The sequence below is a fragment of the Bombus terrestris genome, unplaced genomic scaffold (assembly GCF_910591885.1).
Source record: "Bombus terrestris unplaced genomic scaffold, iyBomTerr1.2, whole genome shotgun sequence".
NCBI classification, from domain to species: Eukaryota; Metazoa; Arthropoda; class Insecta; order Hymenoptera; family Apidae; genus Bombus; species Bombus terrestris.
Genome location: NW_025963552.1, coordinates 5,545,581 through 5,617,669, shown reverse-complemented (window position 1 = coordinate 5,617,669; position 72,089 = coordinate 5,545,581). Strand labels below are relative to the sequence as shown.

Here is a 72,089-nt window from a genome sequence, read left to right as displayed (position 1 = left end):
ATGTTCCCGTTTCGCATATACATCAAAAGAAGCGTCTCTTTTCTTAAGTTGAGATCACAGTAAGCATCTTCGGTCTATTCTTTTGCACCAATGGTGGAAACAAGCAATCGAAGAGGTAGCATGCATCAAAATATAATACAATATGCTCAAATATATTACAACCTGCTACAATATACTGCAAGAGCGATATCGGCAATTGTGACCGAACATAGAAGACCGGGAACGATAGCGTCATAAGCAGCTTGTTCCTTTTTGTTCCTTATTTGAAGTTTTAACTTTCCTCCCTTACGTTAATCAGTTCTTTACGTTCTATCTCTTTCCTCTTCTTTTTCCATCTACTTAGAGGCTCATTTCCTGGAATCCGCGGACGCAGTACGTAATTGATCTTCATCGAGCAACCTTACCTCGCTCATTTGAACAGATTTGAGAGACAACGATTCTGATTTATTTTCCTTTAAACATCATCATCTCGATAGTATTCCTATTATAGCATGTATATATTTCATGATATGGAATAATATCATATGATGGTAATAAAACATACATCGAGTTCAGCAAACGTTCATGTGTATCAAATTTTTGATATCCAAATTTACTACAGTGGTGCAATGCGACATATGATTAAGTAATTTCCCAAAACGATGTGAGTTAAAAATTTGGCAGAAGTCCCATTTTAGGAATAGGTTATCCAGAACAATAAACTCCATACATTTTAAGGCAGTCCATATGAGATGGTTGTCCCAATAGACTCAAATGCCAACAAGGACATCCTACAGGATTTTCAAATCCAAGTCGAAAATTCATTCATAAGCAGTTGCAGTCTTCATACAGCGATGATTGATTTTAGTCTCCTGTGCAAGCACTAAATATGTTTTCACTCGAAACCTTTTTGACTTCAGGTGTTTTTAGGTTTTTCTTTGCTTATTACCTACTGACAGTCTTGAGTGCAGTGATGTTGCTTTGAAAATTTTAGGTGAGCTCGACACCTATGTTTTGACGAGAAACGTAATTGTTGAAAGTACATCTGTTCGGTTGGAATGTATTACCGTACTGATACATTGTATTAATTGTATTGTCATCTACATCGTGGCTATAGCCAGTTTTCAATCGTACGAGGAGTATTTTAACTCGTACGAGAATGACTGCAACGATATAAAAGAGGAAATTACGGAGTGCGTTACCTGCAGCCAAAGCAGTAAAATTTTCTGTTCCAGTTTAGCAATTGGATGTCAAATTACGCGAATTGCATTTTTCTGTACAAGAAAATGCAAATACGTCTGTAGTAAATGGCGCATATTCATCGAAAAGTAGGTTGTTCATATGATTTTCGATTTTCAAATACTTTTGAGGTGTTCGTTAATTTTCTTCAAGAAGCTTTTGCATCTTACAATCATTTTCACCGATTGCGATTTCATTACGTATAGTTTTGTTTGTAAGTATTACAGATGAAAACGTTTCATTTGTTTATTTATCCAAATTGAAGCTTGATATTATTTTCATTATTGATGTTATTTCATTGCACAATTCTTGTATTAAGAAAAACATGTTAAAATTCTGGATATAGTCTCCTTACAGATAAAGCATGATTCTACATTCCAAATATACAAATCTATTCGTTTGTGAAATAAGGAAGAACTCGTCTTCGTGATTAGAAAATTAATGCGTTGCATTGCATATCTGACAAAAATAATTGGGTTCATTTCCTTGAGTAACGTTACAAAATTGCGCGCTATTCACGCGATCATGTGATTTGAGTGTACAAACGAAAGATTGTAATCGTTATAGTTTTCTTCTTGTTACATATGTATCTGTATATAATTTTGCACGTCTTAATTAATATTATTATCATTAATTATTTAATTAATTATTATTATTTATTTAATTAATATTATTAATATAATTAATATAATTTTGCACGAATCACGCTCTTCATCTTTTTCCCGTTGCTGTGTCAAACTTCAAAAAGCAAATTTTTTTCTTTCATTTTTTGTTAATAATTATTTACGAGTCTGCCAAATTATTCAAATTCCCCATCACAAATAGATATCACAAGTTCAAAACGTTGCTGTGTCATTGTACAATCTGCATAGAGTTTTCGACGGTATGATGACCAATATCTGTAACTTTAGACTTGTTATAGATATCTCCAACATATGTCGATATACGATAAATTACAGTATAGTAGATAATACATTGTTGGCTAAGAACTTCCTGAATATTCTACAATTCCGTTCAACTAGACGGATCGCATTTCTTTAATGTTTCCTACATTGTATTCCGTACACGTATCTTTATGAACTCTATACGTTTTTCTTTACGTTGACACGTGAATGATATCTAAGGTTGTAGCGTTACATGTTGCAAATACTTATATCGTTGCAAAATACATTGTACGGTTTATCGCAAGACCTACTATTTTAACTAATTCTTTTTTGCCAATGAGAGTGTTCTCTGCTCTTTCTTGTTTTATATTTTCTAGCACTTCTAAGCAATTACGTTGCTATCTTCCAATTTCCACTAACAAATTTTGTAACTTCTATGACGGTATTTAATTGTAATTAATTGTTTACTGTAATAGCAGAATTCTGTCAATTTCATTATTATTTAATATTTTCCCTTGGAGGAAGACTCACTTACTTGCAAAATTTAATGAGAAATAAAAGAATGAAATTTTGGGTAGACTTGTACTCTATTAGTTTACTTTCAAAATACCTCAACAGTAATTAATAAAAAAATGTAATAGGATTCATTGTATAACTTTAGATTTTCTTCTATAATTTTCATAATTTATTACAGCGATTTTCCATATGCTTTGCATGACACGCATAACTTATAAAATATAAAATTTAGAAAATATAAATTTGTAAAACTTATATAAATATTAAGTATGTTCTGTATCAATTGTAATGCCAGATCAATAAAAGTGTGTCAAAAAAAAAAAAGAAAAAGAGGAGAATTTTAAATGCAAACGAACAATGGAAAAGGGTAGGATATCTCTTGTAAATACAACACAGCCCCTATACGTAATCTGCTGTTTCAGTGATCGTGCTTTTACATATGAGAATCGTTTACAATTAATTACAACCCGTTAGCATGAAATAATTACATAACCATACAGAATGATTTATACAGAATACTGCATGGACAGTGTTAATTAGCAATGAAGTTAGAAAAATTTACCGAATGGGCAAATTGTAAGGTACAAATTAAATAAATAAATACAAAATATATATCTGTAGCGGCACACGAGTTACAGAACGATTCGAATCGAGGGTGATTCATGTTGTTTTGCCTCGGAGTATTAACACCATTACGATGTACGCGGCGAGTATATCGAGTGACATTGAGCAAACGACAATTAACTCTGTATTCTATACTTAGGTTAATTTTAAATACATAGTTGATAATATCAAATATCAACTTGTCTAGCTATTATATAAAACAACATGTTTAAAGTCCATCACATATCAACCACTACCAGCTTAATTAAAGAACAGTTGTTTAACCTCTGGAGAAATCGTATTATCTGAAATATAGAAAGTCCTAGAAATCAGATAACCAAATTTAATCACCTGCAAAACTGGATGCATAATCACATACGACCGCAATATTATAAAAATAGGAGGATCGCACAAAAATATTTCTTACGAAATCAAAATTAAGAACAATTCATACAGTTTCGAAGAAAGAGACATTGCAACATTAGAGAAAATATTAGAAGCGGCTCCAAAGATGACTCACAACTTTAAACCAATGCATAGCCAACCTCAATATGTTACAAACAAGTCAATACTTTCACAATTAAAGGTACGAGTACGATTTTCGTTAACAGAAATTGACATCATTGCCACCCTTGATCAGTATAAATAAACGGACGCAACCGAAAAGAGTTTAATTACCTAGAGTTATCAACCAGTTATCTATCGAGTATTTATCAGCGATCTTACATTCTGACTTATACACTGTACGAGCGTCTATTAGCCTTATAGTAATTTATTTAATTATTTTAAATATATTCGACAGTTTCAACAATGAACAATCTCGTCTAATACATTTCACGATCAAACATCCTCTATAAAAATCCTCTACAACAATATTTCTGAAGTGCGATCGACAATACATATAAAAGAAATGCCAAAAGCAAGAAGGAATCGTAGAGGTAGAGGCTCTAACAGCAGGAAACGTGCAGAACGTTGATTTAAACGTTTGCCGAAAATAGAATAGAAGAAGAAAAAATTGGAGAGGAATTAGGAATAACCACGGAGCAAACAGAAATTAGTTTTTTCCATGAAACTCACCTATATCCGAATGCGATCTAGGGCCGCATCGCCAATAGTTTAGGATAACGATAATTATCCTCGTTTTATAAACTACGTAGAGAATTAAGATCGGAATTTTAATAATAAACATATAACTAAATAAAATCGAGTAAATTACCAGTTACGAGACATTGAAATTATTTATTTATTCCAAAAATCCTTCCCGCGCTAGTACTCCTACCTATAACAGCTAAGTTGAAATGTGAATTTTATTTACCAGTCGCATTAATACGTTAGTTAACGCTACTCCTACGGTCATATTAACGAATTAGAATATCAAGAATCTGACAGTTTGAAAATTCAAAATAGTGTTGCGCTTTAGAAAGGTGCGGCAAATTTCGAATCTATTCCATTCAGTCGTTCGCCTTGTTTCGAAAATAACGAACGAGAGTCGAACTAATTGAAATAGTTTAACGATTATTTCTGATGGCAGCAACTACCGTTTTGATGCAAGCCTCAATTTGAGAAAGATAAAACCTGAAATCGAGAACAATAAGTAACGGTTACGAATACCGAAGATCAAGACCGGATCGTAACAATAAATGACGACTAAGAAAGATAACGAATAAATGGAACTCGTTAATAATAATAATGATAATAATATAACGGACTTACTATAGCACCGTAGTAAAGAATTTACGAAGTTTTGTCTTATTGAAGAATAAGTTTTCTTGAATATCATAAAATGCATTTACCTTAAATTTCTGGCAACGAAAATTCTTGAATTTGGTGCAAAATGATAGCTAATAAAATGAATGAAATAAAAGCTTCGAAAAGCAACTAATATTAACAGAAATGGGAATAAGAGAAGGATTGCATACACGAGGATGCGTAAGAGTGCACATAGAAAAATCAAAATAATTGAAAATATAATTAGAACGTGAGAAGAAAATATCGCCCGAAAATTGTATATTATTTATTTAGTAATAAATTTTATTTATTTCTATTACATATATCTATGGAGGATTCAGAAGCCAATTAATGTAAATCCTACTTTTTCCGAGAAGGACTTATGTAGCCCCAAAAAGAATTTATTGTTAAAAATTTGAATTGATAAATCAATTAACTCGCTACTTTCATGCATATATAATAGATTATGGTATTGACCACGAAATTACTAAGCACAATTATTCCGAGCATAAGCACAAACAATGAGAATCATTTCGAAGTCGTGACAAGTCTAAGCATTATCGTTTGTTATGCAAAAAATAATTATACGCTGCTTAACTAAAACAGTAAGCAAAAAAGATGAAAACACGTGTATTTTCGGGAAATGGCCTTTTTCCTGCCAGTGAATTTGAATATTTATCTAATGAACAAAACTTATCTAATTGTGATAATGGTGAACGAAACGAAAATTAGAAAAAAAAGATAATTACAAGAAAACTGCTGGATGATTTTCCACTTTACGAGATCAACGGTTCATCGATCAATGTTTTTCAAAACTCATTGTACAGGAGCGTTATGTGTATTTTATGTTTCTTCTTTATTATAACCACTTTTAAACTTCATGATTCATGGTATAGTTAAATTGTAGAGTTGGTAGCTATATTTTACAAAAAGATTAAATGTAGAATTACTTCTTTTATAGATTTACAAAAAATTTTGTACGAAGATCCGGGCTGTGCCAATATTCCTGTTTGGCACTGTATTAGCATGAACGAACAGTCTAACTTTGAGTCGACTTGACAAAAATCAAACGACTAGCACAAGCAACTAGCGACTGCTTATTTTCCATAGTTCGGAATATAGTTATGGACATTAGGACGAAATTGTTACCGAAGAAAATACAAAAGTTATGTAGTTCAATACGACAAGATTTCCACAGGTTTTATACATGTTATGTATATAGAAATCAAAAATGTAATAAAAATAAAAAGCAACCTAAAATAAGAACATTAAATATGTTTGTTTTCATGACTTACCCCATGTTGTCCGGTTACAGCATTACCCCATCTATTGTTAAACAAATTTTTAGGTCACAATTATTTACACAAAGCTAATACGTTTTATAAATATGTATGTATAAAATATCTATCCACGTTAAATCAATCTCTTTTTAGAGAAACTTAGTAAGTTAATTTTCTAGATCGAAAAATTAAAACTTTCAATAAATTCTTGTTCAACAACGCGCACTCTACTGCGTCCCGGATACGAATGACGATTAAACGTTACCGAACTCTACGGCAACTGCTTATATAGTGACGACGATGGAATAGTATTGCTGAGTGATTGGCTATGCTTGGAGACTATAGGCGGTACCTGTACGCGATCACTGCGCAAAAATTATTTCGTGACATGTTCCCTTCCTCCCACCCTCCTACGTCCGCCTACGTTCCCGCAGCCCCACAGGAACTAAAAGTAGGCTACCGATCTGTCCTGTTTTGCGATTAAGTTTTCAGGACAGGAAAAAGGAGAAAAGACAATAACGTATAAAAGTACCGCTTTTGAGCAGCTTAAATTAAATTACAAACTGTAATGTTAAAAATGTAAACCCAACACAAAATATGGTATGACTACGTCGTACCGTGGCGTAACGGTACTTTTGCCAAAACCACTATCAAACAGAAATTCATTGTTTATTGCGAATACACATATGCAATTTATATATTTCTTGGGCAATAGACATTACGTATATGTAAATTCTATACAATTTGGAACACCAACCGACGGTTTGATCTTCCTTGCTTTAGTCGGTCGAACGATATGAATAGAGTAGGATAGAGAATAAAACAGAACTTCGAGAAGGGAAGATTGAACAAAGAAAAAAGCCAGCTAGGAGCCGCAAGGAGAAGGAGAAGAGAGATTAGAAGCGGAGAGTTTTGAGAAAATACGGAAGAAGACTTAGAAAATCGATTCTTGAGTTTTTAGGAATCGATCGCCTGAAAAACATTGATCGCCAAAAATATTACAATATTACATATATATATATTTCGTGGCATGTATGTAAAATCTAGACACGGTTCTTTTGTTAGCTTTTCATAATTGTATCACCATTTTAAGATTAATTAAACGAATATTTAATATTGATTTTAATATCGAAAATAACGATTATTATACTACGAATTTTTATACGAATACAGTATGTTAGAATATGTGACACATAAGGTCCGGTCAAATAACGTCAACAAACGAAATACAATTTTGTACGAAGAAAAACAAAAAAGATATAAACAATAAAATAGAAATAAAGGCTTTGTTTTCGAGAAAATTGATCTTGCAAATCTGTTTGAAATATGTAAATTTGGTTAGTTACCGATTATGCAAACGGAAGTTATTCTACGTGCAAAACTAAGAGGAATATAGAATAAAATCTTTCCGTATAAAGCTTAATTTCCAAAAAAAACGAATTTCTTCGTGCTCAGTTGATAACATTGTTCCACACGTATCTAATTTTGCAACCTTCAATAGGTGATTCGTGTAGATTTTTGCAAGTTCCACTCGAATTTGCAAACTGTTTTTTTCTATAACTCACAATTTTCGAAAAAATCAATTTTGAAGAAAATTGCAAGTTTTCAACTTTGGAAATATTTTGTGTTCTTATAATAGCAGCTATTGATTTGTGGCGGGGACGAAAAAATTCTGTGGACTCTCCCGAATAAAACGATATGTATTGTTATTGCATTATGAACATTTAAACGTGTCTAAATAACGATTAGAGCGGAAAGGCATCTCAAACGCAACATTTCTTCTTACATTTCTCAGTTTATTGTAAAATTAAAGATCTAGGAGAAAATATAACTACAATACGCAATGCAATAAACATTTCTGTCAAGGCAAACATCATCTACCGAATTTCATTTGCAATGTAGAAGCATAACTCACGATGTTTCGTCCGCCATTCGGTAGAACGGAACCGCTAAATGCACGCAGTTTTACTTCCATCGAAAGTATTAGCATTATCAAGATGTTTAGATTTCTTATATCGCTGCTCGGCATTGATAGTGGCACGACTAAAAAGAATTTCGAATTTGCTTTTATTGAATAGCAAATCTACATTATGCTTATCTTCCGATCATATAAAACGGTAAATTTACAATTTCGTCGGTTTTGCGCCACAAGACAAAATTATTACGTATCGCCTTGACCTTAGTTTTATAACAATATTTTCATACCTTCAGTTGTTTGCGACGCTATAAGTGGAAGGTCATACTGCTTTCGCGAATAATGGTATATTTTGTGTTTAGTCAGCCTTATAATGTTATTGAAATGACTCGTTGAAAATCTCTTTGTAAATTTTAAAAAGTCTCTCCTCTAGAATTTACCTTTTTACGAATTGCACCACTATCAATGCCAAGCAGCGATATACGGTTTGAATATCTTTCTAATTCTGTCTTATCGAGTGGCAAATATTTACTGAAAAATATTCCGTCAATTTTTTAAGTTTATTTCCAAACTCTTCTGTCTCATTTATTTAAAAATTCCCTTTTTCGAGCTCTGCATTCGAATCTCTCCGACGCTTTGAAATTTCACAAATAATAATTTGTCACGACACTCGTAGTTTTCTGACAGTTCTGAGGTAAGTACTAAGGATCATAGTCCTTTTACCAGAAGGTTCGTCTTCTTCTCTGCTCCGTGGCTGGTTCTTTCTAGAACATCTTTCAGCCAGTTTCAGAGTTTTTTTTGGACATTTTCTCTGGAAAGTGTTCTGAAATTGTGTATCCATTTGAGAGTTTAAATTAGAAAAATTTACCAAATGTCCAGCTGGATAAATTGTAAGGTACAAATTAAATAATAAAAAAAAAATTGAGAGGAGCTTGAAAGCTTGCTATCACACAGTATTCTCAGAACCGTCCATTTGAGATTCTGTTCTGCAGTTTGTTTCGAAATACAAGTGAGGTGAGATAGCGACTCAACGAAAGGCTTTGTGCTCTTATTGCTTGATATAAAAAAACCCTCCCAAGTCAGTACTCGACATTCCATTCTGTTCGGTTATAACATTCTGTATCGTTACTCCGTCAGTTTTTAATAAATTTTGTAATAACGATCATAATTGAAATACAAATCTCTCACCTCCCGTGCGGAACGTGAAATAATTTCGAATCGACGTGACAACAGGAAAGGACATTACCAAAAAATTTTACAAAAAAGTTCTATTTTTACCGTAACAGCGGTGTCTAGGTCACGAGTATACAAAAGAAAAAGATGTAGAGTTTTTCTAGAAGTAAAAACTTCAACATGGACAAAGCATTACATGGTAAATAATTTTTTTAATAAACCATGTTTCTATATTACTTTTATAACAGTTTAATAGACTTATTATTGTTGAGAATTGTGGATCTTAGCCGCCGAAATAAACATATAGCAACACTCACATTACACGTAAAAATAATATTAAAATAGTTTCATATTTATCTAATATGTGATTTACAAGATATTCGTAAATACATATTACACATGTTTCACCACTCTTTCTGTCTCACCATCTTTTTCACCATTCTTCTGTTCTACGAGACGTTGTGCACGCACATACTCTCACACACACTCATGCTCACATATGTGTGTCACTACACGTGGCTAATCCAGTGTAGCACACAAAATTACACATATCTTAAAACTTTCCTACTAACTTACCTCGTAAGTACTCAAATAAGAGTTGTTCGGGATTTTGGTGGTAGGAAACACATCATTCGCATACGAAGAATTATCCACTACCATAAACTAATAGGAATTGAGGCGAGTTTCGTCTGTATAGCAAAAAATACGACCACCGAGACAGCACTGGTGAAGCAGATGGAATAAAGAATACCTGAACCAACTAATGACTAGAAAAAAAATTACACCAGCATGGCGCAACAAATTCCAAAGAAAGCATGATGGTCGTATCAAGGGACGACAACACGACAATACCAGTATTCGCCCTAAGTAACCTCCTATCTACTCATAACAGCAAACGAAGTAATTCGTCATTCGGCTTGCCGATATTTTTGACTCTGCGAATTATTTTCCGACTAAATTTAATGCATTGTTACGTTTCATTTTATAAAGTACGGAAATTCACGATCAAATACGACATACAATCAATCAATTGTAACAATTAATAATTATTATGCCATTTTACATATTCATCATTTCGAAACGGGAAACAAAGTATTGAACCTACTCTAGGAATACGAGAGAAATTTATGATAAATCCATTTTGTTACTTAACTTTATTAGTTTGCATAACGAACGAATGAACATATTTAAATCTGTATTTAATCGAAAATTTAAACCACGATGAATAATGTTCGGTTAGCGATGCTGTTACGTATAATAGTTGTATTATTATGATCGACTTCCTGGTTTGTCAATGAAAGAGGAAATAAGAGAAAAAAGGAATATGGTTGTGTAAATGAAACAAGCAAGCGTGTGCAGTATGTACGGCTTCCTATTAGTCTAACTGTTCAATGAATGTATATTAAGATGCGTACGATAATTTTATATACCCACTTGCGTTGTAATAGTCGACTTTCTATCAACAAGTTGGGAAAACCCATCGACGAATGCAGAACTCTGTATAAAAGACGTAGCATGTGCATAAATGTTAGAATGTAAGATGTTCATTATACATTCACACACTTGTAAACATACGTCTGTACAACGTAGACTTTTTAGGCGTGATAAATAAACGTGTTAAAGTTTCGTTGTGAATAGCCGCCCGTGTCACGTAAAATAAGAAAGAAATTTAAAGGAAAGAAGAAAAATTTATTTTTTCCTCGTTTATACACTTCTGAACTCTAACCGTGCCAGTTCGAGACTGAGGCTCTTACAATATTTTCTTACTTTCGGTGACATCTGTTTCTTCTTTTGTTTTTCATCCTTCATCATCCCCACCACCCTGCAGGCGCACGCGACCGCTGCCACGCTTCCAGAACATTCGGTGGAAGGACCGTTAGGACACAGATGAACCCTCAGGCACTCCGGCAATATACATTGTCGCCAAGGTCGCCATGTGTAATGTTCAAGTATCGGCTGTCTGGAGAATGTTTAGAAGTGGTCGCCTAAGGTGACATCAGGGCAAAAGAGTTTGGGGTTACACCCGCGTGGATTTTATCCTTTTTTTAAGTTCCACGATATCTTTTATAGGCCTCTCCTGATCGTAAACTATACATACTAGAATTTCTCACAGAAAGTCACCTTTTGGTTATTAAAAGCAATAATTCACTGTGTAACATCTCCTGATATCCTATTGAAGTGGTATGTCGTGATAGGTGTAGAAGGAATGCTCAGATGTTTCAACAAAAAAACGTTTATTAATTTTGTAACAACTAACGTCCAATAACAACTAACAACAAACAACAATTAACAGTTAGCAACGCTTGGTAACGATCAATGCTTGACGCAGGTTATAGGAAGTCGACTACTCGTCTATCAGCGCTCGTTTCGCGTAATTCTTCGCACTTCGCAGCTCGGGGCAGACAGACTGAATCTCTTTGATTCAAAAGCCACGCCGATTCTTTTCTTTGTTGGCCATCGATATCGCGCGCGTTTATTAGAAGTCCGCGACGACTGCCGCGTGTGCGGTCTCCCGAAAATTCGGCGAAGGAGCCGTAGCGATATCGATGACACCTAAGGCTTGTCGGCATAGCGCTTTTAAGATAGAGCGCTTTGTGCCGCGAAACCGTTGGAAATTTCCGAGGTCGAGTGCCGCCACACTATGATCTTCAATTTACCCTTTAATTTAAAACAATATCATTTAACATGTCAAGGCATGACCAGTGGTTTCTTGAGAATATTCAAAAAACAATACAGAAAATGTGTTTGCGTTTATAATTATCTACAGCACTGTATTATGTACTATTTATTACACCTTGCATCTCCTATTACAGTTTAAGGGCACATAAAGGTATTACAGTACATTAAACAGTAAATTTTATATACAGGTAGATATTTTTAAATTACCGAAATTGCAATCCAAAGCACTGTAAAATCTTCAGATTCTCAAAACTGGAAACTCATGAACTCTCGGAATGCCTATTTTGTTCTTCGTTGTTCCGTAGCGGCACATGAATCAGAAGACGATTCGAATCGAGAGCGGCACGTGTTGTTGTTTTTCCTCGGGGCATTGACAATGTTTCGATGTACGAAGTATAAAAGTAAATAAACTCCAGACAAAACAGTAATGAACCGGAATCGAATTCAAATTTTCCGGTACTCGGTAACATTCGTATTTTTATGCATAATAATTAATGAAATAATAGGAACATAATTTTGGCAAATTTAGGCATTATAGATATTAGTGCAAAGTCCAAACACGACTGCTTATTCCAAAAAGCCAATATCAAAATATTAAACAGAAATATTAAATTTTCAAACAATAATAAGTAATCTTTAATAATATTAATAATAAAACAACGAAACATGCTTTGACATTCTCTGAAAAGTTATTATTAAAATCTTTACTTCCGTGAAATAGAATTAATAATAAAAATATAAGAAGTGAAAATACAAAAATGAAAATGAATAAATAAACTGAGGTAAATAAATTAATAAAACTCTTTCAACATATTGAAAAATGTAAGTTAAATACATATAAAAATTAATGTTTTAAGGAATGTCAAATTAAGAACACTGATTGAAAATTTAGTTTCTATTAAAAGTTTTTAATTCGCATATTTAGAAGATATCTGCGTGCATATCTAACTGACCAGTATGTACAGTATTCACTTAATCATTTAATAGAGCACCTAAAAAAAATTGATAATAATTTAAACAAAACACTGTGGTAATCTCGGCCATAAATGCGTGTAAATAACGTTAAAATAATGTAAAATAATAAAATAATGTAAAAATGCTACATAATGTATATTTAATTAAATACTAATGTATTTTAATTTGCATAAAATGTGTTTCTTTCCAATTTTCGGATTGCAAAAATTCAGATTTTTTATTAGCATCATCTATTATGGTTTTCATTATCAAATACATATAAATGAACGAGATAATTTCTTCTTCTGCGACAGAATGAGATACATAAGTATATAACTAAATTTTAATGAAATTATCAACAACACAGTTGAATAAGTAAACGGAAGATTTGCAGTTCATTTTGGATTTCAAAGGAAATTTCTTTTAAAACGAAATAAATTTGGCAATTTTGTAAATATGTGTTTTAATCTAATATCTTTTTCTGCATGAATTACTTCATCATATGACGTAAGATAATTACATTAAGATAGAGCCTATAATTTCCAAGTCGTATCTGTAATTTTTCAGTCGTAAATTATCTTACTAGAAAACGAGATACATAAAAATTTTGAAAGCAAAGTGATAAAAAAACTGTAATGCTTTGATGGAGAGCTTTAAGAGTATCGTGGCGGCACTCGAGCACGGAACTTTCCAGCGGCTTCGCGACACAAAGCGCTATACCTTCAAAGCGTAAGGCCGACGTGCCTAATGTACCAATCGATATCCCTACGGTTCTTTCGCCGAATATTCGGAAGAATGCATACGCGACAACCGCCGCGGTATATCTAATAAATGCGTGTGTAGTAGGGATATCGAAGGGCAAAAGAATCATTCTGCCCCAAGCCGCGAAGTGCGAAAGGTTCAGCATCATAGCGAAGCAAACACGAGCCGAGATACGCGATTGTAAACTCTCGATGGTTAATCATAAGTGTGGATCGTAGAAATTGTTGACTGGTTATTGTTAATAGAAATAAACTTTTTGTTGGACGTCTGAGTATTCCTTCCGCACCTATCACGACATACCATCTCAGTATCTAATGTTAAATGACCATTTGTCTCTAAATTTAGCAAGAATTTAATTTTTTCACATTACAAATTTCTTTAAAAACTCATATATAAAGTAATTGAACATCGGTTTACAAATTTTGCTTCTTTCTCTGTTTTCCTTCGCACTACTTGCAATATCTGTAATGCAAAATATTTCTAGAAAATGAGATGTATAACAATAATTGTAATCTTCCAATTGACACTATTGGACATTGATGAAAAATATTATTGACGAGAAGGAGTTTTCGTCGGTCAAAATTATTAGGATATGATTTATAGTTTAATTTATTCGCTTTCCTGGTGCTTAAATCTTTTTCGAGATCCGCACATAATCGTACGAAATCGTACGTAATCTGCACGTAAATCGTAGGAAATCATTAAATATAATTTCTAGTTATTAGTTCCTCCATATAGTAGTCGATGAATATGAATATTTTATTTAAATTTGTTATATTTAACCAGCTACTTCTTACGCGTGGTTTTCGTTGCATGTGTCACGTAAAATAAAAAGCAGGAGGCTCGAACGAAAAGAAAAAATTAAGATAACAAAAAAACAAGAGAATTTATTTCTGAATTTACACTGACTGCGATTTTGTTCTGAGCTCCAGCCGTGACTTTCCAAGACTGAAGCTCTTACAATTTGACTTTCGGTAACATCTGTTTCTTCTTTGTTTGTCATCCCTCAATATCCCCACTACCCTGTAGGCGTACGTGACCGTTGTCACACTTCTAGGACATTCGGTGGAAGGACCGTTAGGATACAGATGACTCATTAGGCACTTCGGCGATATACATTGTCGCCAAGGCCGCCACATCTCTATCTCCATCATCGGTCCATCGGATTTGAAGTATGCCGGTCGTGACACATGCATGAAATCGAAGGAAAGAAAAATAATTTTATTAGATTCTGAAGGATTAGGAAAACCTATTTTTCCATTGCTTTCCATCGTTTTTGATGATATAGTAACGAGATAATGTTCATTTTTTACATCATTATGAGGTGTAGTGGCTACCAGGTCTGTAAATATGAAACCGGAATTTGCCTATAGATGGTCCTAGCTGATAATGTAGTTATCACTAAACTGTGTCATTGATGCCAAAAGTCTTTGTTGACATCTCACAAACATTTTCGACCCAGAACAATACAAGTTTCATACAACAGCATATTTTGTAATAGCGTTGAACATGTCGAATTTTGTGCCTGGAAACTACGATTTGCGGACAGCATTGATTTTCTGTTACCATTTGAAGAAAACTGCTGCAGAATCGCATCGAATGCTTGTCGAAGCTTACAGTGAGCATGCTCTTGGTGAATCACAGTGCTTTGAGTGGTTTAAAAAATTCAGAAGTGGCTATTTTGACGTGAGCAACGAAGAACGTGGAAGACCACCGGAAAAGTTTCAAGATAGCGAATTGCAAGCATTGTTGGATGAGGATGACGCTCAAACGCAACAACAACTCGCTGATCAATTAAACGTGACACGAGAAGCCGTCTCCATATGTTTGAGAGCCATGGGAAAGATCCGGAAGGTGGGAAAATGCGTTCCACATGAACTGAATGAAAGACAGCAGGAAAACCGAGAAACCACTTGCGAAATGCTGCTCGCCAGATACGAAAGAAAGTCATTTCTCCACCGAATTGTGACTGGCGATGAAAAGTGGATATATTTTGAGAATCCAAAGCGTAAAAGATCATGGGTAGCTCCAGGCGAACCACCGACATCGACAACAAGACCAAATCGCTATGGACGGAAGACAATGCTCTGTGTTTGGTGGGATCAGAAGGGTGTGATCTATTATGAGCTGTTAAAACCTGGCGAAACCGTTAATACTGAGCGCTACCGACAACAAATGATCGATTTGAATCCAGCTTTGCGTGAAAAACGACCAGAATATCAAAAAAGGCAACACAAAGTAATTTTGCTTCATGATAGTGCACCATCACATACAGCAAAACCGGTCAAGGAAACGATCGAAGCGTTCAGTTGGGAAATACTTTCGCACGCGGCTTACTCTCCAGACTTGGCTCCGTCCGATTACTATTTATTTGTATCGATGGGACACGCACTTTCTGACCAGCACTTCACTTCTTACGAAAATGTACGATAATAGCTCGATGACTAGTTTGCCTCAAAAGAGCGACAGTTTTTTTGGCGTGGTATCCATCAATTGCCAAACAGGTGGGAAAAATGTATAGCTAGCGATGGGCAATACTTCGAATAAAATATTTTTAATCATTTTCATACAATAAACGTGTATTTTCTATACAAAAATTCCGGTTTCATATTTACATACCTGCTATATTAGATGAAAGATGTCGTAACCACCGTTATAAGGTAAAATAAAACTTTTTATTAAATTGTATCGAGTCGATGGTTAGCTATATAACGAAAGGTCCATAATAATAGTACACGAACAGTATCTATTTTTCTATTTTTATTTCTCTTATTTCATCTATTACCATTTCAACATTTTTGATGCAAGCGAATTCAATTGATCATCAATGCTCATATCGAGTTGAGTGCATTTGTTCTCGTCGCCCTATCCGAGTATACTTGTGTGTTAACGGGGTGAGACATAGACAAGGTAACGTGCAGATAGTCCTGTTCACCAGTTTTTAAGTTAACTTATCTTGTCCTATATTTCAATGCGAATCTTCACCTTCTAGCAGTACGCGGTGGGTAAGTGAGTGTTACATAAAACAAAATAGGGGCCAGATAAAACAACGATCTATCAACTATCCTACGAGAAGATAATAACAAAAGAGGACGAGAAGGAGAAACAAAGAGGACGGTATGGAAAATTGGTGACTTTCAAATATTTGCAGAAAATAGATACATGTTATTGTGTGACAATGATGACACTGATACGAGATGAGAAACGAAGACGCGATGACGACCGAAGGGAAAAGGAAAAAGCCAAAAAGCGACAAATTAGTGTGTTACAGGATAAGACGCGAATGTCCGAAACACAGTATATAAACAATGCTCGTATAATACGATATTTACAATGTGATAGGAAAATAGAATCAAGTAGCAAGTCGATTTTCTTCTTCAACGTGTTACCTGAATTGCCATGCCACTGCAAGGAATAGCCAACAACAAGGAATACCAACAACGTGTAACATCGAAGATTATAATTGATGGAAATGTGTATACAATCTGTGTATACAAGCTTTAGACAACTCCTACGTTAATGTAATATATAATATACTTATGTATTTGTCATAGAAGTAAAAATTTTAAATGTCCTTGTTGTTTCTCTCTTTCTCCATACTTTTGTTTATACATTCAAGTACATTTGTGTGCTTCTTATAAAACATTGTGTAGCATATAATTATAATTTCGTATACATTATACACAGAACTATGAGCTATAATTCATGAACTGCGCAGCAGATATGGCGCATCATTAAAAGAAAATCATGCCCATATTCTGTTTTAAAGTGGTATATAAGATAGTTTAATATAGAAAAATAGTTAGAAAAATAAAAATACTACAGAAGAAACAGTACTAGATTTCGAGGGTTTCATTAATATACCAACCTTTGTCGTTTGTATTGTTATCGACACTGCAGCCGTTTATTCGTTTGCTTGGTGTCTTTGACATTTGGCGTTCGTTGCGATATTTATAAATTGAAATGCCTTGTGAAAATAACTTCCCGATACATGAAAGGCAATGACAGATGATCTTCGTCTTGAAGATAGAGGATATGGTTATATTGCAAAAGTTCTGAATCGATGCAAGAGTGCAATTGCTGATTATGTCAAAGAAGATGTAATCATGGAGCAAAAAAGAGGCTAGGGTGATCGAGAAAATTATTTCCACGAGGCGAACGAATGCTGAGAATAACATCTGATTCATCTGTCATTGATGAATATTAACCCTTTCAGTGCTACGGACACATATATGCGAAAGCTATCTATGTCAACTGAGGACGCATGTGTACGTTTATCAATTTTGTCGACTTGCCCCGCGTTTGATATACTTTCATCAGCGTATGAAAAGATACATGTGCACTCCTGAGTAACGACAATAAACAAAAAGAATGAAAGTCCGTTCATCTTCTGCATTTCCCGAAGAGTCGTAAATCTTATCACACCGCGAGAGTTTTTTTATTTTAACTTTCCAGCCTTCTGGAGTCACTTTTTATTTTTAATACCCTAAAAAATTCGAAGTAATTTTGAAGAATGTATTACAAGGGACGAAAGTTAAACAGATGAAGATTACAATTCATCGGTGGCTGAACATGTCCAAAGCAATATAAATAATACATTAACTGCGCATAGAAATAAAAAAAGTAAACGGCGCAGAACATTGAGTGCCACTTCGGAGAAGGAAGATCCGGAATATCTGGCGATTAAAAAAGAATTTGACGCTCGTATTACATATCTTTGATGACAAAAATTCTGGAGAGAAAGGGCGTCCGAATGCACAGTCAACATTCATTTTCATGCTTTTCGAATTTTCTTCTCGGAGAAATTGGTCTCTCAAATTGCCGGACGGACGAATTACAATTACAAATATGAAAAGATCATAAAGCATCTAAAATGCATTCGAGTTTGAACAATTGGTAGGATGCTTCAGTCTGTGAAATGTACGGATTTTCATCTATTACAATGCTAATGCCGAGGAGTGAGGAAACTCTTTTTGAGCATTTGGAGTTCCCCGATTAAATGCTGAAAACCGATATATACCGAAAACTAATGGTTCGAGACAGGTGAATGTTATTATGACAAATGTTACACTTCAATGATAACAACATAATAATTAATGACCCAACAATAAAAATAAGACCAGTGGTCGACAAGTTGAAGAAATCCTTTTCGCGATCATTTACACCATATGAAAACTTGTGCATTGACGAACACCTTTCAGTATACGAAGGCAGATGTTATGTTGAACAATTTATACCATCTAAGAGAAGTCGAGAATTTGGATTTTATGGTGAATGACGGGACGACACACAGCGTCCAATTCCAGAATTCTCTGGAAAGTACATGTGCTATTGAAATGAAAAAGATCTTCCCGCCGCATGGCAGGAGAGGTATTAACCACTGGTGGAACGATGAGTTATCCGGGTTGAGAAGGGCAACTCTGAGATTAAGAAGAAGAGCGCAGCGGGCAGTGACAGCTGGTAAAGACAATGCTGGCCATATGGTAACCGAGTTCAAGGAGGCAAGGAGGAGGTTAAGAAGGGCTATCGAACGCTGCAAGGAGGAAAGGCGGGAGGAGTTTTGTGCAACTCTGGACCAGGATCATATCGAGGTCATATCGAGTCGTAAGAGCTCAAATAGCTCGGAATATAGCGCCGGAGGGTCTTAGTAAGGACAGAGTTTCGAAAATTTTAGAAGACCTTTTCATCACCAGACGAGCGAAGCAGGAAGACGAAGAGCATAGTTCCTGAATCCAGCAGACGCAAATGGAAGAGGAGCAAGATCTGCGCGTAACGGAGGAGGACCTGCGAACGGCCATTGTGAAATGTGACCCTAGGAAAGCTTTATAGTTTATAGGGGAGTGCCTCAGGGGTCGGTATTAGATCCGTTGTTGTGGAACCTTGTGTATGACAGGCTCCGAAAGGTGTTGGATCCGGTTGGCCCTGACGATCACTATGAGGAAGTCGCAGGACATCGGGGGCAGAATACGGGAAACAATGAAGCTGGTCATGGACCGGTGCAAGGATTCGGGTTTTCATTTGGCCCAGGAGAAGACTGAGGTCATTCTGCTCACCGGGAAGCGAATTCCAAAGGTTTTTAAATTTGACGTGGGTGGTGGAGAGATCACCATCAGAAATTCCTGTAGATACCTGGGGGTGCTTTTGGACAATGCCAGGAGATATCCCCCCCCATCTTGAGCAGGTATGTGACAAGGTGGAGAGGTTTGTGGGAGCCATTAGGAGTCTGCTGCCATGCGTCAATGGACCCACCGACAGCGTGAGGAAATTGCATTACGGTATCTGGGAATCGGTGGTCTTGTACGCTGCGCCGATATGGGTATCTACCCTCGGTATGGAGAAGAACAGGAAGATCTCGGAGAGTGCGCAACGGGCGGCGCTGATTCTTACATCAACGGCGTACAGGACAATGTCGTATGGGGCATTGTGCGTAGTAACGGGCAGCATGGCCATTCATATCAAGGACAGGATGCCGTAGAAGAATTAAGAGGCGAAGAAGAGCTTTGGTGTAAATCGGCAGGGCGAGGCATATGACTTGATGGAGGAGCTGAAGAATCTGACGCAAGAAGCCCAGGACTGGTGAAGTTTAGAATGGACATTCCATAATCTTGGACAAAAAAGTTGACCCCTTGATCTTCGTAAGGACGAAGAAGAGGATTAACCATTATGTGATGCATCTCCTTACTGGCCATGGTATTTTTAACTACTATCGGCATAGGATCGGCAAGGAGAGCCATATTAGTTGCTGGGATTGTGGGAACGACCTGGATGACGCCGAGCATGTGTGCTTTAAGTGCTCCAAATGGATGGTGGAGAGGACTGCGCTCAAATCCGAGGTAGGGCTTGAGTGGAAGATGGGTATTGATCGTCTTTGGCTGAGATTCACGGTATTTTGTACTAGATCGATGAAGTCGCGGTAGCTCAAACAGAGGGAAATGGAGATGCGGAGTAGATTGGTTAAAGGACGAAGAGGGAGAGCGGAGTTCGGTTCGGGACGCAGTTGAGAGCGGACGTGTTGGCGGGTCACTCTCGCTAGCTAGGTGCTTGACAATGTTCGATGATACATGCGTGTGAGAATGCAAGCAGGATTGCTAAGGATTGTGGTAAATTACAAGGGAGTGTGAGTGGAATAGTTTTGAGACGATATCGAAGTGTATGTATATGGGGGCGACGAGGATTATAATCTTATGATCGTTTGAGTGAAATTAAAGTGGGAGGAACATGAAGTGTGGCGGTCAATACTGGTATGTTATATATTATAACATGGGAGTGTTAGCATACGGTGGTCTTCAAGCCAAAAGGGAAAAGGAACGAGTAGCATACATTATATGAATAAATAGATAACATGAAATTTCCATACCTATTGAAGAACCATATAGATATAATTCACAAATTAAAGGTTTGGGCAAGGATTCTCTCAGTTTACATTTAAATTAAAGTTTAAATTTGTTTACCTAAGCTAAGTTATAGAGGACGAAATACAGATCGTCGAGCATGCCAAGATTGTTTATCATGTTTGTTTATCATGTTTCGTTTTTATGTTAGTCGTTGTTTATTTTTGCCTTTATGGGAATGACGATAAACGTTTGTATTATTTGATAACACAATAGAAGTTAATATAACTGATGATGGGGGGTTAGATTGGGGTTAGGATTTATAAAGCAAAATAGATAATAGAAAATGCAACTGTACACGATGGTTTACGATCGCACACCTACGCTAGATTTGAATGGCTCTAACGCGGCTAATAACTATTGGGTTGGCACATGAATGCATATCTACATTACAGGTTGTCCTGTGTAAAGTATGTACCAGCTATGTAAATGTGAAACCGGAATTTTTGTATAGAAAATACACGTTTATTCTATGAAAATGATTAAAAATATTTTACTCGAAGTATTGCCCATTGCTAGCTATACATTTTTCCCACCTGTCTAGCAATGGGTGGATGCTGCGCCAAAAAGACTGTCGCTCTTTTGAGGCAAACCAGTCATCGAGCCATTTTCGTACATTTTCGTAAGAAGTGAGGTGCTGGTCAGAAAGTGCGTGTCCCATCGATACAAATAAATAGTAATCGGACGGAGCCAAGTCTGGAGAGTAAGCCGCGTGCGAAAGTATTTCCCAACTGAACGCTTCGATCGTTTCCTTGACCGGTTTTGCTGTATGTGATGGTGCACTATCATGAAGCAAAATTACTTTGTGTTGCCTTTTTTGATATTCTGGTCGTTTTTCACGCAAAGCTGGATTCAAATCGATCATTTGTTGTCGGTAGCGCTCAGTATTAACGGTTTTGCCAGGTTTTAACAGCTCATAATAGATCACACCCTTCTGATCCCACCAAACACAGAGCATTGTCTTCCGTCCATAGCGATTTGGTCTTGTTGTCGATGTCGGTGGTTTGCCTGGAGCTACCCATGATCTTTTACGCTTTGGATTCTCAAAATATATCCACTTTTCATCGCCAGTCACAATTCGGTGGAGAAATGACTTTCTTTTGTATCTGGCGAGCAGCATTTCGCAAATGGTTTCTCGGTTTTCCTGCTGTCTTTCATTCAGTTCATGTGGAACGCATTTTCCCACCTTCCGGATCTTTCTCATGGCTTTCAAACGTATGGAGACGGCTTCTCGTGTCACGTTTAATTGATCAGCGAGTTGTTGTTGCGTTTGAGCGTCATCCTCATCCAACAATGCTTGCAATTCGCTGTCTTGAAACTTTTCCGGTGGTTTTCCACGTTCTTCGTTGCTCACGTCACAATTGCCACTTCTGAATTTTTTAAACCACTCAAAGCACTGTGATTTACCAAGAGCATGCTCACCGTAAGCTTCGACAAGCATTCGATGCGATTCTGCAGCAGAATGACAGAAAATGGTAACAGAAAATCAATGCTGTCCGCAAATCGTAGTTTCCAGGCACAAAATTCGACATGTTCAACGCTATTACAAACTATGCTGTTGTATGAAACTTGTATTGTTCTGAGTCGAAAATGTTTGTGAGATGTCAACAAAGACTTCTGGCACCAATGACGCAGTTTAGTGATAACTACATTATCAGCTAGGGCCATCTATAGGAAAATTCCGGTTTCATACTTACAGACCTGATAAATAGAAGAACGTCGGAGGTTGTGCGGTGTGTATATGGTATGACATGAAATATATTAAGATGATTTATATGTGGATGAATAACATGATGAGTGATGTGACTGGATTGTGGGCATTATATAATAATAGAATGAGTTTGATACTCAGTAAGTGGTTACAACTAAAAGTGGACAATACGTGCAGTAACGATGTGAATTCAGTGCAACGATAAACTGACGTGGATAATGCAATCCAAATGGAAGAGTGGAGATACTCAGCGTGTCTGATTCCCGGTTGCCGCCACCTTGTCAGTGGCGTACTGGTAGAACTATGAACTAGTGACATATGAGAGTGGCGATCCGTAGTGGAGAATTAAACTGCCAGTGAATGTATAGAACATAGAACCGAACTCAGTTGTAAATCTGGTAAGTTTGGGAAAAGACGAATTTAAAAAAATTGATGTAATGTGATGTAGTAAATCAACTTTATGTAGAGGTGCACATTAGGGTTTTGATTTATAATGACGACGTTGGTTCGCATTGGGATTATGATTGTCTTGCGTTTTTGGTGGCATTATGGTTAGATATATGACGGCTGGCTATGACCTCGGACTATTCCTTACCTTCAATAAATATGGATAAGTATATTTTAAGAAAGAAAGTTGGCATCAGTGCTTGAAAAAACTAAAAAGACCAGATGTAGAGTTTTCTTAGAAGTGGTGTCCACTATAACAGGGAATCTAGGCCGCCGATTAATAAACGACAAGGGGAATGGCAGCCGGGGATACGTAAGAGGCCTGAGGCTCTCTTGATGAAATTCCGGAAGGACGAGGACTGAATCCAAAAGTATCGGTAGTTTATGGGAGCCAAGGAGACATTGAGCGGAAGCACGGGTGTCAGGCGTACAAGGGGCGGCGACATACTCGTAGAATTGAAAGCAGGTGTCAAAGGAGGTGATGTTGCCCTTAAGATCAAAGAAGCTATCGGGGATAGGGTCTGTGTTACCCCCCTCCAGAGTAGGGTACCTATGGTGGTCAAGGACATCGAACCGCTAGAAAGTAAGGCGGATCGCATGCAGGACATACAGCGGATCATTGAAGAACCCTGTGAGGCTTCACTCAATAAAGTATTTCCCCCTAGGGGGAGTAGAAACCCAAATTATTGGTGGAACAACGAGATAGCGCGGCTTCGGAGGGAGACCCTTAGGAAGAGGAGATTAGTACAGAGACCGAGGAGACAAAATAAGGAGGGCGCTGTTCAGCTTCAGGCCGATTATAGGAAGAGAAGGAAAAAGCTCAGGGCAGCCTTCTATTCGAACAAGAGACTAGCCTGGAAGGAGTTTACAGCCACCTTCGGCCGTGATCCATGGGGCCTTCCGTATAAAAGAGTCATTGCCAGGCTCAGAAGCAGCAAGCAAAATGTGAACCTGGAGAGGGAGCAGGCTGAGAGTATTATTAGCAAATTCTTCCCAATTGAGGATATGGGCGTTGCTAACGAGGACGCAATTGAGGAAAATGTCGGTGGAACCCCGGAGATGGTGTGGCCCAAATGGACGAGCTCAGAGCAGCGGTGGGCCGGCTGAATGTGTATAAGGCCGTTGGGATCGACGGAGTGCCAAGAACTGTCATGAAGTGGATTGTTGAGCATCGGGCTCTGTGTACGAGACGGGAAGAGTTCCAGCCAAATGGAAAGTGACCCGGTTTATCTTGCTCAATAAATCGGGTAAAGATCCCACGTTAGCCTCGTCGTATCGGCCATGGTATCTTCAACATGGACAGGGTCAGAATAAATAAGGAAACCGTCGACAAATGCTGGGATTTCGACACGTGTCCAGATGATGCGGAACACGCCTTACTGAGGTGCCCAAGATGGGCAGATCAGCGTAGTTCCCTGGAAAATGTCGTTGGCGACACTCTCACAGTGAATAACATAATCACGTTGGTGTCGGACAACAACTATACTTAGGGGCTGTTCCGTAGTTTCTGCGGAGCAGTAATGAGGTCTAGGCAGGCACAAGAAAGATACAAGGGTGGAGCGACTCGAAGAAGGGGAGGAAGAGGATGAAGACTATCTCCGAAGAAACGGAGGTATTTGTTTTGGATAAGGAGTTGACGCGTCGAATGGGATCTCGTCGAAGTAATGTGCTATTAACAGTACCGTCAAGACCCTTCGCTCGAAGAAGGATTGGAAGAGAAGAGGTTTTTAGTGGGTATGACACTACCATTAGCCGAGTCCCACATAACCGGCGATGCGGGTCGTTTGATATACCTAAGGCATTTTCCCCTTCTCGCAAAAAAAAAAAAAGAAAAAGAACAATATATTGTGCGTGACAAATCGTTTTTAACCACCCGCTTGCATATTATCACCATTCTAGCTTATTTTCGAATTATATAGTCGGGAACAAAAATAAATGGAATCATAATGAAACTTCAATAAATAGGGTTTGTTTACACAAATGTGCGAATATTAATTTGAATTATTTACTAAACAATTTTGTTGCATAAGGATATATAATAAATGAAACTTAAGTATATAAAGCTAGTATTAGTTTGATTAAACGTTTATTTCCACTAACTGTTACGCCGCGCAACACATCTGCACTCCATCCCGCGCGGCTTGACAGCCAACGGTCTACGCGCCTTTCTTCGAACCCTCCATAGGCCTAAGGACCCACCATAAAGTTGAAATCCTAACTGCATTGTTCGTACACATGGTTTAAGTCAATCTGTCTGCCAGAAAGGACTTTCTTATTCCAGAAGTGTTTTCAGCTGGTTTTTTAGAAGGGTCCTTGGGTTTATTACTTGCTCTTAAGAATTGCGGAGAAAGCAGGTAGTAGCCTAACGAAAAAAGCGGAGATCTCCCTAACGGAAAATCCGAGTCTCCCCATAAACAATGTCGCCTAGGACCCAAGTTAGTAGGAGGCTTCTTCCTCCTATCTTCCTTCCCAACATGGTCATAACCAATCAGCATCGCGGATCATTGCCCTCACTTTCCTAACTGAAAATGTAAGCAACGAATCCGCGTTCTTCGTTCAAAGGGCACACCCATACCGAGCTTTCCTCCGTATCCACATTAGAATAAACTTCAGAGTTTGATCGTCTCTCACGGTGTCTAGAGTTCCTGCATTTCCTACAACTCTCACCGTTCCTACCTCTCTAAGAGTTAGATCGTCTCTCACGGTGCCTAGAGTTCCTGCAATCCCTCTAACTCTCACCGTTCCTGCATCTCTAAGAGTCACGTCTTCTCTCACGGTGTCTAGAGTTCCTATAATCCGTATAGCTCTCACCGTTCCTATATCTCTCAGAGTTTCCTACAACTTTCAAAGTGCCTACACGGCCTAGAGTCTCCTGAGGCTCTCACATTATCCAGAACTCCGACAGTTCCTATAACTCTCAAGGGCCTAGAGCGCCTAAAGCTCTCCTTCTCTCATCCAAGACTAACCCTTCTCTCGTTATCTGTATCTTAATCAACGGCGTTACTACTTTGTATGATTGTATAAAGTGTTGGAAATATACATTATTATAACTCTGTGACTCCCAGTGTTATACCGCAACAACTACCCCGATTATCCTAACCGAAATACGGGGATCGAACTATTCGTGGTGTCGATTATTCTAATCGTAACGGGAATTTACGACTCCCGTTGACGCGTATTCTAACGACCGCGTCTCCCCGCGATAGCTCGAAAATACACAATCACAACCTTTATTTCGTACTGAACAATTTTTTAGCATTTTCATGTATGAAACCATCTGATATGTTCCTGATATATTTTTATAAATATAAGACAAGTGTTGCGTTCCTAATTGCAATGGGAATTATGCGTCTTTTAATGAAAAATATATTGCCGTTTCCCATCTCCCAAAGAAATTTCCAAAAAATGTATAAAAAGCATATCAAGGAAAGATTGGAAATTTAACAAATAGTCTGTAGTTTATGTAAAACAGTTCTAAATCACGTAATTTTAACTGAAGAAATATTAAAATGCGAATTGGACACATATAAACATCTATATTTTATTTTTTATTACTCAATTAAATAATTCAATTAATAATGTTAAATAAAAAATATTTAAATGATAGTAAAGCAAGAATTAGCCAAGTACAATGAGGAGTTATATATATATATATGTCGGATTGAAGTCAGGATTATGGTGAGGGGCGTTTAATGAATTCTCATTAGAATTAGCCATTGCCGTGATACAATGAAGAGTTTATTAACACTGGCTTATTAACAAGATTAGGCACTCGTAGCACTAGTGATAATGACCTTAGGTTCGAAACGAATCCGCGGTCACGGGATGACAAACGTATGTTTTCGCACAGTTCAAGTCTAACTCTTTGTTAACTAGACGTGAGATATTCACTGGTTGTAAAGATAGTACTGTCACTCGTCAATGAGATCGCATGAAAGAATGACTCTCCGCCTCGACGATGTCGTCGAGGAAAACTATAATGGGTGTGTCTAAGGACATGAGATCCTCGGATTCGTCGCCGAAAGCTTTCGTTCCAAAGGTGAGGGAAATTAGCGCTGTTGCTAATTGGTCGATCTCCATATCGGCGTTTTGAAAGAGATGCTGGCCGCCCTTGAGGGGAGGTTGTTGACGGGGGGCAACGCTCGTGGAAGATAGGTTTCTCCTATCTTCCCGTAGTTGCAACAAAGTCTATTTGAAGGACTTCGCTTGACTAAATCTTAAGATTTATAGCGGATCCTCACGTTAGCTAAACATACATTGCGAAGGCATGCCGACATCCGGCGATCATCTTACCCGGAGGACAAAATCTGCGTGTGGCGGGCCGCGAGACAGAAACCATTGAAGTATTTACTGTCGCGTGTCGTTACGACTATTTCTTTTAAGGAGAGGTATAGAGTTACTCTGTGCCTTTGTTAGATAAAACGTTCATCCCTTTGACCGCGGCTACGTTCGGCGACTGATTGTCGCCTCGAGCCCAAGCTCATGATCATAAATCTCGAACAATCGGAGCGACATTTGTTTATGCTAAGTTACAAAGTTGCGGTATTCCCGCGAATCCAAGGAGAAGTTCCGGTGTTCTTTCATCTTCAACACGGCCATTCTGACTATCACACGTCCTCGGGTGTAACTACAATATTGAGTTTTTCTAACGTTAGTCTCGGTACAATTAACATTGTTTACAATTTATCTTAATATCTAAATAAGCTGAGGGTCCAGTGTAACAACAAAATTTTGTTCGGAGGTTTGACAACAAAAGAAATAGAATAGGACATGAATTAGTAACGTTGTAATTAGTATTGGAAATGCTAGTTGCATCCTGTGGGTTATCAGTCGGGCCATAACGGCGAAATGGACCAGTCTCGATTTCGCACCCCAATGGATCTCGTTTTTACAGATCGCACGATCACACCAAACTTCATAACACTATAGCTCAGGGTGCGCGTGAACACATCACTTGCCCCTTTACCGAGCTTCATAACGTACTCCGTAAGGTGTTACGGTCTTTGTGCTGATGATCTTCCGAGATCGAGGTGCTCATATCGTCGTGGTCACTGTTATTGCTGTCACTACCGACGTCCAACTCAGCAGCAACGCGACTGTCCGGCATTTTTCTTAATCTGTCATAACTGTCTTTATACGATCGTTTGCCGTCTAACGTTTTTAAAATATATCTATCTCCTTTCAAAATCTCTGTTATTACGAATGGACCCTCGAATTTTGGCTCTAGCTTGGTTTGGTTTCTTTCCTCGTTTTTGCGTAGTACGAAGTCGCCGAGGTTAAACCTAACCACTTTAGCTTTGTTCCTATCAAATCTTTCTTCGTCGTATTGGGCGTTACTCTCTATGTTCTGTACGGCCTGCTGTCTTACATCGGAGATATCGACTTCTTCTTCTTCGATATTATTGGGTAGCAATAGGTTGTACGGTCTCGCCGATCTACCGATTAGTAGTTGTAAAGGGCTCGAATTAGTCACGCGGTTGACGGTGCAATTCAACGCTAGCTGTATTTCCCCAATCGCGTCTTGCCACGGCCGCCCGGTCGTTTCTACTGTCGTGAACATGTTTTTCAACGTGCTCATAACACGTTGTCCTTTAGCTCTACTGGCACCGGTCGCTATCAAGTGAACTTTAATTCGTTTGCTTTCGCAGAACTCGCGAAATTCTTTACCAGTAAAACATCTTCCCTGGTCTGCTATTATCCGACATGGACTCCCGAATAAAAATATAGCGGTTTTAAGCGTTTTAATGGTGTTAGCGGAATCTATCTTACGAGTATGATGCAGGTATACAAATTTAGTGAAGGTGTCGATCAACACAATGACGTACCCCTTCAAATCGCTTTTACCACTCAACTTGCCCATTATATCCATGTGGACCGTATGCCAAGGTATGCTGGTCTTTGGTATAGGATGTAGATCGGCTTGTATCTTACCTGAACTAGCCTTCGAAACGCTACAAGCATGGCGGTTCTCTACGAACTGGCGAACGTATTTCGCCATTCCTTCGAGCCAGTAATACTCGTACAGTTTCTCGAGCGTCTTATCCCAACCCAAGTGCATAATTGACTGATGCACATGGTTAATAACGGACCATCTAAAGCCTCTCGGAACAATGGGCAAGCAGAGGGTTCTGCCCCTCCGCTGCACTTTGTGGTAAAGGGTACATGCACGCAATTCACAAGTATTCGCGATATCTTCCGCGAGCTCGTCGTTTTGCAATTCCTTGACAATTTCCAAGATTTGAGGATCGCGACGTTGTTCCGCTAATAGCCAGTCTTCCGAAATTTCGGCCAGAATAACCATTTTCTCTTTGATTTTGTCGAATTTAATAGGGTCAACGCCTGTGGGGTTTCGCTAAAAGAAATCTACGTGAGCCATTCGCTTGTCCTCCCGATACACAATGTTGATGGTAAACGTTTGTAAGTAAGCCCACCCCCTGTGTACCCTGTCATTCAAATGTACTTTACTACTAGACGCCTTTAATGAGTTGCAATCCGTGACAACAAGAAATTCCCGTCCATGCAGGTAGTGGCGGAAATGTTTTATGGCGTTTACGACAGCTAATGTTTCGAGTTCATAGGAGTGATATCTGGTTCTTTTACTATAGTACTCCACTACTCGATTTTTACCTTCCACCTTGTGCATCAAAATAACCCCAAATCCTTCGGAGCTAACATCGGTATGTAATTCTATTGGGTTAATGGGGTCAAATAGCATTAACACCGGTGCGTCGGTCAGAACGGAGATTACCTCTTGTCTTATTTTTTCGTGCCTGTCCGCCCATGTTATATTTTTACTGCCGGACGTAAGCGCGTATAAGGGTTTTAACAATTGTGAAAATTTAGGGATGAACTTCCGAAAGTACGAGGCTAGCCCTATGAACTGCCTGAGCTGTGTGACGGTCGTCGGCGCGGGTAGGGAGCTTAAGGCATGTACTTTCCCCGGGTTGGGCCGGACATCTTCGTTCTGAATTACATATCCCAAATAGAGTATCGACGTCTTCAGGAAAGAGCACTTGGAAAAGTTAAACGAAAACCTGGCGATTACAAGGGTACTCAACACGATGTCCAACCTCTCTAAGGCTTGATCTATTGAGTCGGCAATAATTAGAACGTCATCCAAATAGACAACGACGTAGGATTACGCAAGGTCGTCCAGGGCATTGAGAATGGCCCTCTGAAAAACGGACGGTACATTTTTCAATCCGAACGGCATCGTTACGTACTCGTACTGCCCGTCGGGTGTAACTAACGCTGTGTATTTCGTCGAATTGGGGTGTATTGGAATTTGATGGAACCCGCTGGCCATGTCCAGGCTAATGAACTATTTCGCCGTTTGTAACCTCTCGATAATACTAATACTAATAATTACTTCGGTAATTTTATAGGCTTAACTTATAATTTTAGTCAGATGACGGAGGGAGTACCATATTCGTATATATTCCCTGGAAAGAGTAGGGATTAGTGTGGGGTTGGAATGGTATCCTTAAGATTAAGTGGTTAGTCTATATAAGTTAATTTAAAAGGTTAGATGCAGATTTGAGCTATAGTTAAACTTGATTTTTTCTTTGGTGGTGATTTCCCCCTCGACCAACGTCTATGATAAAAACTTTCGGGACTCTCTTCCCCGTCAACAATATCACTTCGGTCTTCTCAATCGCCAGCCGAAGACCTGCGTCGTTGCACCAGTCAGCCACCGTCTCGAGCAGCCCGCAGACCCTGTCCCCGATCTCATGCATCTTCCTTATCGTGATCATCAGGGCCAAGTCATCCGCGAGCGCGACCGCGTCCACGTCCTTAAAAGAATCCAGTGCCCTTAGGAGTCCGTCATAAACCGAGATCCATAGCAGCGGTCCCAAGGCTGACCCCTGTGACACCCCTGCGTAAATCCTTTTCGCTATTTCCTCCTCCTGGAGGACTACTATCTTCCTCTTCGACAGATGGTCTCCCAAAATTCTCATTAGCTGGCCTGGTAAGCGTCTTTCCCTGGCCTCCTCCAATATCCTCCTCCACCTTAAAGTGTTGAAGGCGTTCTTAATGTCCAAGACAACCATGGCACAGATAGGATCTTTTCTTTTGCACCGCTCCGCAGTCCCACACACTCTCCTTAGCACGTCGATAGTGGACCTCCCTCTTCTAAATCCGTACTGCTGCTCTCGATATGCATCTTGCAAGTGTGCTCCCAAACCTTGCTCAGCGCCGGCAGTATGCTAATCGGTCTATAGGATGATGACAACAGCCTCTGCCGGTTTTGGCAAAAGAAGCATCCTCGCGTCGCCATTATTGTTAAAATCCATTCTTTCGTCAAACTTCATTAGGAATTTTCCCTCGTTGATATTTTTGTCGAAAATCTAAAATGGCGGATAACCCCCCTCTCGCTCTTTTCCGTCCATCCTCCATACAATTATGTAATAAATAACTATGGTCAAAGGCAGGAGTACCAGTCCATAACCGAGCTGCTCTTCCATCTCTGCCTCATCCGTCTATTCACATTAACGATGTCCGGGAAGCTCGTTCTTCCGTTCCTACAGAACGAATAAGCTCCCGTCATCCTTATCGGGGCTTCTCCTCGTGATCGCATCGAGCATTCGCTCGAATGTATTTACATTCCCCTCGGCTCCGAACTCCTTCCTCCCCAGACCGTAGACTTCGAATTATAGTCTCAGGCCACCATCATCTACCGGGCTCTTCTCTTGCCCTCCCTTATCGCCGCCTCCAGCTCCTCCACGTATCCTTCAAACTCCTAGTCAAACTCTACTCGTATAGGGAACCATATCTACTGATGCATATTGTGTCCTCGACCCTGACGCCGACCATTCCTCTCTTGGAAATCTTGGTCCCGCCGATCGCTTGCCTCCCATTAAACAGAGTGACCCACAGCGACGCATCCCCGCCCGTATCGTTATACCAATACGCTAACTGTTTATACGGCTCAGAGATGACCACCGTGTCCACCCTGTTCTTACATGCATACTGCTTCATAAGGTCCTGGGCAAGCCTACACCTACTAAGGTTGATCTGCAGGATCTTTATCTTCTAGGGGCGCTGCTTCTCGTACTTATTCTGCCCTCCACTCTGACCATAAGGCAGGCTAATGACCCCGTAATATGCCTCGCACTCGCTCCCTCGTGCCTGGAGCACATGACACACCTCGGCTCCTTAATACAATCCGTCATAATGTGTTCCTCCCCGCCACATCTATTGCATAGCTCTTTACCAGGGCATACCACCGTACATCTAGCCGCCGTATGCCCCAACGTGTGGCACTTGTAGCACCTCTGCACATTCGAGAGGAGCCTGGCCGACGCTATCGTCAGGCCCGTTCTGGACCTAAGAGCCCCCACTTCATTAGGAACCACCTTTGCGAGCATCACTACCACCGCCATCTGCGTCCCCCACGACACCATCCTAAGCGCCTTCACCTCCACCTGATCGGAATGGTATATTTCCCATTCCCTTTTAACGTCCTCTACTAACTCGTCTTGAATCCACATTTTTAATTTACAACGTCACTCTATTGACCAGGACTGACACCTCCATCCGATCGCTTAGCGCCGCCTTCAATTTCTCAGCCATTTCGTTTACCGCCACCTCCCTATCAAATTCGATAAGGATGTGGCCGGCCCTCGTCCTCCGTATGCCGGTGGATCCCACAATAGTACTCCTCACCGCCATGATCTTTCTGTACACCATCCATTCGCGGCCTTCGTCGATCTTGATAAGGATGGCCTCCTTCCTCCTCCTTCTTGGGGGTAACCTTCTTCCGGCTCCTCCGCCGTCTCTGCCACGCCCCCTCTCTCCTAAAGTTTGCGGTTCCGGTGGTCGTCGCTTTTTCCCTCTCCTTCTCCTTTCCACAACGTAGTTGGAATCACTCCTTTCTCTCTCGGAGTAATCGGCAGCCTCAGTGCTTCCACATACCTCCGCGTACGATGGTTCCCCCTTTCTGGGTTTCTTCGTCACCGCCAAGACCTTGTTTCCTTCCACCGGGGAAACCATCTTTCTCTTCGGCTGTTCCTCTGTCGGCCTCCGAGAGAAATCCGCCTTCACTTTCTCCTGCCTACTCACGGCATTCGTTCCACTAACCAACCGCACAGGCCTCTCAACCCTGTCAGGCTTCGAACCCAGCACGACCAGTGCAATGCCGAACTGATGTGGCTGGCACATTCCAAATGGAATGGACGGAGGTACTCATCGTGAAAAATAACCAATAAACGTTGGAACTACAGAAAAATCATGAGTACATGTTCTATATACGTGATTTGCTTGAATATGCATAACGCGAGCTGTCTTGTTCGGTGGCGTAGTGGTAGCACTATGAACTAGAGACATATAAAAGTGGCGACTTGCAGTGGTGAATCAAACTACCAGTAAATATATAGAACATAGAGCCGAACTCTGTTGTGAATGTTGGTAAATGCGTATTGTAGAGAATTAAGTTATTAAAATGGTATAAATCGTAAGGAAGATGAATTATTGGTGCACACAAATAATAATAACAATAAAATAAATAATATAATAATATAATAAATCATAAGCAATTCTATATAATACATAAGATAAAATGTATTATACATGGTGTTTAAGTTCTAATTAATAGCTTAAGATAATTAATAATTTAATTTATAGTCAATAAAGTAGAACTAATATGGATTATATATATGATGCAGTAAATTAACTTAGTTTATAGCTGCATATTAGGGTTTTTTATTTATTATGACGACGTTGGCTTGTATAGGGATTATGATTGTCTTGCGTGTGGGTGGCGATTTTGATAGTATGTAAACTCCCTTGTTACGTCGCCTAAAACATCTGCATTCCAGCTCTCGCGATCGGACAGCCAACGGCCTGCGTAACGTCATTCCGACCCTCAATAAACCTAAGGACTCACCATAGTCTTTCACTTTCACTGTATTGTATCGACATGCATCTTCAGTCAATCCCTTTGACCTGAAGAATTTCTTAAGCCTAAAAATATTTTCGAAGCACATCTGGTTTTTAGAGAGGTCCTTGTGTTTATTAGGTGCACTTAAAAACACGGAGAACGCGGATACGAATCTATTAGGAAAAACCGAATAGCTATCTAATAAAGCAATCAGGTTTTTCCTATGAACAAGGTCACCTATCAATCACGATGCTAGGAGGCCTCCTACTCATCCCTTCAAGCATCAGCGTAGGTCATAACCAATCGACATCGCGGATCGTTACCCTCACTTTTCCTAACGAAAAGTGTGAACAATGAATCCGCGTTCGTCATGCAAAAGGGTACACTCACACCGAACTTTCTTCCGTATGAACATAAGTGCGACCAATTAGTCAAAAATCTAACGCCTAACGTCTAACTCTAAATACAACGCCAGAGGAGCGTAATTTGCGTCAAATATCCAAGTCAGTTCGCGACATCGTCGAACATTCACTTCCTCTATTAAGTATCCTACAGTGCTACGTTTACTAACATAACAAATTCAATTGTAAGAGCCTTGCTCTAGTGTACACATCTGTATTATCTTCGTGCGATAAGTTGTTATATATTTATATCTACTTAACCGTGTAGACTAAGTGTTGGAAATACATACTTTATAATTCTGTGAATCACAGTGTTATACTCATTGAACCACCCCTATTATCCTGACCTAAATCAGGGGATCGAACTATTCGTGGTGTCGATTATTACAATCGTAACTGGAATTTACGACTCCCGTTGACGCGTATTCTCGCGACCGCGTTTCCCCGAGATAGCTCGAAAATACATCCCTAAGAATTCAAACGCGGATAAACAAAGGGACTTTCTCTGTTTAACGGACAATGTGACCTTATTTGTCGTTACGAACAACCGATTTGCCTAACAGTCATTTCACAGACGGACAGTTAGCGAAGAAGAAGGATTTCGAGCGTTAGAAATAGACACGATCATAAGAAAGTATTATTTAGAGTATTGAAGATTGACAGAGGAAGAGTGGTAGTTTAGGCCGGGGAAAATCGATCCCTGAATTATACGAGAATTGAACATTATATGTATGACAACTGACTATGTCCCTGAACTATGCTTCATCTATAATAACATGGATAAGTTTATAACGGAGAAAAAAATTATGGCGCAGGGAGTTTCGGAGCCCCCAATAAGTATCCTACCGGCGATGAGCAAGGTTTGGGAAAACACGTTCAAGTCGGCCATTAAGAAGGAACTGGGAATGGACCCGTCCTACCGAAATCAATTTGGGTTCCACAAGGGGAAGAGTACCATCGGTGCCATCTCGCCGATTCTTGCGAAAAGAAGGGCATTGTCTGCGTCATGATGTGCATCGATGTGTAAATCGCGTTCAATTCCCTGCGGTGAGAGGTAATCCTAAAAGAGGCGAAGCGTAGGAGTCTCCCCCCCCCAATTTGACGAGGATACCCGCTAACTACCTCAAGGATCGTTTCGTAGTTCTCGATAACCCGAGTGGTCTTATCGTGAAACAAATTTGAGAGGTCAACTTGAATCTCCACATGTAGCCGATCCTAAAGTGGTGTGTAAATTCGGGTCTCCAGATAACGAATAATGAAATTGAGATCATTTGTTGACGAGAATGAGAGTTCCAAAGAATTTTATCAGAACTTTGACAAGAGAGATGCTTAGCCACGTCTGCCGCACCCTGACCTTGACTTCTCAACTCGGTCCATTGTCTCATGTGGTCTTTCTTTAATCTGCTTCTGGCCTTATCTATGTCCTTAGAAGTTGCCGGTCAATTTAACCTCAGGGAATATGCAATTTTCTTTAATTTTTGTTCTGCTTTGTCATCTATTAAACAGGATGCTGCTGGATCCAGCGAGTTCTTTACTAACGTCTTTTACTAGCGTTCTTTACAGTGCGGAGCTTCACTAGATGTTCACATCTCAGTAACCCTAATCCTCCATTGGTTTTGTGTGAGTAGAAGAACACAAATGCGGTTGAGGGAGTTAGGTGAAGAATCCCTTTGACCTTCTGCCTGACTTCACTATCGAGTAACTTTAACACTCCCTCGCAAGGTGGATTTATTTATAGGCTATAAATATATCCGGAGAATATATAGCTTAAGGGAAGGTGCATCTTTTGGCCTGGCTTTAATGACAATTGCCTCGTTCTCATTATCATGCTCAGAATTCCTGGCTCGATAATCCCACATCCTAGGCCTTTCCATGATCCCATCTTTGTTTCCAGGTATCTGAAACCCCCTTCACGTTCAACATTAAGTATTCTTTTGTTCTCCGCTTATATCGCTGGGTCTCTGATGTACCAGGTGTCCTTCTTTGAGACCACCTGAAACGCCAAGCATTTTTCCTTAGAGGTACTCATTCCAAGGCTCTTCAGGTAATCCTGAACCATGGACAGTCGTTCTTGTGCTTCTCTGCTGTCCCTGCCGAGCAACACAATGTCGTCAGCGAAGGCCAATATAGGGATCCTAATTCTCTCGTTGATTTTAATGCCTTTGGTCCTTCCTTCTACCGCCTCCAGCAGCCGCTCCATGCATACATTAAATAATAACAGCGACAGGGGATTGCTCTGTTTAACTCCTCTGAGGATTTCGATCTTGACCCCTGCTCCATCTTTGGCATTAATTTTAGTTTTACAATTTTTGTACATGTTTGAGATCAATTTGATCAGCAGGGTCGAGATATCTTCTCTTGCCAGACAAGGCTTAATCGCCGAGTGGGGCCCCGTATCAAATGCTTTTGAGATGCCTACTATTGCGTAGACACCTCTCTTCTCCTTTTTACCATATTCAAAGGCTGCATTCAAGAGCTCAACGTTAGCTTTACATCCGTTTTCGTCCTTCTGTTTTATATTTTATACAATGCCCCTTCTTATTCTCCCGTCGAAAATTGAAGAGAATATTCTGCCTAGGATTGGGTCTATAGTTATAAGCCGCCAAATCTCGGCCTTGCTTGCATCTTTGTCTGGCTTCGGTATCAAGATGGTCCTGTTCTCTCTCAAGATGATCCAAGTCTCTCTAACTCTCCGGGAAGTGAGATGTAAAACACAGGATGATAAATAATAGCGCCAGTACTGTGGGCAGGCCCGGGATTAACAGACGTTTCTTTTTCAAGACATCCGGACCAGCGGCTGTTTCGTTTGTGATTTTCTTAACTCTCTCACTTATTTCCCCAGCGATTATAGATGGGGAATATTCATAGATAAAACTTCCTGAAGCACATCCTTCCGGTATTGGGGGGTTTGGTGGTCCGAATTTTCCCCAAAAGTCTTGATAAAATTTCTCCACTTCTTTCGCTTCAGGAGGTTGTTTGGTTGGTGCCAAGTAGGCCAAATCATTGTTGACAATAACGTCGGCTAACTTCCTCGGATACTCTTTGAACATATCCTGACAACGTGCATACAGATATCTTCGATATTGGTTTTTACTCTTTCCTATTTTATTATTGTTCGTCGCTCTCTTATTCCATCTTTGCTTTTTGTTTTGGGGCCTGTCTCCGTCCTCATCTTTTGTGTTGTTTCTCATTAACGCTCCCTATAGAGACATGCCGATAAATTCAATAATTTTAACCGCTAAAATCTCATTATTGCCGTTAAATTCATCCCACACTTTCTTCAATGTATTCTATATTCCTCGCGTAGGAGGGGAGGCTTCGCAAGTTTTTTCTATTTCATTCTTCAGACTACGCCGCCATTCACAAATCGATTCTTCGCTTATATCATCAATCACTTCCCGTGCTAGTGCATTGTCTGAGTTAAGAGGATCGCACCCTCCCTCTGTCTCTTGTCCTGAGTGCTCGCTTCCTCATTACTTACCTTCAACTTTTTCCTTTTGCTCTTAATTTGTTCTATTGTTTTACTGGTAAGGACTTTACTTATTTCCAGATTTCGATATTTGTGATCATTATAAACTTGATCAAGCTCCTTCAGGAGGGTTACCTCTTCTACCGTCCATATTTTATTGTTTATATTTGGGTGGTCCGTTCCCCTTCTTTTCTCTCTCTCTAGACGGCTTCGGAATGAGAACTACTCCATTTCCTTCAAAATAAATAAATATATATATATAAATAATTATCAATAAATACATAAATAAATATATATATGTCGGGTTGGCGTTAAGATTAGGGTTAGGGTTAGGGCCGTGAAACGAATCCTTATTTGGATTAGACGTTGTCGTTATGCAATAGAGGAGATATTTACTAGTGCAAATATGATTATTACAGAATTTAACAAGTAACCGCGATAAATACATACTCGAGAATCTAATGACAATAATCCTAGGCTCAATAACGAATCCGCGGTCAACGGGATATCGAACTTTACTTTTCGTTAACGACTGAGTTATACTCAATGTTAAAAAATGGAGTAATCACTGCGTGTAAGAACGATACTTCGATCGTTGATGGGATCGTACGAGAGAGTGTCTCTCCTTCACGGTGACGCTGTCGAGGAAAACTATGATAGGTGTGTCTAAGGGCACGAGATCATCGGATTCGTCGAGAAAAGCCTTCGTTCGGAAGGTGAGGGAAATTGGCGTTGCTGCTAATTGGTCAATCTCCATATCAGTGGTTAGAAAAGGGCTAACAGCCCTTGAGGGAAAGTTGCTAGCGGGAAGCGTCGTTCATGGAAGGATAGATTTCTCTTATCTTCCCGTAGTTGGGACAAAGACTATTTGTCTACTTGAAGGACTTTAGTTAACTAAGTCTTAAGTTTTATAACGGGCCCTCAGGCTAGCTAAACATATACTGTGGAGATGCGTTGACATCTGGCAATCATCTTACCCGAAGGGTAGAGTCTGCGTGTGGCGAGCCACGGGACAGAAACCGTTGGAATGTTTACTGTCGCGTGCCGCTACAACTATTTCTTTTAAGGATAGCTATAGAATTATTCCATGCCTTTGTTAGGCAAAACGTTCATCCCTTGACCGCGGTTACGTTCGGCGACTGGATGTCGCCTCGAGCCCAAGCTCACTATCATAAATTTCGAACAAATACAATTGGATTGAATGACGACAATTGCTTAATTACGGTTATGGTAGAATCTAGACTACAGTATTAAGGAGTTTTCCCAAAGTTCCGAAGGGAAGGCTCCGGTGTCCTTCCATCTCCGACATATATTATTGCGCAACCGTCTAAAAACAGGTTGCGCTTCTCTATAGAGTTACACAACACATTCATAACAATTGTGTTTGCTTCGCTTTTTGTAACGCCGAGTTCCTTTAAATTTTCGATAGTCTCAGGCGTTATGGCCCCTCCGCTTCCTAGTTCCGCAGGTAAAATGGCTCCCTCATCGACGTCATACTTGTTCTTTAATATATTCAGGCATGAGAAGTATTTGTCGATCTTTTCTTTTGCAGCTTTTTGGCGATAATCTCTGTTCTCGTGGCAGACAGTTACGTCGACCACGAGAATCCGTTCCTCGTTTTTCACCACGAGGTTCGGTTGGTATCGATTACTTCAATCTTTGATTCTAGATTCGACAAACACTTCATTTTGGACCTGTAACTTTATTGCGAAGGGAGTGTTTACCTTGTTATGCCTCTTGTTTCTTACTCCTTTTTTTGTGTTGATACAGTCCTAAAATGTGCCCCAGGGTTTCGGGCTGAGCATGACGTCTTCTACACATAAAGTTTATCCTTTCATCCGCCCGGATAAACGCTCTGGCGACGAAGTAGCGCAAGACGAAGTTATAATTCAAATAATAAATCGGTTTGCCGATCTAACGGTTTTTTAGGGAATGAAGAAAGGGATTGAAACACCTAAAACATAAGAGAATCCGTTCCTTTGATTCACAGTTGGACGACATGGCTATTGAAAGGATTATGAGATGGAATGGTTGGATAAATTCTTGGATAACACACAAATTTAATTTGGAAATAGATAACTCAAATATTACCTCGGACGCAGTGCTTCTCGGTCCCGGAAGCGCTGTAGCGGATTCATCCGCTTCGGAGCGGACCATAGTTGATGACTTGGCTATGTCCCTGGACTTGAGCTTCAAAATAATGGTGCCGTTAATGGGAGACAGCGTTGCTTGTCCGGTTTGCGAGAAAAGGGATGTCCACCTTTCCTTTATGATGTTGGGCGACTTGGACAAGCACCTTAGCCTACATCATGTGGATGCCCGCAATCGGTGGGAATGTATACATTGCGGAAGGAGTTTCCCGAAGCCTCATGGGACAAGTTGTCACATCTTACCTTGAAGAACTGGACGTTGGTCCGGGAATCGGTTGCTACTCGTTACTGTGCGGTGTGGGGTCGCGTATATGCTTAGCGAGGGAGAAGTTCTTTTCCTATGGCTGCTCCTTTGGTTAGGTGATTAAATCGAAGGAATTTTATTCACGTGACACTATATGGTCACTGGTAAGTGCACTTTTCAATGGCACGTGATCTGGCTCGAAGGTCCATGTATTTTCGATCTTTCTTGGGGAGACGCGGTCGCGAGAAAAAGCGTCAACGGGAGTCGTAAATTCCCGTTACGATTATAAGAATGGACACCGCGAATAGATCGACCCCCTTATTTCTTGTGGGATAATGGAGGTGATTGTTGTGATATAAAACTGCGATTAACAGGGTTATAAAATTTATATTTCCAATAACTTAATACACTAAATAGTTACACCATCACGTGTGATATAAATGTCGGAGACGATACTTTGACGTATAAGGCCCCGATATATGACCACAATGCTCTTTTGAAGTAGAGTAAGATCCTTACAGTTGAATATAAGCCGGAGGTGACTTTCTTGATGTGGCAGAAGTAGCAATTGAATAGACTAAGTATAGATACGAAGTGACTGCTCTGTAGCCTAGAGCACAAGTCTAGAGGGATGAAGTGACTGCTCTGTCGTGATGAGAACAAGTTCGTTCGTTCTTGTGTGATTACAGAGGAAAGCTCGCTGTGGGTGTGTCTTTTGAACTAAGGACGTGGATTCGTTGTTCACACTTTTCGTCAGGAAAGTAGGAGTAACGATCCGCGATGACCACTGTTAGAGACAACATTAATGAATGAAGATTGGAGGAGGAAGCCTCCTACCGACGTGGCTCCGGGGTGACCTTGTTCATGGGAAAAACCGGCTTTTCCGTTAGACATATATCCACCTTTTCCGTTAGGTAACTACCCGTTTTTTAATTTGTAAAAACGTGCAATAAACCTAAGGACTGTTTTCAGTACCAGCTATAAAAATACTTGAAAATACTTGCAGGATTAAAGGTTCCTGCAAACTAATAGGACTCGGTTTATGGTGGGGCCTCAGGTTTGTTGAGGGTCCGTATTATGGTGCTTAGGCCTTGATGTTCGGACAATGATGGACGCCGCACGGACCATCTCACGCGACGTAACATATTCTACTATTATGTATTTTTTAAAGACCAGTCATTTTAACTAGTAGAAATAGCTACGTCTTAAATGCCGGCAGTTCTAGTGTTAATACACATCGCGAAGAAAGTACGCGAGAAGTAATGGAATTATGCCATCAAATAAACGTGTTAACAAAACAATCCGACGAAGAAAGCGCTAAATTAACTAAAGAAATAGAGTTCTTAGGAAAAATAATAGCTGAAATGAAGCTAGGACTAGGTAGTAAAGTGATAATAACGGAAGACTTCGATACCATTGATACCACTCTAAACCCTGCACGTCAAAGATCGACTCACACCCCGTTTGCACCACAAGTAGAGATAGATAACGACAGTGACGCTGACCAACTCCAAAACAATGCCAGCGCACAATATCCTTTGTTATCTGCTAAAGACGCGATAAGATATATTCCAGTCTTGAACGGTGATGATGATATTGAAATTGAAGAATTCATCAACGAAGTTCGAGAAATAAAAAATGAATGTTTACAAAAAGAATTATTGCTGATACCTATTAAAGTAGAAAAGATCATAGGATAAGCCGCACAGAGTATTCGTAATATTCCAATCGACAATTACGCAGACCTTTTCGAAGCATTAAGAGCCAACGTAGCAACTCAAGTAACCCCAGATAAGTATACCGAAAAGCTACACGACATAAGGAAAGAACGCGATGAAACAATGGAATCATCTAATATTCGATTCAGACGCGTATTAAACAAATTAACTTACGCCATCACCAACGAAAATCCACAACCATTAACAAGACGTATCATGCTTGATGTTACAATGAGAAAAGTAGGACGAATATACCTAAAAGGACTACGCCACGAAATCAGACGAATCCTTTTGGGCAGCGAACCAACATTACTAGATGAACTGGAACAAAAAGCTACTAATATAAAACGACACCTACGAGAAGAACAAAGAGATTGGAGAGGAGGCCCCAGTCGATTACCTACGAACCGTTTCACCAACTACTAAGATATAACAAACCGGCACCATCAACAGGGAACATCATGAAACCTAACGAAACGAAGACATTTATGAAAGCAGAATAAACACCACTAGTGCAATCTAAATGCTTCAAATGTGGAAAGATTGCACTTCAATGCCGAAATATTCAATCACCCAGCCAACGAAATCTCCCGCCAGCGCGAAAGAATCAAACCAACATAAAAACAGAAACTTAAAACGAAACGACGGATGACCAAGAGAAATTCCAAGAGTTAACACTACAACAGGCGAACTTCTCATAATACAGTTTAACACAAGAACTGGACATGTAACACACATAATCGATACAGGAGCAGGAATCAACCTATTGAGAGAGAAAAAAATAGCGGCAGGCAGAGAGGACGCGTTTACGTCCCTCCGTGTCCTGCAGACTTGATAACAGCGAAGAGCGGAAGAAAAGCGACAAAAAGTGGACCAGAGTGTTGTGCCAGTGCGCGAGTGCACAGTGCGCAAGAAAATTAGTGAGGAAAGGACTGGATGGGGCAGGAAAGCATGCAAAAACTCAGTTCTATCGACAAAACAGTAAGGAAAACAGGCGCCGGCAGCGCCCCCCCCCCCCACCCGGGTACGCCTGGTGGCACGCGCGGCCCGAGAGCACGTGAGCGTAAGGCTGCTGCACGTTGAAGGTCCCGCGTTCTGCGAGGAGAATACTACTAGTCAAAAGCAGTTTCTGAAGGAAGGAATGGAGCTTGCATCAAAGGTAACCAGGAAATCCATGAAGATCACAAATAGGGTGGATAAACCACAGAATTCAGGCATGGATCGGGTCATGGCTCCAAGCGCCGAATCAGATGCAAGAAACACCACGGCAGGCAATTCGCAGGGAAGTGCGAATTTGGATGTAGAAGAGTTGTTAGCCTATGGCACCTGGAGTGGCCTATGACGTCTGGAGGAGGACGGGCGCCCATCATTTCGCACTATCCTTAAGCGGTTAAACCTCTACATTATATATATACCTCCCAAAGGCGCGTGCGCCCATCAGGAGAGTGCACGGTGTCACGCTTCCATTTTAGAGCTGGGACACCCCAAAAAGCATGATAGGGGGAGAAGGAGCGTCTCTTAGCTTTCGAGAGGAAATTCGAAGAGCTTATGAGAGCCATATAAGAACGCCTACAGGACTGGCGACATAGTCCAGAAACACGGTAGAGGGAGGCAACCACGGTAGCTGGTAATGCCGCCCAAATAACGTCGCCCTCGAGCCAGCAAGAGGGTGGTGAATGGATGGTGGCCGAGCATAAGAAAAAGACGAAGGGAAGAGACTAGGTGCTGCGAAGGCGACTTGGGCCTCGCAACGAACCCCAGCAGGATAACAGGTGCATGAGACCAGCAAGGTCACCACCTTGGTCAGCACCGCTCCCCCCTCCCCCTCCCCGGTCATCTGCGGTGACCGCAACGCTGAGCAATGGGACGAAAACATCATATGCCGAAGTGCTGGCGACGGCTAAACAGAAAGTCCCGCTAGTCAAGCTCGATTTTCAAAGAGTTAAAATCAGGAAGGCCATGACTGAGAGCATTATCCTAGAAGTTCCCGCGGATAAAGAAAGGGAGAAGGCACCCGCGCTTGTAGCACGGTTGACAAGCCCTGCATCCGACCAAGAACGAAGGAGCTGAGAGTAACTAGGATCGACATATCGGTCGGCAAGGAGGAACTTCGGGACACCCTGGCGAGGGCCGGAGGATGCAAGGCACTGGAAGTTTGAGTAGGAGACATCAGGACCTCCAGAGGTGGCCTTGGGCCAGCCTGAGTAAGGTGTCCGACAGCAGCAGCGCGGAAACTAAGTCAAGTGGTATTTTTGCGGGCTGATCAATGGCTAGGGTCAAAGCCCTCCCAAAGAGGCCCTTTGGATGTTATCGATTCTTAGAGCTGGGACAAGCGATAGTGACCTACGGACCTACGGTAGACCAGGGGCAGCTATGCTACATGTGCGGAGGCATCGGTCATCAGGCCAAGAGTTGCCCTGCCTCCGTGCCCAGGTGCCCGCACTGTGAGTCGCTTGGTGCGTCTGGCACCTACAGAATGGGAGGGGCGGCATGCGTTCCGCCGAAAATTAAGGGACGAGCCGGATTCGGGAGCCTGCTACGGACAGGAGATAGGGTGGCAACGCGGAAGATCTACCGCAAGAGAAAGAAAGGATCACGAGTGCGGTAGATGGCCGGGGGGCGGCCATGCATATGGATTTGGTAAAGTAGATTCATGCGGCTCCTCCACACCAACTTGGAGCGATCGAAGCGGGCACAAGATCTGCTCTTCCAGATGATAAGGGAGAGCAGGGTTGCCCTGACAGTGGTAGTCGAACCCTATCGTATACTAGACACTCCTAACTGGGTCAGTGACCTGGACGTCTTAGTCGCTATGACGTGGACGTCAGCACCGGGCACACTCACCGTAGGGAACTTGCTCGAGCAGGGCAAGGAGTATGCCCTATATGTCTCTCCGAACAGTGACTTGGTCGCGTTTGAGGAGTTCCTGGACCGGGTTGGCGATTGCGTGAGACGATACCTTTCACGTCAGGTCCTCGTCCTGGGAGACTTTAATGTTCATTGTTCCTTGCAAATGGGGTACCCCCAATGCTTCCGGTGGGTCTCAGGCTGGAGAGTAACCGAAGGAGTTGCGTCTCTCTCGGACCACCTGTATATATTCATCGAGGTCGGAGCGGAGACAATGCCTGCGAGAGAGAACCGCGGCATTGGGAGAACGGAACGCTCCCGCCCGCCATCAAGGCGGGCCGCCTTGGCAGGGCGCCTCAAGGATAGAGACAAAAGCGATTAAAAGCGGTTAGAAATTATTAAAGGCCGTTAGAAGTGATTAGAATTAATCAGAAGAAAAGAAACAAGCGGGACTTCCGGTTTGGTGCGGGGCGAGGGTAACACGTACGGAGAGCTCTAGAAAAAGTGCGAAGTGTGAAGGAAAAAAGCAGAATGAAACAAAAAGTGACACGAAGAAGGAAAATAAAGGGTGAGCATACGAGGGGAAAGTGAAAGAAAAGTGAAAAGAAGCCAGGAACGAGAGGAAAAAACAAATCAGAGAAGGCAGAGGAGAAGAGGTTAGGAAACAAGACGCGCGGCAAACAAAGGAAGGTAGAGAAACATAGATAGCAGCAAGCAGAGGAAGAGCATGGAATGTGTGCAAATCGGAAGATGAAGTAGAGCCCAAGAATACGCTGGATAGATACAGTTGGTCAGAAAAGGGGACTCCAACCAGGGAGAGAGGAATGGAAATAATGAGGAAAATGTGGAGGAAATAGAAAAAGGGTTCGAGGCAATGATATCGGAAATAAAAGGGATATTCGAAAAACAAGTGGAGAAGCTGTTGAGAAAAATAGAGGAGTTCTAGATTTTTCTCAACACTTTACTACATGGAAACAGAATACTGACATACCCGAAAGACTAGAAATGGAAGCAAATAATTTCTTCTACCAATTTACCCGAGACGAATTAGGAGAATTCTCAGAAGCAAAATGGCTTAAGAAACTCCACGGAATAATACAGAAAAACAAAAAGATAAGTATAGGAGATATCGCATTCTCAAACTAGAAAAGAGTCAAATTAAGTTTATTCTTCTTTATTTCAACGATACATATAAACCAATCACATTCGCATGGAATCCAATACAAACTCTAACTCAAGAAGAAATCGAACAAATTATAAGCGAAAATCATAACGGGACTATAGGATACTTAGGCATCCAAAAGACCTACCAAAGCATAAAGGAACGATATAAAATTCCAGATTTACTAAATAAAGTCGAAGAATTTATAAAGAAATGTGAAGGTTGTCAAAAAGAGAAATTAAGGCGGATTAGACAAAAAGAAGAACCAATAATATCTGACACCTCATTACAACCTAACGACAAAATTGCTATGGACATTATGAGACCTATGACAAAAACTAAGAAAATAAATAAATTTATACTCTCAATGCATGACGAACTGAGAAAATACTTGGTCCTAGTACCACTAAAGACATAACAGAGAGAATCCATTATAAATGCACTCTTAGAACACTACACTGCCACACACTGCGGGCAAGATGGCAATCAGATGTCCGCACCTCCTTACTGCGTACCCTCAATACTCTTAAGAACCTACAATAAATCACAGGAATATTCTAGCTAAGGTCCTTCGGACCGAACAAACATCGTTTTACTGAATCGTTTCTCAAACTTATTATTTACTACGGAGAGACATGAAAAAGAGTTTTTCTCACGTACGATACTTCACACTGGCGACTTTCTATCGAGGGTGGCTAAGACCCTTCCTAATCCACCAATCCTCTTTTATGCAATCCTCTTTTAGCAATGTCTACTGTCCTCACTTTCCTGACCAAAATTGTCATCAACAAATCCGATGGTCCCTTGCGTTAGACACACAGCATCGTCACTTTTACCTCACTTATTCTTCATGGATAGAATAGTCAAGATGTCATTATCGGGTTTCTACTCTTAAATCAATCACTCACTTAACTTATACATACGCATTAGTGTAATTATCTTCTTTACAAGGTTATTCGAATAAACCTGTAATATACCTGTTAATTCAGTGTAAACTCAATTGAACCACCTCTATTATCGTAACAGAAATCAGGGGATCGATCAGTTCGTGGCGTCGATTATCTAATCGTAACGCGAATTTACGACTCCCGTTGACGTGCTTTCTCGCGATCGCGTCTCCCCGCGAATGGTCGAATACACACTGCACCTAAAACAATTGTTACAGACCAAGGACAAAGCTTCATTAGCAAACACATGTTAAAATTCGAGGAAGCATTTAGGATCAAACACATTGAAACCACTAGTTTCCACCCTCAGTCACATAGGTCTTTAGAAAGTACACATGCCGTAGTAAGAGATTTAATCCGTACAAATCTGCATGATAATAATGACAAAGAATGGGGTGAAATATTAAACTTCATATGTTTGGGTTATAATACAGCCGTATACGAAGGTACATATCCTCAGCAATCGCGAAAACTTCGAATCTAACTTACAATGTTTTCACTCTGGCAAAATCAACTAAATAAATATTTAGATATCGCGAGAAAAACATTAATAAACAGTAAGAAACGATACCTTAGAGACCAGGAACGAAAGATAGTTCGAACTCAAACGGTGTTTAAAGAAGGAGATTTTGTAGCAATCCATAGTGATCACAAAAAAGACAAATTAGACACTGAACGGTCAATAGGACCATACAGAATCTATTCTGTCGAAATCCTTTATTATGAAATCATAATCGATGATATTATAAATAAAATACACGGTAACAGACTTAAAAGTTATTTCCAGGACATTTATCATAACCATTATATTGGTTTACGTTAAGTATAGCGAAGAAATTAATGTATTACCTTTAGATGGAAGTGGAATATTCCATAAGAAAGTTAAACAAGCTTATTTATATTTTAACGAAGTTAACATATATGATATGTAGGAATAGATATAAATGATGGATACAAAAAAACTTAATCATATGAAAGTAAATGTAATGTTTATTGAAAAAGTGAATAACATAATGAAACAACTTCCCTAAATCAGCTCGTAAAAAATTAGAAACGGTAGCCTATCAATTACGACTTATAACACATAACCACACATTAACTAAAAGAGGATTATTGAATATTGTTGGATCCATATCAAAAAGTTTATTTGCAACCCTTGACATGACGATTTAGATTTAATAAATGCCAATATTGATGGACTCTTCCTAAAAGGTAATGAATTAAAGACTATGGTAGCAAACCAAACTACACTCATACGCAAAATTATAAAATCCGACAGTATCAAACTAATCGCTGAAGTAAGAGTAAAATTTGACGAATATATAGTTAATACCACTAGAGAAAGACTAATAACAGATTTGATAATTCAAGCTGAAAGCGAAATTTATTATCTTCGTCTTCAATTCGATGAAGTATTCAACGCTAAAAATATAGGGAAAGTGGGACTTCCTAGTCCTCAAATTATTGATCGTGTATTATTCATTGAAAATTACAAGAGAGCACTAAGACACTACCTTTACAATACAGCATTAGAACCGAAATATGAAAATTATCAATTTATACTAGTGTAACTGCATATGAGTTAGAGGACGATGCGAATTGAGAGCGGCTCATGTTGACACCGCCTTGACGCATGAAACGTAACGATAAATAAACGCCGGGAAAAACAATGTCGCCGTACGTGCAAACGTTGATCAAAGATGAATTCGAATTTTCCGACTCTCCCTCGACCAGTATAAATAAGCGGAAGCAATCGCAAGCGAATCAGATATTATTCGAGTTTCACGAGTTATTAACAGAGTTATACGAGTTATCGAGTCATCTGCGAGCGTTTATACACTGTCTCTAGCTTCTCTCGACAGTATTTATATTTATATTTATTAATTTATTTAATTTATTCCAAATATATTTGAAGGGTTGCAATAGCAATCTATCGTTCTCGTTATTCTATATTACAATCCTCTACTCCATCCACCATACTAGATATATCGAAATTGACGGTATTCGCTATCAAGACCAAAGTTTTCTTCACAATAACTGTACTTATTAACGGGCTTGGCATGGGATATAGTGCGAGTATTCCCCATACCAACCAAAAGAGGCCAAGCATTTCTGGCACCAGTATTTGAACATCCAATATTTATATACATGAACATTGCTAATGAATACCTCGATAAAAATTGTAACATAAAAATAGGAATTTGTTGGGAACATGATACATTTACACTGTACATGTGAATGTGTGTGTAAGCGTCAGAGGCCTTAGTTGGGACAAAAGACAATAGTCAGTCGTTAGAAGCATCTAGAAGAGTCGGTTGACAACAAGCGTGTGTGCGAGTAGGATTTCAAGGTCTTTAGAGTATAAGATGTATGTATAACTGTTGTGTGTTAAATAAAGAAAATTATTTGTATTTCCGAATTCCTTCGATATCTTTACAGAATTACAATGTGCAAACAAACTCACGCGACACATGACAAGAAATCTATCCACGACTGTGCGTCAGGAATAATTAACTTTAACAAAAGAATAAACATTGGTAAGTTTGCCGTTTATAAAATCGAACATATAACTTTCATTCCATTAACAGCTGAAAACCAACATATAGCTATACCAAAAGAGGAAAATGAAATACATGTACTTTAGAAGTACAAATTTGTAAATAGAAAGACCTTCCATAATTCAGTCACCTGGTGAACAATGTAATATTCATAATATTGAACGATAGTATAATGAAGATAGGACAATCCAAAGTCAATATAACATTTGAATATAAACTCAAGACGATTCCCTTTGAAAATGATACAAGAATAGATTATTTGTTAGACAAAATCGAAAGAACACCTAGAATTCCTAGTAACATACCAGAATATGAGAATAACTTAGACCAAATATCAGACCAAATCAATCAGCTAACGAATACAATCTCTTAAGTCATGTGGACTCACATTTCTACAAATGGCCCGTTATATTGCAGGTATCTACCCTCTCAATAAATTAGGAATATTCGATGTACTTAAGAAATGTTTACCTACAAAACCATATATTCATTTACTATGTTGTAAAACTAAGAATAACATCCAAAATATTGCGACGAATCCAACACCTTTAAACATATATACAGAAATACCACAAACAATTTAACCAGCTGCCACTTGAACGAAGAAGATGAAACAAAACACTTGGAACATATTCAGATGAGGAATACCAAGGCGCGATTCCACAAATCCATAATGAAGAAACGTTAAGAATTAGGAGGACCAAAATAATTCTAAGGGGGGAATGTGACGGCTACCGCACCTCAAATGACCCAGATAGTCATCAGATTTTGTACACGACACCCACAACTTCCAACATCGCCCCTCAGCGCCTATACTTTTAGGATATAAAAGCCGAGCATCTACCCAGAAATCGCAGTCTTGACAAATCTTGTTGACCCTCGGTTATACTTCGGAATTATATGCTAACGTTACATATTATAAATCTATTGTATTCTTGTACTTGATCAATAAATATTGCAAACGAAGATACAAGAGTTGGAGATCCTCCTCATCTCATCATTTTTTTATTTTCTTCTCACGAATTTTACGTGATACAAACATAGTCGAGAAGCAAGAAGGTCACTGGTGATCGTGGATTGTTGATTGTTAAATAAGTTATATTGTTGAACGTCACCGAGTATTTCTTGGGCACCTTACACCAAACACCATCTCATGTATATTATACAAGTCGAATGACACGAGTCTGAATTAAAATAATAAATTCAAGAATCCAAATAACAAACAGTTTTGTAGCGACACACGAAACGGAGATAACTTATCTCAAGCGCTCATGTTGATAGGCGCATCAATACAGAAAATGAAAGTAACACGAGAAGTTAAATTAATTATAACAAATGAATATCCATGACACATTTCGTTGATTTTGCAAGAATAATTACAATAATAAAATTTTATTCACTTACATAAAAAGTCAGGACATCGATGCATCATGGCACGCACCTGAAACATACCAATAATTAATAAATGGTTAATAGTCAGAAATTAAAACATTAATAATAAACGACGATAAATAATAATAAATAAAACCCACAATGTTTGTTAAGAGAACATGTTGTAAAACGTGTGGTAGTTTAATGACGAGATTACTCGATATTGAAGCCGTCAAATATATTTTAAAGCAATTATAAATACAGAGAAAACGGTAGATTGTACGATACTGGTCGTTAAAAGAATGTTCTCTAAAACGCTCGGCTCTAATTCACTAAGACCGTGTGTAACTCACTGAAGAGATCGCGCGTGACTGAGACTGATGAAAACTGGTCACCTTAAGATCAATTCGTTTATTTATGCTGGACGACGGTGTACCGGTAAATTTCCATTCGCCTTTGTTAGACGGTTCCATGAAGCGGCGACATTGTTTTTGCCCGAATTTTACTTACTACGTCGTAACGTTGTTGATACTCCGAGGCAAGACCACACGTGGCTCGATTTGTCCTCTAGCTAGTATGTCGCAACAATATTATATAAATTTGTAAGTATGGGATGCGGAAAAAATTAAACGAGTCTGAAAAAAGCAAATTCCTGAACTAAAACAGCGACTGTTATTAGTAGCAAAAATATCGAAAGTAATATGAAGAAGTAGTAAAGTAATACACAATTTCTTAGAAAATGATGAAGATTATGACAAAAAGAAAAGTACTTGTCAGTCGTCATCGTTATCCGATCGTGATAAGTGAGCAATTTTGCGTGTAGCAAATTGTACCTCGCAGTAAATCGCGAAGGAAATAATGGAAAAATCTAATGTTAGTGCCAATGTTTCAAGTGTTCGTTGTGTTCTACTATCGTGCAAAGATATTAAGAGGCTAAAATTGAAAAAGAAACCTTCGTTAACAACGAAACACACAATAGAATGTCTACGCGTTGCAAAAGAAAGAATACATTAGAAAAAGAAATGGAGAAGGATACTACTTTCAGACGAAAAATATTCAATTTGCATGGGCCCGATGGGTTCCATCTAATGTTATTTTCATGATACAAGAAAAGAGACAATGTCAGCAATTCGACGACAAATGGGAGGAGGCAGCGTGATGGTTTGGGCCGGCATTGGTTATGTCGGCAAGACAGGTATCAAGTTCATCAATGGGAGAATGAATAGTGTCGGATATATAAATTTAATCGAAGAACAAATAAATAATTATGCAGAACGCGTTCCTGGATCTGATTACATCTTTCAACAAAATAATGCACCTGTACACACATCAAGATTGGTCCAATCATACTTTAATGAAAGTGATATTTCTATTTTGCCGTGGTCTGCGCGTTCCTCGGACCTTAATATTGAAAATTGCTAGGCAGAACTTGTTCACGACATATACGCGAGTAGAAAGCAGTATCAACACGTACAAGAATTAAAAAATGCAATTGTACGCGAATGCGATACATTGAGTCAAAATTATATTCAGAAACTATATAAATCGATAGCAAATCGTACATAGAAGATTCCTCTTTCTCCACCACCTCTCCAATATCGTTACTAAATTCTAGAGGCTTCGCATTCTTCTTCGGGGAGCAGAAGTACCCGACGTGCCTTTTCTTTTATTCTCCTGCACCTTTCATTGTCTCCTCCAACTTTGAACTCGCTGTCTTCGTAACTCTGGTCCCCGGTCGTATTTTCCGAACGGGAAGGGGCCCAGGGACCCACCCTCCTTTCGACGTTTGCCCACTCACTGGATGACCGTCGAGTCGAGCCTGAAAGGCCACTCGAAACACCGACGGAGCCTGGGGGCTCTGAAACCCGCTGCGCCGTAATTCTTTCGTCTGTCATAAACTTATCCATATTTGTTTAAATGATGAACATAGTTTAGGGTTATAGCCAGATTCGTTGTACTAATATGCCACGTCTTTCCGAAAAAATACTAATCGTAATCCATAAGCAAAGCCAATCATCAGAACAGAAGCCATTGTCACGGGGAATTCGACTATCTGTGCGATAAGACAGGCAAATTCCAGGCGCCTTATCATGAGTGAGCACCGAAGAAGTGTCCAGTCTCTCTACCCGTTCCCACGGACATACGACAAGTGTAACCAAGGTCTTGTCCCACTCCCACGAATAAAAAAATACAAATACTACCGCCAAAATCGTCCGCCAAGTCAGTCTTAATCAAACCGAGTCAGCACGAATTACTGTACAAATTGAGTAAAAAATAAAAGAACGTGACATTTTGGCGATCCTGCCAGGATTCATTCGCTTCAGTGTAAACGAAATCACGATTTCGGCGTACGCGCATCATTGAAGATAGAAGAATCTGCGGATCACTGCCAATCTTTGCTACTACGAAGTCCTGCAGCAACTTTCAACGTTCCACTACGGTGAAACTAGACGAGAGGACCACGGTCAGCGCGGAGCAAGCCTACGAATAACATTCGGAATCTAAAATCAACCAGAGAGGAAACACCCGAGAGACTCCTCAACGGCCATAGCTACTACGGTAAGCTGAAAATCTGAATTCCTTTGTACATTACCGCGCGAGAAAACCAAGTTTCTCAGGCGCAACCAGCAAAGCATACGCCGAAGAGCTAGACGGATTACAAAATTGTATCAATAACCCGAAACAACTCGCAAATCACTTGTAAGCATTAACACACACCCGAAACAAACGAGATTTATTCAATATCATAGGTTCCGTATCGAAAACTCTGTTCGGAACTCTCCACGATGACGATCTTACACTCATAAACGAGAATATGGACAAACTATTCGATGACAATAATAAAAGACTATAATAGCAAATCAAACAGCACCTATTAGGAAAATTGTAAACTCACAAAACCTAAACCACCTAGAGAAATCATATCGATGTATTAAAACAACATAAGCAGGCAGATGTCGATAGATTTATACGTAAAATGATCACGAGACTCGACATCGCGATGCAAACTTCATACATTCAGTTAGACGAGATACTTAACATCATAATATTAGGCAAACTAGTGGTTTGTACGTTTAAAGGCTCGTTTTGGGTCATTCCTGGAGTATAGAATCCATACTGACTTCGTAAATAGATGTTAGTTATCTTTCACTTTCAAGCGTCCAATGCCCGGGGAACGGCGCGTATAGATGGTCGGCGCGCGACTTGGAAAAACCCTGCCCTCTCCTTTCGGGTCATTGGACAAGTTGAACCTACCCTTTCGGACGGCAGGTCGCTTAGCCGGCGCCGCACGATGCACGCATCTCGCCGAGCCGTTACTAGCGGGGGCCACGAGGAGGCGGAGCTGCCAGTATGTAGCTCGGTCCCAGCAGGATGGCTTTGCAGCCGATTATCCCTGCACCGTCTGGGCACTCATTTACTTGATTACCGCCTGCACTGACAGTCACAGGTCTCTTCTCCGACTCGTACTGATCGTGTTTTCCTCTTCTCTTTTGTTTCTTGTTTATGTTTCTGGTACTTTCATCTTTATTGTCCTATCTTGAGTCCTGTGTTATTTGTTTGTTTGCTTGTTATTACGGGGTTTCTTCGTTGAGTTTCCTCTTCTTCTTCTTCGTCTTTTTATTGGCTGTTGCCGTCTTTTCGTTGTTGTCGTTGTTGCTGCTGTTTTTATTATTGTTATTATTCCCTCTATTTTCCGATGTTGTTGTTGTAGTAGGTCCCTCTACGTTGACTTCTCCTTCTTCTCTGCATTGTTCGGGCACCCGCCGAGCCAGCCTTGGTCTTCGTCTTAGAGGCTGGCTTATCTGCTTCCTCAGTTGTGTCGATCTTCTTTCTGGAGATCGTCCTAGCTGCCGTCCCCCATCTCTCGTAGGGTTCTCCTTCTCTTCTGTACTTTTGTTTGCAGAACTTTCCTTGTAAACTGACGGAAGTGGGGGTCCTTTGTTACGAACTCCTACTTTTCCTCCGGCCAGTGCAGGTCGAGATCTCCTATTGCGTTCCGCAGTTCTTGTCTTTCCTCATTGAAGATTGGGCAATCCTCTAGGATGTGATGGGGTCTTTCTACCTCGTGTCCACCTCATGGCATGTGTCCACCTCACTGGGGCGGAATGTTTTGAGTTTGCTATTGAAGTCCCCGTGGCCGCTAATGAACTGTGTCATGTAGTGGTGGGGTCTTACACAGCGGTTCTCAAGTGATACTATCTTCTTGATACTATCAAAGTATTCGAAGGTCGTCCTTCCCTTCGGTGTTTTCTGCCAGCGTTCTTGCCACTTCTCTATCGCCTCCCTGACGATGGCTCTTTCGTCGCTCGCTTCGTCTCGTCCTTTTTTCTTCTTATGGTCTCTCGCCCTGACTTCGACTAGAAGGTCGATGGATATGACTCCTGCGATGACCTGGAATGCTTCCGTTGATATTGTCCTGCAAGCCTTCGTCACTCGGAGGAGCGCCATCCTGTGTGACCTTATCAACATCCTCCTCGTTTTCCCATTCAGCAGATCACTCCAGCCAGCTGTGGCATTTGTGGTTATCGGCTCGTACAGCCCTTTGTACAAGGTACGCATGTACAAGGCCGCGTGTCCGAGGCCCCATTTCGCATTGGCTACGCTCGGGAGGCTGCTGAATAGTTTTTGGCACTTGTGTGCTATTTTCTGTACGTGCCGGATGATTTTTAGGCCTCTCTCAAGATGCACTCCCAGGTATCTGATCGCTTGTCTCATTCTTATACTTCTGCCGTTGATCTTGATGATCGGTGGTCTCTCCGCGTCCAATATGCCTTTGACGAGCAGCATCTCCGTTTTCTGCGCCGGCAACGCTAGTTTCTTCCTGGAACGCCAGGCGGAAACACAGGTAATTATTTCTTGTCCCTTATCTTGTTTCTCGCGTTACCTGTAACTAGGATCATTATGTCGTCCGCGTACGCGATAATTTCACACTCTATCGCGCTTACCGTTAACTCGGCCAGCAGGTCATCGAACAGAAGGCTCCAAAAACTTGGACCCAGTACCGATCTCTGCGGGCATCCTTTCGTGACGGGCTTGCTGACTGTATCGTTTTTCCCGATGATTTGCACGATTCTGTCCGAAAAATTGCTCCTCGACAAACGATACAGATTGCCGAAGCAGTCTCTTCGCTTCAGCTCGTGCTATAAGTTCGGCCACCATACATTGTCGAAGTTTCCTGATATGTCGAGCGCAATTGTGAGGACGTACTTCCTCTCGCTCATTTTTTCGACTTTCTCTCGAAACTTGGTGATCGCGTCCACCGTCGATCTTCGGGGGCGAAAGCCATATTGTCGGTCCGAGGACAACGCATGATCATGGAAGATGGGCGCCATCCTAGTGGCCATTAGCCTTTCCAACAATTTGCCTATCATGAGTAGCAGGCAAATTCGTCTGTAGGACAATGGATCACTTCTGTCCCGATTCGGTCCTTCCGTGATAGTAATAACACTCCTAACCTTCCATCGTTTAGGGAAGATGCCCCAGGCGCGGCAGCCATTCATAAGCCTTAGGAGCTCTTGGTGTATTCCTCCCCAGGCCTGTTGGATTATTTCTGCCTCGATTAGGTCGGGGCTAGAACATTTCCCCTTCTTCCGCCGTTTCACAGCGCCACTGAGTTCTCGGAATCGAAACTCAGGGGTGTCCTCGACATTCGGAGGGTTTGACGAGCTCCGTCTGATCTCTTTCTGCTCCGGCGTATTAGATTTTTCCTGGTCGTCGGGTAAAAGGGCGGACAAAATCGCCGCCGCGGTTGTTCGGCAGTTGGAGGTGTCCCCTTGTGGCGTTCGCAGAGTTCATGCTGTTTCCCCCCTCTGAGCTTCCCTGTGACCGTTCTATACGCGATGCCTCTGGGTTCTTTATTGTCCTCCTTTGTTACAAAGTCCTGTCAAATCTGGACTTTGGCTTTCATAACCGTCCGTTGGTATTCTGTTTTTATTTCCCGGTACCGCAGCTTCACGTGTTCCCTCGTTGCAGAGTCCTTAACCCTTTGGTATCTTCTTCTTGCCCGGTAGGTGTTCCTTTTTGCTCAGGAGGGCTAGGGCGTCCACCAGGGCACTGACCTGTAGTGTCATTTCTTCTTTTGGAATGGCTACGTCGCAGGCTCTTATCAAGAATGCCTGCAGTTGTCCGGCCATTCGTTCGACGTCCTCAGCCTGCTGGAGGGTTGTTTCTCCGAGTGCTTCTATGTCCTCCATGACAACTCTCTGGAACACCTCCCAGTTGGCAATTCGCGTGTTGTATCTCCCTTCCTGATGCGGCGGCATGGTGTTTCTTTTCCCAAAATCCAGGCGCGTCGCCAGTATCCTATGGTCACTGGAGGTTCCGTATTCATGTACTGTCCATTCTTTCATGAGCGTATTGCTTTTGACACACTCACTAAGTTCGAGGGCGTAACGGCGGCACTGGCTGCCCGCTTTTGCCCGCACTACTCTATAATTTTTCTAACGGGCCGCTCTACGGCGCACTCAGCACTCGTCTAGTAGGACTGTTTTCGCGCTAAGTTCGGCGGCGCATTGCTTTTCGAACGCAGACTTTAAGGCCGGCGGTGTATCGCTTCACGTCTTTAAAGTCGGCGCCCACCGGGCCGACCCCGTTCGACAGACACCGACTGTGAAGATAAATCTGGAAATACCTCAGGACTTGCAATTCGAACGGCCGAAATCCGTCAAGCACTGCCGCTGCTGCCGCCGAAATGGTGCGGAAGCCCCTCACTACCCTGATGGCTACTGTCCTGTGCAGCCAGTTCTCCTTCGGATCAGAGATCCGTAGAGGAGCCTAGATAGCACCACGCCGGCGCACAGCCAGCGCACTCCGAAGCCGGGCCGGCCAAGCCTAGGCAGCAAACTTCCTAATGCGTTCGCCGTCGCCTCGACAGACGGTGCCAGGCGCTCGAAGTGAGCGCCGAATGTCCAATGGCTGTCGAGGGTCAGACCCAGATACTTCATGCTGGTTCGGACCGCGATCTCAACCCCCTCCAATCTCAGGCGATAGCCTGCGTGGAGACGTCCCGTGATCGGCCCTGCGGCAGAACCACATTGCCTCGGCTTTCTCACGGGACAACTTCAGCCCCAATTCCTTGATCGCGGTCATGCAGGCCACCGCCAGCTCCGCCAGACGGACGGTTCTGCCCCACGCCGTGCCCCAGACTAGCACCAACGTGTCGTCGACGTAGCACGCACATCGGCATCCGAGCGGGAAACTCGAGGGCTCGGCATATTCTGTGCCAGAGGATGCTGTTGAAGACGTTGACCACGTCCAGCGACACGGCCAATGCCATGCAACCATGCCGCTCGGCCTCCTCGACCAAGGATCGGACACGGGCGACAGCGTCGGCCGTAGACCGTCTCCTCCGAGAAGTTTGCTTCTACCCGACTACACCATGGTTAGCAGCCAAGCTGTCCGTAAGGTGGCGACGTCTGGCCAAGGAGACGCGAATTATATTATCATGAACATCACTCGAGACCATCGCGTGCGCAATAGATTCCATGTCTCGCATGATAGATCTAACATCGTACGCAACATGGCGCCGACTGTCAGTCATAGTACGCACCGTTATTATCTTCGCAACTCGAATGTGATAAAGTACCAAAATCGCAAGATGGTCGAGCAAGATGTGCAAGTGTAAACCATGTCACGCTCGCGAGTATCATTAATTGTTCTAACATCATGCGTGTTTTATCCAGAAAAACGTGCAGTGATATAATATGTCCCTTAGCCTGCAACGTAATTGTAATTAAGCACCTCGATTGAATTTATGTGTTAGTGCAAGTGCATTTTATGCAGTTTATCAATAAGTAACCACTATCTCCACTCGATTACCTCTACCAGTACTATACAACTCTCATGCTGCAATGCAGTGATCATCCACTCCCTATAATAATATCAATCAATCCCATTATTTAAATCTACAAATTTAAAGCCATCGCAGTATAATACCCATCCACTAGGTTAACAAAACAAAATAATACACCTGCCAAGCACGAACGCTCTTTACATAGTTATCATCTGTTCCATTCGTGCTTTATATTAGATCAAAAACTCATTCGTTAGTTATTTAATTCTTAAATTCAAATTATCAACTGAATTTCAGCCACAGTCTAATAAATATTGCTCGCAAACGAGCTATCATTTCTTAAATCAAATATAAGAATTGTTTGTTTTATAAATTATGTTGTGTGTCTAAACACAGCCTACTCAACATTGTATCGACCGCGTGACATTGATTGTCAACAAGTCCTATAAACTAAGATCTTTCAAATTTCTTTTGTTTTTGATAGATATAACCACCCGTTAGCCGATGAGTCATTCTGGTATATTTGGCTTGTCCTTTGTTATTATACAATTATTGACATTTTTTACGACTGACCTCCTTTCTCGTAGTGACTCGGCACTATGCTATATTTAATCAACACTCACGATTGTAGCGATAAAATACTTTCTATCAGTACAATATATAATCTAAAATTTAAACATCCTGTTTTAGGGCGACATATCCAGTGAATTAACGGCGCCTGGACAATTATATCTTCTTAAAATTAACGGGTAAATCTATAACATAAGTAATAACCTTATTATCTAATTTGAGTCTAGTACCCAGAAACTCTTCAAGATAAATTCACTATGCTCAAAATGCATCCCTTTACAAATGATATCGATATGTACGATATTTATTTGGTATATTAATATTGTATTATTTGTTATGGGTCCAGACCACCGACCTCGGCCAGGACTATTATGATTCGCCTTCATCACAGCCATAACGAGCATAATATTAACTACGACAAAAAACTAAAATTAATAATTTGACTCTAACTACCGCCACTATAATACGACTGGCATGTATACTGTATAAATAATTTATAATAAATAACTTGTTTATAAATACACCTTGTCATATTTATCTACGCTATCCTATGTCTAACGCCTACACCCACCTAGGCCTACACATCGTTATTCCTTTATATTTTTCACAAACCGTTATAGCGCAAAATTTCCAAATCCTATTATGTTTAATTCCGTAATATTGTAATGGAACTTTCGGGCAGCCGACTATATCAGGCCATTTGTCTCAGAGTTCAAAGTAATTTCCCGTGCTTCCAAGTTTTTTCCTAAAATGCGACTTGGCAAGTAGATAGCTGCCACTGTAAGGCATTATTTAAAATAGATTTAAACCGCGAGAAAATTTCGGAAATCCCCAAGAAACATCTCCAAAGTAACAGCTCAACGGCGGTGGAACTTACTTAGAGCAGCCCCTGTTTATGTCAATAAACAAGTGGTCCGTAATGTTGCGACCACTTCTCGAGGTTACGAATGGACCTCGAGCACCGCGCCTGGAGACATACCGACTTAGTGAATTCCTCTCAAGCCGACTTATTCCACGCTATTAATCCTTATAATTGGAAAGGACTCACTCTCCTAATCTTAGAATAAAAGGGCGTTTGGCAAAAGTGAAGAGAATAGGTACTCTTAATACTATAGCTTATCATATGGTTCACGCTACACCGTAGTACGCGCCCAGCTCCGTAGGTGTTACTTGTAATGGTCCACAGATGGCACGATAGTTCAGTATACTCATCTTAGGCTACGTATCGTTATTTATACGTACAGATGGCACCACCAGTTCGTACATCGGCACCAGGCTAGTGTTGATTCTATAACTCTGCCTTGAATAATGGGGTCCCCATACCAAGATGGGGACCATCCGACAGATCAGTGCACATTCTTTACATAGATACGGTTGGCTTTCGCAATAAAAAGTCTTGCTGTGCCAAGTGAGTGCTACCCTCCACTTATGAGATCGAAAAACTCAACGCACTACCGTGGTTAGGACTCCCCTTAAGCATCGGTGGCTGTGTCGAAAACAGACGAGGCTAATGCTGCGTCTCTCCGCGAACAGTTGAAACATTTTGATCCTTCGAGCCAGATCAAGTGAAAAGTGCATTTACCAGTGACCACGCTGTGCCACGTGAATACATTAAAACCAGCAGCGGAAGCATTATCACTACACGAATCCAGTGTCGTTGGGAGCGTTCACCTTCGAAGAAGTATAACCCGTTGGTCCAGGAACGCAACCTCGCAACCTCCCGCCGCGACTGGACGATTATCAGCGCAACGAATTCCAACAGCAACAAAATTTCGCAACCTCAAGGTAAGCTCTTTAAGTGTTTCGCCGATTCCTATTCTTTCCACGATACCAACCACTGCAAAAAGAATGCCGACTGTGTCAAAAGTCAACATCATGCGACAAAAACGCTATAAATATCTCGACACCATCCAGATCATACAGGAATGCGTCGACCAGTATCAACAGACTAACAAGAATGGCGATTATCTCTTGGAAACATATCAAGTCCAACTCGAGGAAGGATGGAAACGGTTACGACTCGTCTAAGAGGAATTAGAGGACCTGGGCTGACTCCACGTTGCAAAGAGACACGTTAAAAACTTACATGTCCTTGGGAGCTCGATTAAAGAGTCTGATACAGAGTGAGCGACCATCAACCCCGTCGACACCCAATGGCAGCGATTTTCCCGCACCGAAAATTCACTTACCAGAAATGCGGCTGCTGATATTCGACTCTAAATTAAAACAATGGAGCCCATTATACAATATCTTCATCTCTACCTCACACCCATACAAAAATTCCACTATCTGCGGGCTGCCCTCACGGGAGAAGCAGCGGCCTGCGTGAATTCAATTAGCTTCGACAATGAAAATTCCTCGAGGCTATGGCCCTTCCCAAGAAGAGGTTCGAGTGGATCCGTCAATAAGTGCCACGAGGACTGTATTTACCGCATCCCAGGCTGCGTCAACATGTCACACCTGCCGAGGACCTCTCACCACCTGGAGGTGTGACACCTTCAAGACTAAATCCCTTTGCGGGCGTCTTGAGAAGGTCAAGAGGGCATATTTATGCATCAATTGCCTCAGGAAATGACACACAGCGCGAGACTGTCGCGCCGGATCATGTTGTACGTGCGGGAGGGGCGGGGGGTATTCACGATAGCGCATATCTCCAATGCGTTTGACACGGTAGCCCATTCGGCGATAAAACCTTGCCTAGCAAGGAAATGTGTTCCGTCCCCTATTATAGGCATAATCGAGGAAATGTACAAAGGTTGCAAGACAAAGATCAAAACCAGAGACAATGTAGGGGTCGAGATTGATATCCTTAGGGGAGTCAAGCAGTGTGACCCTTTGTCACCGCTGCTATTCAATTTACGCCTAGAGGCGCTGTTGGATGAAATGGAGGAGAAAACCAGTGGTACATATATAAATGATATAATGAAAGTCCCAATCCTGGCATTCCCTGATCACATCGTTTTGCTTGGTGAAGACGAGAGAGAGGCACAATGACAGGTGGATACGCTGCATAAATATCTGAAGAGCCTGGATATGACTATCTCCGGGGAGAAGAGTCAGACGTTCCAGGTAGTCGCCAAGAGGGACACCTGACTCTTATTTCTTTATTAGTGTGACTACTTATTTCTTTATATTTATTTATTTATTGACTTGTCTTATTATTTATTTATTGTCTTATTTATTGTCTTATTTATTTATTTTATTATTAACATAATATCAATTTTAAAATAAATTTTAATTATAAGCCCCTACGTGGGGGTACCTCGGAAGAATGGGGCTTCCTTAATCGGATGTCTCACAGGTTTTTAGCCAAATGCCTCATCATCTAATTAGTGACGCGCATGAATGGATTAACGATATTCCCTCTGTCTCTAACTAATATTATAAAATATTTGTCAAGATCCCAGGAGATTTTTAAATATGATTTTTAAATAAGATCTTTAAATAATGTTCTTGGGCTGTTGTAACAAATTTTGTATGCCTTCAAGTGGATACAGAACATAAGCTTAATTCAACGATAACAATGCGGAGTTGTATTTCCTGAATCAACGGGAAACAAATGGAATGAATGAAAATTCATTGCGACTGAAAAAAATATCAAATAGGATGTACAGATTAAGAAGCGTAGGTAATTGTGTTGTAAAGTATTACGATAGAATTATTTTCTACAATTTTCTAAAAGATACATAAGAGCTATATTTTACAAGAAAATAATATTAACATTTTTATACGATTTATGAAACGGAGAGCGGCTGCTGTAGCGTGAGAGGAGAAGAAAATAATATTCAATATTCTTTTCATACTTCCATACATGGTCTTTATATGGCTTCAATTGCGCTTGAAATTATAATCAAAAATTATGTGTGAGAAGCTGTGACGCCAGGAAAATGTTTGGTCACATCTCTGTCATCCCGTCTCTATAAAACTACGTAGTTAGTTAATTAAAAAAAATTAAAGATTCCTCTTACAAACATTCGACAAAATCGGAAGATTCTTACGATAATACGTTTTTAGACTGATTTGTGCAAAGCTATAGTGATTGCAAATGTTCCATGGCGGTGTTTAGATATCGTAATATTAGTAAGTTTTTTGAAGAAAATATACGAATCAAAATATTCCCAACTAATCAATTCTAAGAAAAGATTACTTAGAAGATTCGTATAAAACAATTATTTAAAGTATACGAAATGATATTGGTGAAAAAAATGTGCACTTCGATTCATGAAACGAGAGATAAATTTGGCCGTTATACAGCAAACATGCCACATTATATGTGAGAACCGTCAATGCTTCAGTTACTTGCCTGTAAAGAATAGGGAAAAAATAGATCGCGCTATTGTTTCATGACTAGTGAATATATTATCGAAAACAATATTGCAGCGCAATCGCGACTCTGTGTCATTGCTCAGATAAATGTTTTAAAATAAATATTTCTGCCTCCGTTTCATAGTATTGAACAAGTGCAGGTGGAAGATGTTCTCCATTCATGACAGTTTGCTTAGTCTAAAAGCACCGTGAATCAAGACCAGAGTTGCTTTGAGTCTACGCAGCAAATAGTGATCGAAAATATTGAAACTTAAACGCACGATTAATCTTATTTAATTTTTCGCCATAGGTAATGACACTTGCATACAAAATATGTAAATTTTCGTCAATATTGTACCTCAATCCTTGAATATTGATCACATACGATCGATAGTATTACGTGGTGTTTAGCATCACGGTCAGTGAGGATGAAAAATGAAATAAGTATATCGGGTACATAATGAAGAATCTGTATCCGAATTATTTGTTTCTCATAGTCCGATGTAACGATGCCTGTCATCTATTGTGCATGGATAATCTTACAGATGAAAGATATCAAATAATACACATACACACATATATGTTTAAAAGGTATATCAGGTAGGGTGGGACAGCTGAGTAGGGGATGATTCTATAAGTAAATATAACTTAGTTCTATGAAGTGTTTTCGTATAACAATAACGAAGAAGTTTCGGTGATCCCACTTAGTTGTCTTCATTGTCAGTATGTAAGAATTGACAAGAAATATTGTCTCGGAACAAATTATGCGATAACATTGTTCAGAAATGAACAAAATATATAAATAATTGTTGAAAATGTCAACGTGGTGTTCGTGCTCGCCCTCCACATGCGGATGCGTTAGTTACAAAAGGCAGTAACTAGAAGATTGTTCTAGATGCAATCGATAGTATAAATTCGACCAATCGCGGGGAGACGCACTCGCGAGGAAACATGTCAACGGGAGTCGTAAATTCCCGTTACGATTATAGTAATCGACGCCGCGAGTAGATCGATCCCCTGATTTCCGTTAAGACAATAGTGGTGGTTGAAATAATATAACTCCGTTATTCAGGGTTTTAATTGTATATTTTCTCCAACAACTTCGTTTAATCACACACAATAGTAACGTCGCTGAGTATGAGGATTGCCTTGATCTTGCTCAGATTCTGACTGCCAATCTGATAGCGGAAGGCTCTCGTGTCGTAGTAGATGTGGCGATTGATCAGATCCGACCTTGACTGAATCGAATCAACAGAATCAACCGAATAACCGAATGAATAGACGTCGACTGCTTGACTTCGACTGTGTAACTTGAGTGACTTGAATTGACTGACTGACTGACTCGAACGACTGAGTCGTACTGACTCGAACGACTGACTGTGAGACCTATGGGAACTCTAGGCACCGTGAGAGCCGTAGGAACTGTCCGTCGGTGCTAGAGAAACTCTTCGTCGGAACCATAGAAAACTCTGATGTTCGTTCTGATGTGATTACGGAGAAAAGCTCGGTATGGGCGTCCCATTAGAACGAAGGAAGCTGATTCGTTGTTCATACTTTTCGTTAGGAACGGTGAGGACAAGGATCCGCGCTATCCATTGGCTAAGACGTTAACGGTTGAAGTTGGAATATGGACGCATCCTACCGGCATGACTCGTGGGAAAATCCAGACATTTCTAGTCTATAAATGCCTGGTTTTCCCTATCATATAATTAACAGTTTTTCCCGTTATAACTACCAGATTTCTCCGTAATCTTTAAGAGCGTTCAATAGACCTAAGGGCATTTTTAAGTACCAGTTATAAACCCACAATACTTGCAGGATTCAAGGTTCCTGCAAGCTAATGAGACTCGGTTTATGGTGGGCCTTAGGTTTATTGAGGGTTTCTCTAACGACGCTTGGGTCTTGACGGTCAGACATTAAGGTACGTCGCGCGAATCTTTTCACGCGACGTAACAGATAGACTCGATCGATATTTTTAGATGCTCTTTTTTTTCCCGAGTATATGTAAGCTTGTGCAATAACGGTTTTTTCGGCTCAGAACGGTGTGACAGATTTATCCGTGCAATATTGTAATAACTAATGTGATCCTACCTTTGAACATAAAAATAACAACAGTAATTTTGTAAGATTGTTTGCATTTTGGAAATTTGTACGCATCACGAAAACAGTAATAAAGAGAAGTCGCAAATATACACCTCCGTTTCCCTTATATTAATTATTTTCCTTGTATGTCAGTTTGTTCTTTAGTGAACAAAAGCTTTTTGTTCCGCCGCGCAAGACATCTGCACTCCATCCCGCGCGGCTTGACAGCCAACGGTCTACGTGCCGTCCTTCGAACCCTCCATAGGCCCAAAGACCCACCATACATTTGAAATCATAACTGCATTGTTCGCACATATGATTTAAGTCAATGTGTTTGCCCGAAAAGACTTTCTAATTCTAGAAGTGTTTTCGGCCGGTTTTTAGAAAGGTCCTTGGGTTTATTACGCACTCTTAAGAATTACGGAGAAAGCGGGTAGTGGCCTAACGCAAAAAGCGGAGATCTACCTAACGGAAAATCCGAGTTTTCCCATAAACAATGTCGACCCACGTTTGGACCCACGTTGGTAGGGGGCTTCTTCCTCCCATTTTCCTTCCCAACATCGGTCATAACTAATCGGCATCGCGGATCGTTGCCCTCACTTTCCTAACTAAAAACGAATCCGCGTCCTTCGTTCAAAGGACACACCTATACCGAGATTTCCTCCGTAATCACATCAGGCCGAACTTCAGAGTTCCTTCGGCTCTCAAAGTGACTACAGTTCCGAGAGTACCTACAGCTCTCACAGCACCTACAGGTCTGAGAGTTCCGACGACTCTCAAAGTACCCTGCTAATCGATCAAAGTCAACATAAACGAATTCTCTCATCTACGAATAATCCTTTTCTTCGTTACCTATATCTTAATCAACGGTGTTACCAATTTGTGTGATTGTATATATTGTTGGAAATATATATTTTTATAACTCTATAAATCCCAGCGTTATACCACAACAACCACCCCTATTATCCTAACCGAAATAAGGGGATCGAACTATTCGTGGTGTCGATTATAATCGTATTATAATCGTAACGGGAATTTACGACTCCCGTTGACCCGTATTCTCGTGACCGCATCTCCCCGCGATAGCTCGAAAATACACTTTTTTTACAATGAATATTTGCATTCACCATCATGTATTTTCGTAATTAGACATTTCCATGTCCTACATATTGCTGAACAATGCAATCAGGATATCTCCTAAGTCAAATCTTCCACGAAGTCATCTATTATCGTCTATATGTGTTACTAAATATTAAATTGTTCGTCATTAAAATATCTTAAATGATAAACATAAATTTATTACACATTTGAATTCGGCAAACAAAAATACAACTAAAATCACATATCGAAACGTACATTACAAAGAATTCTTTTTCCAATTTTTTGTAAATCCTTTTCTTTTACTAACGTATTCCCTAAAAACATTTCAAAGATACGCGTAACGAAATTTCACTTTTGATATTCCATTTATTATCACTTCTTCACAAACAACATTTTTGAAAACTTCCATATCCCATACCTTAACATCAAAATCACTAAATTCTTTAGAATAAATAAATATCTTATCACTGGCATTATGTCACAACCAATTTCTATCGTTTTGAACTAATACTTCTAAAACACATTTATAGATAAAGATTTCAAAATATATATGTAGTAACTTAATGGGTCTTAGAGGAAGGACAAGTAAAGATGGTTTATTTGTTAACAAGTTGGTATAGTTTGTGTATTTAATAACGATGAATATAATAATAAAGAGTGACAGATTATTCAGCGATAAGCAATGTTAACATGTTCGTTCGGCTTAGCGGCTTTGTACATCCGACCTCTCGATGTGTGCTCTTAGAATCTTCAACAAGAACTACCCATCTTAGATCATTTCTTGGTCTTCTCGGGGAGCCTCGAGTCTTCTCGACCCCCACTACGCACGGATCACGCCACCGTTCGCGCCTATGATCACATATGCCGCATTCCTTTGAAACAAGCGGCCGAAATCGACGTTTCTGGAAGTCGCTGCTTGGATGTGCTCGTCGATACATTGTATGTCCCTCGTCTTACGGACAAGGCGATCCGTCTGCGACATTGCAAGACAGCGAGCGACGGCCAGAAACGCGACCTATACTAAAACCTCGCAGCGTAACAAACCGTACACCTCCCTCTTTTTTTTATTACATATATAAGTCGGGTTCACATTATGATTAGGGTAGGGTCGTGTAACGAATCTTCATTTGGATTAGACATTGTCGTTATGTAATAGAGAAGATATTTACTAGTACAAATATGATTATTAGTACAAGTATGGATGTTGCAGAATTGTCAGATAACCGCGGTGATTAGACACAAATGACAATGGTCTTAGGTTCGATAACGAATCCGTGGTCAACGGGGCGGCGATTGTATTATTTTCGCCAAAACCTAAGTTGGACTATATCTTAAAGCGTGAAATATTCACAGATCGTAGAGACGTTACTTAACTCGCTGATGCGATCGTACGCGAGAGAGTGTCTCTCTGTCACGGTGATGCTGCGGAGGAAAACTATGATTGGGCGTGTCTAAGGGCACAAAGTCATCGGATTCATGGAGAAAAGTCTTCGTTCGGAAAGTGAGGGAAATAGACGTTGCTGTTAATTGGTTAATTTCTATATTGGTGGTTGAAGAACGATGCTAACCGCCCTTGAGGGAAAGTTGCTAGCGGGAAGCGTCGTTCGTGAGAAAAATAGATTTCTCCTATTTTTGCGTCCCAGATGAGTCGACATCTGGTAATCATCTTACTCGAAGAATAAGGTCTGCGTGTGGCGAGCCACGGGACAGAAACCATTGGAATGTTTACTGTGGAGTGCCGCAACAACTCTTTCTTTTTAAGGAGAGCTATACTATTACCCCATACCTTTGTTAGACAAAGCGTTCATCCCTTGACCGTGGCTACGTTCGGCGACTGGTTGTCGCCTCGAGCCTAAGCCCATTATCACAAATCTCGAATAAATACAATCGGATTGAATGACGGCAATTGCTTAATGCTTACGGCAATTGCCTATTGCCTATTGCTTATTGCAATTGCTTACGGCTATGATTAGAATCTAGATTACAATGTTAAGGGATTTTCCCAAGGTTCCAAAGGGAAGGCTTCGGTGTCCTTTCATCTCCGACATATATATTATTTGTGGACTTGAATGCCACACTACGCGCAAAAATTTTATATTTGGTTTCGCCATCTACTTTAGTTATTTAATCCTATTTGGAAAATGCTTCTTCAAGGCTTATCTTTCCGACAAACGGCAAAACAAAATCAGAGAGAACGTTCACGTCAATGGAAGAAAGGAGTGTTATAAACCAAAGACTAGCTAAAGTATATAAATATATGTCTGATTCTCATTATGATTAGAGTTAGGGGCGTGTAACGAATCTTCATTTGAATTAGACGTTTTTGTTATGCAATAGAGAAGATATTTACTAATACAAATATGATTACTATAGAATTTGGCAAGTAACCGTGTTAATTAGATATTTGAGATGCTACTGGCAATGATCTAGGTTCGATAACGAATCCGCAGTCAACGGGATAGCAAATGTATTTTCCTCCAAATTCTAAAAAATATTTTTACTCTCCATTTTTTCATCGTTTGTTTATTGAAATTTTGAGATTACATGAAAAATTAATCGAAAGAAAGAAACTCAAAATTCACAAAGTTATGAGCTGGCAAAGTGGGGGATTCAAAAAAGCAGGGTGTCCTGGCGTGCATGATTTGAACCCTTCTGGTCATCAGCAGCAAAAAAGCTGAACGGATTCTTAATTAGTATAGATGTCGCTATAGCATGTACCTTGGAAAAGTAAAAATAAATTTTTTTTCACAAAATGGCGGCCGTTTGAAAAAAAATTTTTTTGGATAGTAAAAATATTTTTTGTTTCGTTTGTACACAAATTAAAAAACCGCCCGAAATTCATGCCTCTAGACTAGAATAGCCCCTTAATGGTGATACAGAGAATAACCTTTAACGGCACGGTGTGGAGAAAATCGATTCTTAATGCTGTAATATTTATAGAAATCAGGCGATCGATTCGTGAAAACTCAAGAATCGATTTTCTAAGTCTTCTTCCGTAACTCCTAAAAATTCTCCGCTTCCAATCCCTCTTCTCTTTCTTTTTCTTTGTTCTCCATCTTCGCTTCTCGAAGTCCTGTTTTATTCTCCTCCCCAAGTACCTACCCTTCTCTATTTATATCGTTCGACCGACTCGTAGTAAACACAGGAAAAGTCAAACCATCGGTTGTTGTTCTAACTTCTATAGAATTCGCATGTATAGCCTATTCATTTTTTATAGGAAATATCAAAACGAATCAACTAGCGCATTAAAAATTATATGATTCTATTTAAGAAAGCGCACGTTACCTTCCTATGACCCCTATACGTCTATTTACAGAAAGACTAATTACACCCGCGAAACCATTAAATTCCTGCCTCAACATATTTCCTGCACGGCGGGCAGTTTACGTGCAATTCGCATTTATGGGTTAAATTCAGATGCTCTGTACATCAGGATCCTAAAATCGGTAGTCTGTTGAATAAGGAATAACGAATAAAATTTGCTTATTATATAGAAAACTGTTGGCAGCGTAGGTTTCGGTGATTTTTCATTATATGGTAGAAATTGACGTTTTAATCATGTTACCACTACTCGGCCTTTGCGAGATCTTTGCAAAGATCTGTCGGTATCATCGCTACGGTGAATGATACATATAACTGTGTGCCTGTGGCACCGTATATGTCCGTATTGTTTATCAACTACTTTGCGGTAGCCGTATATAGAAAACTAACGTAAATCTAACTCTCATCTTCCGTTTACATGCAATATATAAACGAAGACTGGACGAACTTGGATATTTCACGGATCCTTCGAATTATAGCCGCTTGCAGAACTTCGTAATAAAAATTATTATTATTAATAGTATGAGTTAGGTTAGAATAATCTAAATCTTTTAAATTACAGTTTATATCGAGCTTTATAATTTGTTGTTATTGTTTGAAGGTAAATACATTTTAGCCAACATCAGCAATGACTCTTAGTCTCGAATACGCAGTTGTAGATAATTAATTATTGTTAGGTTCGGAAAGTAGAGTTCAAAGACAAAAACATCAATTTCTGGTAGATGTAAATAAACAAATCGCCAAGCAACACGACGAACAAAGCGGCGAACGTATCAGCTATGCTCGCGACTCAGTTAGAGATATACATGTAGTGTTACCGACAGTTTTTTGCGAATATCTCGAAAACTGATACCGAGATGCGGTAAAATGCCAACGCAGGAGGGGTTGAATATGTTGATTTCTACAGCATATCATGGAAAGTGAAGCTGCCGGCAACTTCTTAAATAATTTATTATCTAAAATTTTATTCTCGTTCTTATTCATTATTCATTAATTTTTTCTTTAAAAGGAACATTTATTCGTCCATTTTTTTTCCTAAATAATTATGTTCGGTACATTATAGAGAAACTTTTTATTCGTCATTATGCAATAAAAAATTTTTCTCACTTATGAATTGATTTCAATGTATCGTTCTACAACTGGTAAAGACGAATAATAGCAAAATAAACCATAAATAACTCGAAAATATGATCACATCGCGTATATGTATATTTATATAAACTTCTTTTCTTATTTGCTAAATCTATCCCTGCTATATTCGTTATGTACAACAAAAGATCCTGTAGAATTCTGTATTACCTCCTCTATCTGAAGTATCGAGATACAAAAATTGCTTTTAAAATATTATTGTGGGGATACGTAAAAGTACCTTTCTTGTATATTGTTGACAGTGAGCAAAATATGAACATATACATCGGACATGTATAATTCGACTTTGTATACACTGTTCCCCAGGGCGATGGTTTGGTCATGTGGAGGTTAGAGAATTGTTACGTATAGAGTATCGTCTTCGATATAGCTATAAGCACTGTAGCGGATTACGTCATGTATTATATTTACGTATGTGTGTAGCAGTACACATTTTTCATTGACAATTGCAGATATAGCCTCCAGTTTTTGCCAAATATCTCTAGCATTACTTATGCTTCACAGGAGAACAATCATTAAATTAACTATTTTCTGTGAAATATTGGACAATTATTACATTGTTTGAATATATTTTGCATTTACATATTTTATCCATTTTGATAGATAATATCTATATAAAAATCAGCAGCGTAATAGTGACAATTATCAAGATGTAAAGTCGTTATTACATCGTAGTAAAATTGAAATATTAGGTGGTCCGAAAAATGTGTTTCGTTTTATAAGGAAATAATGGATGCACAACATCTCTCGTTTTATATTATT

General features: G+C 40.2%; 3 long non-coding RNA genes across 5 annotated transcripts; 2 read left to right on the top strand and 1 right to left on the bottom strand.

The window, feature by feature from the left end:
• Positions 1 to 37,714: 37,714 nt before the first annotated feature.
• On the bottom strand, positions 37,715 to 51,480 carry LOC110120178. Of its 2 annotated transcripts, XR_007227612.1 has the most exons (6): positions 51,169 to 51,480; positions 51,041 to 51,077; positions 40,404 to 47,278; positions 40,102 to 40,312; positions 39,735 to 39,964; positions 37,715 to 38,244 (listed from the first exon to the last, which is right to left on the bottom strand). It is a non-coding gene; the product is annotated as an uncharacterized LOC110120178 (long non-coding RNA). The 2 variants fall into 2 exon arrangements; XR_007227611.1 differs by having other exon boundaries at positions 40,102 to 47,278.
• On the top strand, positions 49,401 to 50,602 carry LOC110120190. Its single transcript, XR_002308815.2, has 2 exons — positions 49,401 to 49,446; positions 49,518 to 50,602. It is a non-coding gene; the product is annotated as an uncharacterized LOC110120190 (long non-coding RNA).
• A 6,439-nt stretch (positions 51,481 to 57,919) lies between the features above and the next one.
• On the top strand, positions 57,920 to 59,890 carry LOC105667025. Of its 2 annotated transcripts, none has more exons than XR_007227610.1 (3): positions 57,920 to 58,735; positions 59,490 to 59,548; positions 59,716 to 59,890. It is a non-coding gene; the product is annotated as an uncharacterized LOC105667025 (long non-coding RNA). The 2 variants fall into 2 exon arrangements; XR_007227609.1 differs by having other exon boundaries at positions 57,924 to 58,764.
• Positions 59,891 to 72,089: the final 12,199 nt, after the last annotated feature.